At 42.1% G+C, this 54,087-nt stretch overlaps 1 protein-coding gene across 1 annotated transcript; it reads right to left on the bottom strand.

Moving 5' to 3' along the window:
- Positions 1-20,035: 20,035 nt before the first annotated feature.
- camlg (calcium modulating ligand) lies at positions 20,036-31,387 on the bottom strand. Its single transcript, XM_067996206.1, has 4 exons — positions 31,121-31,387; positions 27,296-27,768; positions 22,878-22,943; positions 20,036-21,031 (listed from the first exon to the last, which is right to left on the bottom strand). The coding sequence occupies exons 1-4, from the start codon at positions 31,308-31,310 to the stop codon at positions 20,840-20,842; spliced, it is 921 nt and encodes a 306-aa protein (XP_067852307.1). The 5' UTR covers positions 31,311-31,387; the 3' UTR covers positions 20,036-20,839.
- Positions 31,388-54,087: the final 22,700 nt, after the last annotated feature.

Here is a 54,087-nt window from a genome sequence, read left to right as displayed (position 1 = left end):
TCCTGTATATATCATATAAAAGCAGTGCTGTGCATATTATAGGGAAAATTTTGCAAGGAGAGGTTCCCAACACAGAGTCTCACATGACAAGAGCACAAACTGGGCATCTGGATCAGTGTACCCAATTCATGACGCTCCCAATTTTCTAGCCACTAATTTTAATGACCAGAAAGTTTGGAACACCATCAATATGGTGTGCTGACTTCCACACTTGATTCTACAATCTGCACTCCTGTTGAGTGAAGCTCCAGAAGTGGAGCTTTGTAAGATTTTTCTTTAAACATTGTAATCTGCTATTTCTTTATTGGAATTAATTGCAAACTCTTTTTAGCTGCAACTTTAATTCAATAGTTTTTAACTTATCCATTTCTTCACTAGATTCTCTCTGTGTCTGTCAGTATATACACCCTTATGACCATTGGAGTTGACCGTTATTATGCTGTTTGCCATCCCCTGAAGTCTCGAATGGGTCGGTCCCGAAGTAAGATATTAATTGCTGTGATTTGGATGGTGTCGTTCAGCATCGCATCTGTGCAATTACTTGTATCTAGGGTGAGTGTGAATGTAGTGAATCCATAACTCAATGACTGGCTGTGTTTCAAAAGCCATTCTAAATACTCCCTAAATATTGGAGTCCAGAAAATCCCAGGGAGGCTGGTACATCCCAACTAGCTTTCTGCCATTTACCAGTGGGTTCCATCAGACTCCCATCGGAATTACCATGGGATTTTGCCAGAACTCCCAAGGAATTTCGGGGTTTGCGTTTGTCAAATGGTAAATGAATATGCCTGGAGTCATACTATTTGAATGCAAAAGGACTAGTTTAATAGTAAATGCATTAACTGTGCAAACTTACTACTGAAATATTGTCATGGTAATTTACCACCAACAGTAAGTTAAACTGTATATTAAGAAACCTTGCCAGTTATTAGTTTAACCAGCTTACCTAGCTGGAAATTGCTTCCTCACCAGGCCAAACATGTTTATTGAGTGAATAGTTGAGCCATACAGCTCATGGAGGTCCAATCTGTGCTTAGTTTGCTGATTTCAGCCAAGGCAACTGTACAGGTGCTACAATTGGCCATAAGTGCCAGATGGATTTGGAAAGAAAAAATCAGCCAGAGTTCCTGTTTCTAATTGGTATTCAGAGACCCTAGCTGGAAGCACAAATGTCTGTGTGAAGAGATTGCACTGGGTGTGATGCCTCTTACTCCTGCGTTTGATTAGTAAGACAACACTTGAGTCCCGATTTTAATCCTCAGCGATCAACGGGAATGAGACGTGCAAGGGGCTTAAAATATAGGCAGCGTAGCACTCACCGGATCCAAGCTGGACACGTGCCCCCATTTTAGCAGGTATGTTTTGGACAACGTGAGACCCTCACCCAGGTTGGGCGAGGGCCTCATTGAGATTCAAAACTCGGGGACTAACGACGCCATTCAGAGCCCGATTTTAACTGCAGCACCATAGTCAGCACCTAGTGCCAGCTTCGCCAGGGAAACCCAGCACCAAGGAGCAGCAAGCTCAGAAGAGACCTGCAAAGGTAAGTTCATTTTATTTTTAGAGGTTCTTGGCATTGATTGGCGGCCCACTGCCACCATGCATTGACACTGAGTTTGTCAGGAGTTGAGCCTAACTTATTTAAATGTGGCCTGGGCGTTAAATTGGCCTCATGTCGTCGAGCCAGTGCCACGCCCCAACTTAAAATCGGGGCTTTACTGTCAGAGCTTACAACAAACAATGATCATTTGTGTGAGGTAACAGAGGAATCATATCCCATGAAACGTCAATGCCTTCAGGAGAGAAGGAAGGGATAAAACTGGTAAGAAAAAAAAAGCTGGAAATTAGGCTATGGGGTAGATTTTCAACTTACCACCCGGGCATAAAACAAGCCTTTCAGATCAGCCACCCGATATTAAAACCACCTGATTTTCATTTCCATTGATTGGGCCTGGGGGGCTGGAAAAAATTTTCTTAGTGCTGTTACTTCATTGAAAGATAAATCTTAAAGCAGAATGCCAAGACCTGTTAGAATCAACCACTTGAGATATATGCAAATTATGATTTTAAACTTTAAATGTGGCCCTTGAGGCTGAATGGTATACACATACATAACCCACAAAGACATGAAGCTTGGATACCCCTGCTATAAGTTATCTCACAGTGACTCTAAAGGCTTACCACTGGAAAAATGTCATCTTTGCCTGGTTTATAGAACGGAAGGTCAAACTGATGTTGGAGAAGGTGGGCTTATATCTTCAGGCCCATCGTTAATCTTCGAAATGTCAAATTTCAAGAATAGCCTGCAAAGAGGTGGGTAATTGGTTAGAGATGATCTCTCAAAGAAAATAAACCCAGCAGGATGTCAGAAAGTGCTTCAATGATATAAAGAGCCTGCTAAGGGGAAGACTGCATTCAGCTGCCTGGCTTGCACTCTGAGACCACTGATATTGAAGTCAATGAGGTTGATGGCTGTCAGATTGGTGTTTCCAGCACTGATTGTGGTATATATAAATGTATAAACAAGTAACAAAGCATGATTATGCACAGCACAGCATACAAAATATATTGCACACCATGAACTGATAGTTACATTAACTTAGTGACAGTGACATTAACTTATTTATATCCTTTTTTTTAGTTAATTTTATGCCCTCCTCTCCTGATCATGTTGACCTATAAATTTGGCCACGCAATGCCCATTTATTGGATGCTAAGTGACCTAATAAGCCCCCAATATGGCAGGCAGGAAGGGCATGCACATTTCCAGTTGGGAAAGGAGGTTGCACTGGTGGCACAGGTCAACAACATTTAAAGGGTGAAATAATTTATTGAAATTAGGGTCCTGCGCTTCTTGCAGGACCCATTCTCAGTTTTTGAACGCCCCAGCATTTCACTCGCCACATCTTGAACTCATGCTAACCGGCAGGAAGACCCCATACTTACCTGAGTGTGGAGCGGGGAAGAGCAGGAGGCTTTATAAATGGCTTGCATAGTGTACCACGATACAAGAATCGTACGTGTATAGATAGTAGCTGGATGTAGGCTTAGCTGTGATGCCTTTCACAGTTCAATAACCTACTGCCACTCACTGCTCAGCCTCGCACATGAGTGGACACTTGGAAGAAGTACCAAAGGGCTGTTAGGGCCCATGAAATTATACTCAAGCGTGAATCATAGTCTTCGCAAGAAAAGGAGCAAGGGCAGAAAATTGAAGGATTTTTTAAAATAAAAAGTTAATGTCTTTGACATTGAGGAGAGAGACCTACAGAAACTTCTATGCATTTTGGTTATGATAATGTTACATGCAAGCAACAGTTACAGGGTGCATCAACACATTAAGAATTCCGTCATTTAGTATTAAAAAAATGGTTTGCTAAACACTTTTCATTGATTGCTGTGTTGCTGGTTTGGATGATTGAGGATACTGCCACTCTAACCTGAATCTGGAGTCAGGGCCAGAAACAGCTTTGCATCAATTGCATCAATGCTAAACTTGTAGGCACCAATTTTCCTGGACCCCTTCTGCCCTGGAAGTGCCTTGAAATGAGGAATGGGACACAAAAGGGATTGGAACTGCTCACTGGCCTCCGAGTCTGAAAATCAACCTGCAAGTAAAGGGAAAGGCCACCTACTTTGGCTTATTATCAGGACCCCATTAGATCCTGCAATCTCAGTAGGGTCCCAGCGCAGGCCCAATTGCCCGCTTCCTGAGGCATCCCTGTGTGTAGGTGCCCTTGGACTGCAATGTAAAGAAATTGAGTTGAGAGGTCAGGAACATCACCTCCCACCTCATTTGCATTGCCACGCTGGGCCTGCACCTATCGTAACAGTAGTCCCTGCTCTGCCCCTTGGGGGATGTCCTGGAAATCACAGGGCAATCTAAAAAGGGGCAGAGACCCACTGTCACAAATCTCAGTCCTGTTGCCCAGGGCCAAAGGTCAGGAAATTCAGCCCCTGTTGGTATGAAGGCACCACAAGTTGAAAACAGGATGTAGTCTCCATTTGGTAATGATTTTGTCAAGAGTGATAACTGTTCCTGCGATGCTGTTATTGATTTTCATCCCACAGGTTTTAGGAAATCTTATTACTTGAGTCTTTCTGTAGACCTCTACATTGTCCCTAATTTTTCCTAGCCACTTGAAAACATTGTGACCATAAATTGCTGAAGCTCTGCATCTCCATTGTCAGACTGCCTAGTTATTCTATGGGCAAATTCAAGAGTTATGGGCTTAAATAACTTAATTGCATGGTATAATTTGAGATTTTACATCGATAAAAATGTTTTTTGTTATCAAATATTGTCTGAAGTAGGTTTTAAAATGTGTTATGTTTTGTGAGCCAGGCCAAGTACATGAATCTGGATAGCGAATCTGAATTGATCTGTTTGGAAACTGGTTGGCCTAACAATACTTACCGGAAGGTCTATACGCTCTTCCTGCTGCTTTTCACTTATGTGTTGCCCTTATTCATCCTCACCATAACCTACTGGAACGTGGGTATGAGGCTGTGGGGTCGGAGACCACCAGGAAACATGGACAAGAACAGAGAAGCTCAGCAAGACAAATCAAAACGGAAGGTAAAGACATAGAAGTAATAACCCAGGGAGAAGGATGATGTCCAATCACTTAGCGTGTCTGAATGCACATTTAGATACTTTGATTTAGAAAAACAATAATGCATCTCTGCACTGCTGTTAACCTTGTAATGCAATTGTCTAGCAGCTGGTTTTGTTCCTGTAGAGGCAGTTTCCCTATTTTGATGTTCCCACTGCTAAAATTCCAAAAGAAAATAGATAAAAAGCTAAGTTATAAGTTTGATAAGGTGGTATTCAAGCTTTTGCAGAACTCTGCTATGGTGGTTGGATCAAGAATGGATGCTGCCCTTTCCTCAATGGGTGAGTAAATGTATTACAGATGTATGGTCCTAAGTCATATGGACTAAAACGGTCCCAGGTTCAGTCCCTGGTGATTGAGCTGATCTCAGCAGTGAGGTCCTATAAATGGCCTCCAAGGTCCCAGCTGGGGAGTGGGAAAATCTGCGGGGGCTCCTGCTTTCATTGATTTTGGCCAGTATAATTAGTTAAAGCTGGATGTACTAAATAGTCTTTCTCATTCTGTTCGAACAGTTGACCAACTCCCATCAGCGCCACTGCAGCCGGTCCCGAGCCCTGGGCGCAGGTTCCTATTGATGACACTTACGGAAACAGGAAAATTGTCTACCAACTGATAGAAATTTGCTGCTATCACCAGACATAAATCCTAACTGCAGTTAGGAGACTAAGGCCGGGAATTTTCTTGGAGCTGCTCCCGCTCCACCACCATAACTTTGATGGAGGCGCAGCAGAAACTTTGTTAATGTGCATAACCAGGGTTTCCCCCACACTGCTGCCGAAGTTAAGGCGGCAGAGTGGGAGCAGCTGTAAGGAAATTCCTGGCCTAAGAGGAATGGTGTTAAAATAAAGGGTTATAATTGATATGAAGAAGTTGAGCTGATTATTTGCTTTTAAAGGCAAGTAAAATAGGATAAAAATAACAAGCTATTAAAATCTATGTAACTTCTTTCAGGTAATCAAGATGCTGTTCATCATTGTGGCTGTATTTGCTCTTTGCTGGCTACCATTTCACATCTTCAGTGTTATATATGAGTTCAAACCGGCTGTGCTGCCGAGTGATCCTATGGACATCACTGCCCTTTACTTCTTCTCTCACTACCTGGCCATGTCACATAGCTTCTGGAACCCACTAATTTATGGATTCTACAATAACAATTTCAGGGTACGTTGACATTAAAGGTAATTTGCCTGGGTTCAGCACCAAATATAGGAACATAGGAACAGGAGTAGGCCATTCAGCCCCTCGTGCCTGCTCCGCCATTTGATAAGATCATGGCTGATCTGTGATCTAGCTCCATATACCTGCCTTTGGCCCATATCCCTTAATACCTTTGGTTGCCAAAAAGCTATCTATCTCACATTTAAATTTAGCAATTGAGCTAGTATCAATTGCCGTTTGCAGAAGAGAGTTCCAAACTTCTACCACCCTTTGCGTGTAGAAATGTTTTCTAATCTCACTCCTGAAAGGTCTGGCTCTAATTTTCAGACTGCGCCCCCTACTCCTAGAATCCCCAACCAGCGGAAATAGTTTCTCTCTATCCACCCTATCCGTTCCCCTTAATATCTTATAAACCTCGATCAGATCACCCCTTAACCTTCTAAACTCTAGAGAATACAACCCCAATTTGTGTAATCTCTCCTCGTAACTTAATCCTTGAAGTCCGGGTATCATTCTAGTAAACCTACGCTGCACTCCCTCCAAGGCCAATATGTCCTTCCGAAGGTGTGGTGCCCAGAACTGCTCACAGTACTCCAGGTGCGGTCTAACCAGGGTTTTGTATAGCTGCAGCATAACTTCTGCCCCCTTGTACTCTTGTCCTCTGGATATAAAGGCCAGCATTCCATTAGCCTTATTGATTATTTTCTGCACCTGTTCATGACACTTCAATGATCTATGTACCTGAACCCCTAAGTCCTGAAAAACAGGTGCTATTCACAGGAAAACTGGTTGCTACTCCTTAACTAGTCTGCGGAAACATTATTTCAGTGAGCGAGTGGTAAATCTACGGGAAAGGTTCCCTAAGGAAACGGTGGAAGCAGAAGGTGTTGATTCATTCATATACAAATTGGATAGATTTCTTTCAAAAAAATAATAGTTTGGGATACAGAATATTAGTAATTTGAGACATGAGATATGGTAAATGTAGCATACTTGAGAGGAACAGATGACAGAGGAGAGCAAGGCCCGATAGAGCATGATGTGGTCCAGTCAGATCTGGCGATGGATGGTTAAACCAGTTGTAAGAAAATATGCTCAAGTCTGCGTCCTTTGGACTTGGAGTGAAGATGCAACAATACCGGGGGGAACAGCCAGGCTGGGAGAGGGTAAGTGTTTTATTGGGGACATGGGCATCAATGATGGACATGATTGAGTGGTTGAGCAGGTGAACATCTGCAGAAGTAATGCGATGAATGGAGGGCCAAAGGCTGCACAGGGAAGTTTGTAAGTTCAGCTGTAAGTGACTTGGGGGAGAATACTTTCTGGGGCGGATCCTGAAGGAAATGGGTATGGAAGGGGGATGGGGGGTGTGGGTGGTGAGGGTTACAAGGAAGTGATTGGAGATGGACTTGTCTGTGATCAAGATGATGGGAGTAGAGAAGTTTATTGTTGGGGGATGAGAGGGAGAGAAGACAGGAGACCAACAGGATCATGACATTGGGAAGAAGTAGAGAGCAACCAGGATCATGATGGGTTGAGAGATCAGGGACACCTCAGGTTTACAATGAAGGAAAGAGTAAGAGAGGAGTGAGACCAGGCTGAGTCCTGTGGAAGTGGGTGAGATAAGGGAAAAGAACAGTCGACTAAGCTGGGGCACAGTGGAGAAGTTTAGGGAAGGGCAAGGAGATAACACGCAGAAGAGGAGAGGACACTGGGCAGATTTACTTGGTTCCTCCCCATCTCCAATTGGAATTTGGGTTCCAGGGTGCATGGGCAGAAACCTGCTAGATCTGGAGTCTGCCCCAGCAAGCAATCCACCCTTTCTTCCCATTGGAATTTCAGAGCCAGGTCTCCAATTTCCTGCAATGTAAGTAGAAATTGTTAGTCCAGATAACATATACAAGGTCTGTTATTTCTCTACATTATATACAGGGTCTAATATAACAGTGGAATTCTGTTTATCCACAGGCTGACCTGCAACGATTGTGTGTTCGTTTCAATCCATCCAGGTGCTGCCCTCACATGTATGGAGATAACCTCTCAACCCACAGTGACTCTGACATCTTTAGGAAAGAGAACACCATCAGTGTTCATTTAAGTTCAATTGAAAGCTGTAGATCCCTTGTCTCCAGGAAACAATCTGTTGTTGCCACTCCCCGAACAGTCCAAATTCATGGTAAGTAATGCAAAAAGAAGCACTTTATCCTTGTGTGTTGGAATAAATTTGAAGTTTGGTTTTGCATATGGTCAAAGGAAATGCATGTGGTCAAAATTAATGCACATTGTCAAGGTGGGGAATTGTTTTAGAATATATCTAGGACTGCTTCCTAGATCAGTGTGTTTCTAGTCCAACAAGGATAGAAGCATTGCTTTAGTTCTGGGAAATTAATAGAGCAAATAACTGATGTGAGAGTAGAACAATTGGGAAATAGTGACCATAACATAGTTAGGTTCAACATAAGAATAGAAAAGGATAATGAAGAGTCAATGGTAAGGGCACCGAACTGGAAAAAAAATGGCCCAAATTAACTGGACTGAAAAATTATCAAACAGGTTGACAAATCCACCGTGTAAAATCTTCAAATATAAACTGGATAGAGTACAAAATATATAATTCCTATAAGGTAAAAGGACTGAATCAAAAAGGAGTTCTGTGGCTAAATAGAGAGATTAAAACTAAACTGAAACTTAAAAGTGAGACATATAAAATAGAACTAAGAATACAAGATGATCTTGAGGAGTATAGAAAGTGTAGTAGGAAGATGAAAAGTGAGATTAGAAGGGCTAAAAGGGAATTTGGGAAAAGACTAGCAGATAATATAAAAAGAAATAGTTTGGATTTTTATAAGCATATAAAAAGTAAAAGGTGTTGTTAGCCTTAACTCAGTGGTAGCACTCTTGCCTGAATCAGAAGATGAGATTATTTCGCATTGCTCTCGCAAAAAGCTGTCACAGCTGTAGTTGAGCTGGGAAAGATAGAAAAGTGTTCTTTTACCCAACATTTTATGCTCATCGCAGTCCTTCACCCCGATGAACATAAAAGTTTCCAAACAAATGGGATTTTAAAAATTGTTTCGTTATATTTTCTCTTCAATTGTTTCATTTATTTTATTGCATTTTTTCTTGTCCACTTCTTGTTTTTATTTATTACCCTCAATCTGTTTTTTAAATTTCTTTAGTTCATTCTGGACTACACATCATTGTCTGAGAGGGCAGGCAGCTAACCTACTCTCAGGCCCCTGCCAATGCCGCACTGTAATCGGTTGCTTGGGGATGCATAAAAGCAAGCTGAGTTGACTAACCTTTGAAGGTTTCCTCTCTTCAGGTGGGGAAACCCTGCTTAGTATCTCTCCCTGATAGCACACCTGAGGATCAAAGAGCTCATCGTGTGGGGAACTTCAAACTAATTAATACACATCACTTCTGGACATCAATGGTAAAGGGAAAATAAACATGTTATGCTATCATGCTATCACCCACATGTACATTTTTAACATAATTTGACTGAAATGTGAAATTAGAAATTTTGTAAAAACAAAACTGATTGAGTTCTTTGATGAAGTAACAGAGAGACTTGAATGCAGAATTGAATCCCATGGGATTAAAGAGGCAGCGTGGATACGAAAATGGCTAAGGGACAGAAAGCAGAGAGTAGTGGTGGACCATTGTTTTTCAGACTGGAGGGAAGTATACAGTGGTGTTCCCCAGGGGTTAGTATTAGGGCCACTGCTCTTTTTGATATATATTAATGACCTGGACTTGGGTATACAGGGCATAATTTCAAAGTTTGCAGAAGACACAAACTCGAAAATAGTGAGGAGAATTGTAGCAGACTTCAGGAGGACAGAGATGGGCAGACACATGACAGATGAAATTTAATGCAGAAAAGTGTGAAGTGATGCATTTTGCTAAGAAGAATGTGGAGAGGCAATATAAACTAAATGGTACAATTTTAAAGGAGGTGCAGGAACAGAGAGAACTAGGGGTGTATGTACACAAATCTTTGTAGGTGGCAGGACACGTTGAGAAGGCTGTTAAAAAAGCAAATAGGATCCTGGGCTTTATTAATAGAGGCATAGAGTACAAAAGCAAGGAAGTTATGGTAAACCTTTATCAATCACTGATTGGACCTCAGCTGGAGTATTGAGTCCAATTTTGGGCACCACCACAATTTAGGAAGATGATAAGGCCTTGGAAAGGGTGCAGATGAGGTTTGCTAAAATGGTACCAGGGATGAGGGACTTCAATTATGTGGAGAGACTGGAGAAGCTGGATTGTTCTCCTTAGAGCAGAGAAGGTAAATGGGAGATTTAATAGAGGTGTTCAAAATTGTGAGGGGTTTTGATAGAGTAAATAGGGAGAAACTGTTTCCATTGGCAGGAGGGTCAGTAACCAGAGGAAACAGATTTAAGGTAATTGGTAAAAGAACCAGAGGGGAGATGAGGAGAATTTTTTTAATGCAGCGAGCTGTTATGATCTGGAATCCGCTGCCTGAAAGGATGGTGGAAGCAGACTCAATAGTAACTTTCAAAAGGGAATTGGATGAATACGTCAAGGGGAAAAATTTGCAGGGCAATGGGAGTGGGACTAATCGGATAGATCTTTCAAAGAGTCAGCACATGCATGATGGGCCGAATAGTCTCCTTCCATGCTGTATAATTCTATGATTCTATGATTTTAATAGGATTTATAAAAGGGAATCTTAGCATTATCACTTTCACCAAACTATGATGGATTTTGAAGAGGCAATATCACAATATTAGAAGGACAATTTTCATACAGATCCAGGTCTTAGAGCCGCCTGTTTCACAATGGTAACTCCATACCACCATGTCTGATTGATCATCATCTTTACACTTAGGATCATTCTTGTTGCTTTCTCTGCGCTCTTTCCAAAGCACATTTGACTAGTTGTTACATTTTTTTGGTCTTTTCTAAACTTCTAACCCTAGATTATTTTGGTCTCATATCTTAGATCACTCTCATGGGAATCCCAACTCCCATACCTTTGATAGTGTCTATTATTACCGTGAAATCTCAGTGAATTTTCGGTAACGTGCTTGGGAAACAAACAGCAAATCCTATCTGATAACTGCTTTTAGGCAGTGGTGTTGTCTTCTGCCTTCATAAGATGTCACTCCAATATTCAAAAGCGACAGAGCATCACATCAGACCTTGTTTCAAGTTTAAAATATTAAACAAAATTTATTTTACAAAAGATTAACACAAAGAAACAGTCATATAATATAGTTATATATGTACAGTAAACAACCTTACATGTAACTCCTCAAGTGGACAAAATAACAAAAAGATTACAACTCTAAGAACTAAGCTAACTTTTAATAAATAACTTTTAAAATAAACTTTCTTTTTTTTAAGGAATATTAAACTGACCGAGTTATTTATGTAGCTAAGAAACAATCTGTTGCAATTTCTATGACACTGCCGTCAAAGGTGAGGAAGAAAAATTACACCTGGAAATGTTATGTTCCATCAAAAGTTTCCTTTTACTTTTGAAATATTTTTATTTAAACAGTGAGTACGGACATCAGCGGAACTGGCTGGGAGTGGCTGCTGACCGTGACAATTTAAAGGAACTCAACTAAAATGATATAGATAAAAGATTAAATGTAAAAGATTTAGATAGCAGAGGGTTATGAGGCTGTGGAATGCTCTATCAGTGATTGAAGAAGACACCATGTCAACATTTGAGAATAAGTAAGATGGGTGATTGAAGCCAATGGGGATAATTGGATATGGATACATAACGGGTACAAGGGGATTAGGACTACTGCTCATGTGGAGGATAAGCACCAACATGGACTGGTTGGGCCGAATGGCCTGCATCTGTGTTGCAATTTCTATGTAATTCTATGTTAATCAGCTTCCTTGTACAGTCCAGCTTAGAAACCCATTCAAGTCAGTCTCTTCTCATTGTTTAAATGACAATATACCAAAAATTAACAGACATAGAAAAAAAAGCAGAATGAATGGTTAGTCCACTCCATCTCAAATGATGCTCAGTGTGCAACTGGCTTTGTGTTATGTTTAATACGGCAAATGGTCATCAGGATCAGTAACAAGTAAATAACTTAAATTCCTTTTAAAACTAATTTGGGACTGGGCACCAGAAAGGGGCATTATCATCTAAACAGTTTTCTGTTTACCTTATTGTGAATTTTGCAAAATAAAAATGCAACCTCAACCACACTATTCCACAGAGAAATCAAGACACCAAGATGGCAATCCTGCTGAATTATTACTACTCAAATGCCCACAGCTGAAGCTCAGCACTGGCATATACAAAACAAATTCCAAGATATATTTTTCAACAGAACTCTAGTGACCATTGTTTTCCTCACTTAATGTAGCTTTCAGTGGCAAAGAGTCTATCTGTTTGGTACTTACGCACTAAGAACTGATTGCACTTGAGCACAGAGAATTTACACTTTATGGTGATGATAATGACAGATAATACACAATATGAACAAGCAAAAATTTTACATTCTGAGAAGTCAGAACAGTTCACTTTGCTTCAAGTGCAGCTATCTGTATTCCCTCTACACTAGAAAAACAATCTTTCCTCTGTGATTCATATCAGGCCTGCTATTATTCCTGCTATGTTTCTTCGCTTTTATGTGGAAGGAGGTGAAGCTGGGTGATTTCGATTGTCTCTTACTTTAAGATGATAGTTATTTAAAGCACAATCCTTTCACCTCTTGGATCTAGTTTTTTGAATTTATCTCAGGCAAATGGGATGGAAGTCTACTCACTCAGTCTATTACAGATTCTAACATAAATCCATTAGGTAAAGAACACTGTGACAGCTAACCAACCATATTATAGTTTTGTACTATTACTCACAGGTAAAGGACAGATCGACTCATTATCAAAATAATGGATCATGAAGTAATAATCTATCACTAATTTACATAGCAATATTCCAAACATATTAGATTTGACATGATTCAAGCACATACTCATAATTTGAATTCATGTCAGTCTAATTAGTCAAGAGAAGCATTAATACGAGCCAAAAAAGCAGAGGCATCCTATTGAATAGAAATGAGATGTTTTAGAATAATAGTATTTGTGGTGCCAAGATTTCTCCTTGCAGCTGTAAATAAGTTGTGTTATTTATAGTACCATTTAATTGATGGTGTTCTTCATGTGTCATCTGGCCCATGTTTACAGAAATCATTCTAATTAATCAAGTAATATTTGCCACATAAATGTAAATTAATTGTACTAGGAAATAGAGACAAGTCTGTTAGCTTCTCTCTTTTTTCCCTTTTCTGTTTTAATCTGCCTATTAAAATGGACATAACATATCTTATGGCACAATTAAATGAAGAGCAGAGTTCTCCTAGTATCCTGGCCAAAATTTATCCCTCAACTAGCCCCACCAACTGTTCATTTACTTCATTTGCTGTTTGTGGGATCTTGTTCACAAATTTGCTACCACATTTGTCTACATATCAACAGTGATAACACTTCAAAAGTAATTCATAAAGCACTTTGGGATGTTCTGAGGACATGAAAGATGCTATATATTCTTTCTTTGGAATTCCCTTCCTAAACTCGTCTCCACTTTTCTCTCCACCTTTACATACCTTGTTAAAGCCCATCTTTTTGATCAGGTTTCTTTCATCAGGTTCTGTTCTAACTGTGTCACCATAATTCAGGATCCATTTCTTTGTCCTTTTATCTATTTTATTTTCTCCCCTCTGTAAAGTGCCTTAGGATGATTTCTATGTTAAAGGTGCTATGTAAATGCAAGTTGTTGTGAAGGGTGGAACTCGGAAAGCTGACAAGGCAGCGTTGGAGTAATCGAGTCTGGAGGTTACAAAAGTCTGGATAAGAGCTCAGCAGCAGTGGGGGTCAGGAGGAGGTTGACGTTCTGAAAGTGGAGATGGGCACTCTTGATGGTGGCTAGGATGTGGGGTTTAAGGCTCAGCTCAATACCTCTGAGTTTAGGTACAGGATAAAGCTTCTTTTGCTCTGCCCTAACAGTGCGCCTTTCACCAACTTTGGGATGGGGAAATGGAAATGTCATTCACCAGTGTGACATTTCCATGTCCCACATCAGTCAACCTTATAGCTTGTCAGAGCGAGATTGCTCTAGTCCCTAATTAGACAATGCTCTGATGGCCATTATGAACTGGGTTGAGACTGCTCCAAGGTAATCCAGGCAACAGAATGAAAAGACCTTTATCCTACCAATCTGAAGTGGATTGGAACCGATTGTGCCCCCAGTCCCCTACTGTTTTCTTAGAGATTAGTTGTCCTATCAAAACTGGGCCCAAATCTAAATTTTCATGGGGAATAAACGCAACAAACTATTGGTTGGATTCAGTCCAAGCTCTTTCATGTCATCAAATCTTTCATTTAGCCATGGCTATCTTTGACTGATGTCTTCTTGTTTCCTTATAGCTACTTCTGTGATGTAACACATCACAGTTGTCCTGGGTACACTTATTCCCCAAAGAATGTGAACATAATTTGATGCATCATCTGAGTTTACTGGATGCACTTCATGCTAGAAACACAGAAGAAATGCTAATTTTGTATATAAAAAGAGAAAAATGCATTCAAGCATATAAAAAGGAAAGAGAACCAGGAAATTCTAGTCTCTAAACAAATAATTCAAGTGGAAAGAGACCAACTCAATAGCAGGATTGCAAATACAGTAGTGTGACTTGATGTGGAGAGGAAGGGACGGAATACTCTTTATGCTTTAGAGTTGGCTACGTACAAGATCAAATTGTAATGATTTAAAATGTGTGTAAAATGTAGACACATTCTGCATATTTCTTATCAGTTCCTCTGATTCTAAAAATCTAATTTTTAACTGTGTAAAATGTTGCATTTTTTTTCAATGTTTGTTGGTAATTTGTTCCTAGCCTAATGACAAAGTATATGCAATAAAAATACCATCTAGAAGCAATCAGTAATGTCTGTGTAACATCTCTGTGCTCATTGTGTTTATCTGTATCTGCTGGTAATGTAGAATGATTATCTTAGGTGAGCAACAAGGCTGTAATGTAATGGAAGGGTTCAGATGATGGGTTTTATTGATGTCTCCTAAACCTCAAAGTCAAATTATAGCCTTGTTCCTCACTGGCAGCAATGTTTATAACATAATATACCAGAGCTGATTTTTTTTAAAATCACATTTATCATTTTGGCTGGGCTACAGGGTTCAGTATCTAAGAAACTGTGAGATAATTCTGTTGTGGCAAAATAATCCCATCCCACAATTCTCAGAAGCATATCATCTTTGTTCAAGGAATGGACTTTCAGTTATAGCTCAAACTGCCAATAAAATAGTTATATGTTACAGTTACATGTGTCACTAGCCACTGCTGCTAGGAAACACTTAATACAGGAATACTCAAAGTGGTTTTAGTTTATTGACACAATGATTTTTTTTAAACTAAAAGTTGAATTCCATCACAAAAGCTAAATGCACAATTTTAACCACAACTTTAATAAAATTAAGGTAGAGCCAGGATGGTATAACACTGCAGGTGCAAACTAGCGTCAGTGCAAGTGAGATCACCTATTTGAAGTTGCCTTACTTAATTAATTTTGCACCAACTACAGGTGCAGAGACTGCTTTTTAAACTTGATAAGAAATCCTATCCCACCATTCAATTTCTAAGTTTGAGAAAATATGTACTGAGCTCCCTTTGCCCACTTCACAGTAATACAAGGGGGCAGTGGGCCCCCAACTTCCCACTCAAATCATTCTAAAAACAGGGTTAGTACTACACAAGCCACGGCAGAATAACTGCAAGGCAGGACCTGATTAAATCTCAACAACAGTAACAACTTGCATTTATATAACGCCTTTAATGTATCAAAACATCCCAAGGCACTTCACAGGAGCATTATCAAACAAAATTTGACACCAAGCCACATAAGGAGATATTAGGACAGGTGACCAAAAGCTTGGTCAAAAAGGTAGGTTTTAAGGAGCGTCTTAAAGGGGGAGAGGTAGAGAGGCTGAGAGGTTTAGGGAGGGAATTCCAGAGGTTAGGGCCTAGGCAGCTGAAGGCATGGCCGCCAATGGTGGAGCGATTAAAATTGGGGACGTGAAAGAGGCCAGAATTGGAGGAGCGCAGAGATCTGAGGTAACAGAGATAGGGAGGAGCAAGGCCATGGAGGGATTTGAAAACAAGGATGAGAATTTTAAAATTGAGTCATTGCCGGACCGTGAGCCAATGTAGGTCAGCGAGCACAGGGGCGATGGGTGAACGGGACTTGGTGTGAGTTAAGATACAGGCAGCAGAGTTTTGGATGAGCTCAAGTTTATGGAGGGTGGAAGATAGGAGGCCGGCCAGGCGAGCACTGGAATAGTCGAGTGTAGAGGTAACAAAGGCATGGATGAGGATTTCAGCAGTAGATGGGCTGAGGCAGGGACAGACATGGGTGATGTAACGGAGATGGAAGTAGGCGGTCTTGGTGATGGAGCACATATGTGATCGAAAGCTCATCTCAGGGTCAAATAGATTGCCAAGGTTGCGAACAGTGTGGTTCAGCTTCAGTCAGTGGCCAGGGAGAGGGATGGAGTCGATGGCTCGGGAAGGGAGTTTGTGGTGGGGACCAAAGACGATGGTTTCGGATTTTCCAATATTTAGTTGGAGGAAATTTCTGCTCGTCCAGCAGTGGATGTCGGATAAGCAGTGTAACAAATCAGATACAGTGGAGGGGTCGAGAGAGGTGGTGGTGAGGTAAAGCTGGATGTCGTCAGCATGGAACACATGGAACCTGATGTTGTGTTTTCGGATGATGTCGTTAAGGGGCAGCATGCAGATGAGAACTAGGAAGGGGCCAAGGATAGATCCTTAGGGGATTCCAGAGGTAAGGGTGCGGGAGTTGGAAGAGAAGTCATTGCAGTTGATTCTCTGGCTACGACTGGATAAATAAGAATGGAACCAGGAAAGGGCAGTCCCACCCAGTTGGATGAGGGAGGAGAGGCATTAGAGGAGGATGGTGTGATCAACCGTGTCAAAGGCTGCAGACAGGTTGAGAAGGATGAGGAGGGACGGTTTACCATGGTCACAGTCACATAGGATGTCGTTTGTGACTTTTATAAGGGCCTTTTCAGTACTGTGGCAGGAGCCAAAACCTGAATGGAGGAATTCAAACATGGAGTTGCGGGAAAGATGGGCACGGATTTGGGAGGCGACAACACGTTCAAGGACTTTGGAGAGAAAAGGGAGGTTGGAGATGGGGCGGTAGTTTACAAGGACAGAGGGGTCAAGGGTGGGTTTTTTGAGGAGAGGGGTGATGTTGGCAAATTTGATGGGGAGGGGGCAGTACCTGAGGAGAGGGAACCGTTAACAATATCAGCTAACATAGTGGTCAGGAAGGGAAATTAGGCGGTCAGCAGTTTGGTGGGAATAGGGTCAAGGGCGCAGGAGATGGGTCTCATGGACAAGATGAGCTCGGAGAGGGCATGCAGGGAGAAAGGAGAGAAACTAGAGAAAGATGCGAGTTCAGGGCCAGGGCAGTGGGGAGCTTGGTGGGCTAGGGGAAGGGAGGGGAGCAGCAGAGGTAGCTGAACGGACTGTCTCAATCTTAGTAACAAAGTCCATAAGCTCCTCGCACTTGCCACATGGCTGCAGAGTCTGATTTTGACTGAACGCAACACTGGTAAAAAATTGACATTTACCAAGAGGGGATGTGAGATTACCTTCTGAAGAATAATTGTCTTTTTAAAATCTCTCTCCCGCTAGTTGAGTGGGCGAATGCACCATGTGCTGTGATATTGAGTCATACAGATCAGGAAGTTCCTAGGTTCAATCACAGTCCTTTGTTGTGTTAGCTGATCTCAGCTGGTGGGCACTACAATTGGCTATGGAGGATAGAGTTTCCTTTCCAGATGGCAATGGGGCCATAGTCCCTGCTGGAATGGTGCAAGTGAATGTTAGGTGATGCCAGAACTGGGCTTGGTTATGATTAAACCACTTACTGTTCGGCTGAAACATTAAGAATAGCTGCTGAAGTGAGATATTGGAGGGTTGTTCAGATCTGAAAGTGTATCTAAGCATGAGTCACTACCTTCGGGACAGGAGGGGCAAAAGGAGAAAAAGCAATGGGGAAAAAAAATAAATAGATTAGGATATTTTAACCAATCTGGTTGCACCCTTGGGTTTCCATTCTGGAGACTTTAAACTTACAGCTCAATGAGTTAACGTTCAGATCATTTTTGGACAAAGGTGGTGGCAAAAAAGGCATGAAATGTTTACGGTGAAATAATTTGAAAACTAAAAAAAAATGTATTAAACGCTTACATAATCTAGTACTCAGGCACTACTCCTTGAAGTGATTTGACAGCTTTTAATATCTAAACTTAATTTGTCAGATGTAAATTCTGATCAATGTGTAGAACCCTTGTGTTGTTAGTGGGCACTCTGTACTTGGCAAAACTGGAAAAATCCAACCATATGTGCTCTCAACTCGCTCTGAGCATAAAGATTCTTCAACTGTCTAAACAGAATAATTTAGCGAGTAAAGAGAAAAATGCAGGTAATGATGAGAAACAAATATTGGAATTTTTACAACCTAAGCTATTTTATTAGTATTATAGGAACCCTTAAACTTCATAACTTCCATTAAATTTTGTTTTAGTTGACTACTTAAATAATATATACCAATATAAAAGGGAGTCAGTGTATTCTATATAGCTCAGCTACAACTATTAGGGGAGCCCCAGATGGCTCAACTGGTAAAGTCAGTGTGCAACTGATCACAAGATCATACAGATACAAGTATTTCTCCTTCTTCACCCCCACCCTCCCCCTCCCTCCGTCTGTGGTGAATCGACAGATCTGAACCATGTTGGCAGCAGAGGTGCCTCTAGAGCAGAGAGGGGGGAAAATGGTCAGAATTTCTGCTGCTGCTCCCTGCTAGAAAGTGTCTGCATTTAGAAATACGACAAGGATGAGGTCAGCCCACCACAGAACAGCCATTTCCACAATGCACCCATGGAACTGTATCTTAGCAGAAGTTGACGCTTTCAGAATAGGAGAGAAAAACAAAAAAAATCCAATCTCATTTTGGGAGTGATGAAATATCAAACATCCTAGAACAGCTTCTCTTATAGCGGGAAATTGTAACGTGGTGCAGTACTATGCTAGGCGCAACAGGAAGGGCCCTGTGTTGAGTTAGCCAATTTCAGCCAAAGCAACAGTTGCAGATACTACAGTTGGCTTCATTTACCCGATAGAAGGGGTTAAAAATAAGATTCTAATAGCTATGATCCCCTTTCCTGGAGTACTGTAGCAACTTCCCCACTGGATCAGATTTGCTGAATCCTCTTGGCAGGATTGATCACTGGTTCATCCAAAACAGGTCCATTTTGTCAGGCCGTCCCTCAGGTGCTGCTAGTCCTGCAACATGCTTCAGACAAATACGGTAGAGTCGCTCTGCTTCCCAATAAGTTCCCTTGTGAGGTGACCGCCGGATAGCTGGGACTGTACCACTGGCCACCACCTCCACCCCTCAGCTTTGGCAACAGTGGATCTACCAAAGTTCCATCTTTCAGAATACCTTTATTATACAAGGTGAAAGTGGTATAGGACATTGTACTGATAGTAATTATCATGCTGGTAAACATGCCAATATATACTGTACCCATTTTTTTTTGGCTGTGTACACATGTTCCGTTGTCTTTTCCTTCATCCCTCTCACCTCATTACAGAAGCAGTTCCTGAATTATCTAGTGCCCTCTACTGGAAACATACATGTGGATGCGACTAGGCGTGATGTGACGCCTCTCAATTAAATAACCTCCATAGTGTCTTCTGGCACTAGATATCAACAGGAGTCACCACTTTGAAAATAACAATGGACATCCAGTCAGAGGAAATCTCCTACAAATTGATTTATAGGACATAAGATTTTACTTAAGATCCCAGATCAATATTTGAGCTTATAAACATAAGGTGGCATGTTTTGCAGCCACTAATGCAGAAGAAGAAAATGACCAGGTTGTCTTTCCCATACTACACAAGCACACATTGTATACGGCAAATCCAACCGTGTCCTTACATATGTGCATCTCACTGATTCTCGGCAAAGGGGCAGGATGAAAGGCTGAGTGGATTGCATAGGAGTTAATAAACTTCACATCTAACATACGTAGCTGGATAAAGATGAAACCAGGAAGTGCTCTTTCATCTATCAAATGACCTTTTACACCAGAGGCATGTTTTTTGGATAGATTTGCACAAATAATTAGACTAAATATATAAAGTGTTATGCATCTAACGTTTAATGAATTTTGAATTGCACAATGAAAATGTTCACTCTGCTCTTCAACAGCTTACAGAAATCACAGGTAGTATCCAACAAGTATCTACAAATATAGGATAATCTAATATAAATATGAAACACGAGTCAAATAACTTAATTACAATATGTCACAATTAAAGAAAAACAACAAAACACACTGGACAGTGGATTCTTTCTAGTAAAGCACGGTCCCAAACCAGTGCAAATAGATGTCAGACAAGTAGACGATCAAGCAGTCAATAGTAGTGTTAACTTTTCAAAATAAAAGATACGTTTGTATGCACCTCTGTACTTGGAAGGTACAGTACTTTTGTACTATGGATGGCTTTTAAGCATACACAGATATAAATGCATGTCATATATACACATATACACAGACAAAAGCACGAGATATTTTGAACACAGCTTTCTAGTAGACTATACTAATGTGCCATTTGATGTCAAACTTTGTATATTGAATTAAAGTTAAGACAAATGTTTATTGAAGCTATTGGTAAGAAACAGCAGTTTGAAGAGTTGAAATGCCTGCATAATAATTTTCTAAGCTTATAACAATTTATTTTTGTCTGTTCGAATTATTTTTTATTCGCCGAGTATTTCTGGGCAGCGTGATTCAGAAAAAAAAAATTGGGGCCTGCGTCAGCCTGAAAGATCCAGTGCCTGCTAGACTGAAGGAATGAATGGCACAGACAGTGGCAACTGCAAAGTTAGTTGAAACAAAGCTGTTCTCATTTCCTTCCCCCCTCCCATGCCCAATGACATCAAGGCAAATCAGCACCAATAAAGACAAGGATTTCATGAGCAAAGATAAAAGTGAAAAAATAGACACAGAGGTCTGCAAACACATCTCCCATTTTGCCATAGGTATCCATAGAGCGATTGATGACCTCGGCAGGGATTCCTGAGAGAAGCAGGGCGGCGGTCAATACTGTAGTCTTTACCTTCTTTTCACCCTACGATGGAGCAGATTTATAGTTATCAGCATTTTTTTCTTCTTACATATAAAACATCTCATACATTCTTGTAGTCACAAAAGTTTGGGGCGGGGAGGTGAAAAACAGGGGAAGGGATGTCATTCCATGCAAATTTACCAACAGGTACACTCAGTTGAGTTCAAACTTTGTTTTGCTCTTCCTCTTCACTTGATATTTTTAACAGCATTAAAAAAAATACCACTTTTAGAAATTATTAGATAAAAATGAGGAAGGGCACTTGATCCATCTTAACTCATTCATCCAGCAAGATCCTGCACAATACCCCCATCACATCACTCAACTGTTTCTTAAATGATTCCAGGATTTTCATCTCCAGTATTCTATCTAGAAGTCCATTCCATGTGTTGATAACATTTTGCATGAAGAACTTTCTGACATTAGTCCTATATTTGCCTTATTCCTGGTTTTAACTTGTCCTCAAGTAATAAAATATTTATAAAAATTCAACAAGATCATTTCTCCTTTCAAAGTTCAAATTTCTACTGCCTTTCATCATAGCTCAGTCTGACACTAAAAATCAGTATTGTGGTTCTTCTCTGAACTGTCTCCAGGGTTTGAAGAGTTCCTTTGTGCCTCGGTGGACAGGATAGTCATGGTGTGGTCTGACCAGAGCACAATACAATTTGACCTTGTCTGCTTCCACTGGTACTCTGCTGTTTTGTTTATATAGCTCAGATCTATTTGCTTTCTTACTTACTGGTCACAATTGCTGGACACTCAGCGTTGAGTTTATGAAGACTTTTAGACCATAGCTATTTTGACACCAGGAGCTTGTCACCCTTTTTCCCCCCCCCCTAAGTGCCGTACTTTACACTTCGCCAGTTTGAATTTCATCTGCCACTTTTCTGCCCACTTACACTTTTTAAATCCAATCCATTTTGTAGTTCCCAAGGTACCTCCTTAGAAACAACTAACCCTCCTAGATTGGCATGTGAATTTTATTGGACTATTCTAGTCCAATTTTGGTGCTTCATGGTGTTCTTTAAATTGTAACTACTTTAGACTGTGCAGTTCGGGTCCTACAACTGATTCACTGATATTGGCAGCGCATGGTAGCATGAATCCATAATGTAGATTACCTTAATTGAAACAATCATTAATCCTCAAGGTCATATTGTCTGCAAGGGCAGTCTAAGTAATAATGCAGTGAAATCAACTCATGAGAATGTTGTGAATGTATAGAAAGAGAAAATATTGTTTTAAAAAAACAAAACTGTTAACTCTCTGCTTTATATATATCAACGTTACTTTCTGATTTCCTGAATTGGGACAGTGGATTATGGGTGGATTTCACCAGTTACTTATGGCTAAAATATGCTAAAGACACCCATTTCTCAAGAACTAGGAGAAACCCAAGCATCCCTAGGTTACTGGGGCAGTATTAGTTTATAAGCTGCTTTAAAAAGAGGATCTAGACAAATGACTGGTTGTGAAAGGAATTCAGAGGCACAGATAGCAACCAATCCTGTTTTGCCCCAAGATTTTTTTTTCCGCAACAAGTTGGAACTTTCTATTCAATTCCAAATCCAATCAAACTTTCAGGCTTATTTTCTTGGATGTCTTGCTTATGCTTATTTGCTTCTTCCACAAGATTAAATAGCTAAAAAGAATTTTTTGTTATTTAATCTCATGGAAGACTAAATAACAAATTTAATCTTGTTTACACAGCCTGTTGAAAGAAATAGGTTCTGTGGCCTAAATGTCATTTCTAGTGTGCATGTGGGGGGCAGGGTTTCTGAAGATCCAACCCAACTAAATTCAGGTCAAGTGTAAATTATACAACAGTTCAAGAACGAAATCTTACCTTTGGAAAGTGCTTTGACAAGCCCATATATGCAAGTTGAAGAGTCAGAAATGGAGCAAAAATGGACTGTAAAATATTTTGAAAAAATCACATTAAAACGAAAAACAATTACTATAAGTGTAATTTGTACCATAATTATAAAGATTCTAAATATATATATATTTTTTAAAACTGTTCAATGGAAAATATGACCTGCTCTCTAGTTTCCCTGATCTTCAAGAAAAAGCAGCTTACTATTGAATATTTTTTCACCAGATGTATTAGACATTCAGTAGCACAGCCGTGACTTATGGAAAACATGACCTATGGTAACTGCACAAGAACGGTCGTACTTCCACAATTATTCTAGATTTGGACTGTCACTGTCTGTACCTAGTGTACCAATTATGGGCCATTACAGAACTACCACTTACAGATGAGACAGAACGAATCAGAAATAAAAATTAATTTTAGTTAAGAAATTGAGCATTATCGTGGTGCATTAAGACTGACAAATGTTTTGTAACACAATTCTTGTTATTAATCAGCACCTCCACTGCTCGTTTCTTGATAGTGGGGGACTATTGTCCCAGTGCAGTCAGCAGCATGTGCACTGAGTGCAATTGAAAACTATTTTCTCTGATCTGCAAGAAAAAGCAGCTTACTATTGAATATTTTTCACTAGATTTATCAGACAGACACTCAGTAGCACAGTAAAACTCCCCAAATGAACTTTTCAGGTTCTAAAATTTAGTGGTTCAGCAAATATCGTGGTGCATTAAGACTGTCAAGTTACTGCAAATTCAACTCTCAATTATATGTGTAACTGTCTGTAGAGGTGTAAAAGTATTTCAATATTAATAAAACATCCAAGAGTTGTAGATTTAGAGGTTCAGAACCATTCCACACACCCATGTAGCATAAGACAACTTCCTTAACCCAATGCTTGATCCAACAAAAGAAATAACTTTTAATGAATAATTTACAAAACAGGTAAAGTAAAACATGCTACTCATTGATATTTGATGTTTCGATGATCTGCAAGGATGAAGAAATTGCAGAACTCCAAACCGGTTTGAAAATAAGTCAACATATTGGTGCACAAATGCACCTTCTCAGAGTGACAAGGCACCCAGAGCATCTCTTGTCCAGCTTTGGTCTAAGACTGCCACCATTGTTCTCTCTCTCTCTCTCTCCCGTATAGTCAGTCTTATGATAGCGAAAACAATGGATTGATTCTCTCTTCCTCAACTTCTAGCATTATGAACATGCATGTTCATTGCGCATATAGGCAATCTATTTGTGTACATGTTCAAAATGATATAGTCATGTCTCAACTTGAGTCACTTCCATACTTATTTGTTGTCTGATAAGGCTTAAGTAAATGGAGTGCATTCCTACTTTACCTCTGTCTTTCCTTTAATCTATAGTTTTTTTTTTAAAAAGGTATTTTGTGACAACAATTACTTGATTTATCTGGTCTTTTCAACTGTGGTGGTTTCTGCACCACAGGGCCTGGCCCTTCACTTAGGTCTTCCAAAAATATACTGCTTTCATACAATACATTCTGGGAAGTAGGACATTATTGAAGACACTTTGTTCTCCATCACAATTAGAATACGGATGGAGTGCTTTTGGCAGCCACCAACACTTTTCTTCCCAGAATTAATTGGATAAATGAAAAACAACAGCCTCCCATGGAGATGGTGGAAGACTGTAAATAGCTTAAATGTTCCAATTCTTAAAAGACATATGATTGAGAATATTTAACTTGCAGACTATGTTTTATAAGGACACCAGTATTATGCTATGTAATGTACAATGTATTATTATGCTGCTACGGTGAAACTGCCCTTTAAAGCCGCAAAGTCTAAATTCCATTAAGTAAACCACTGGATGCGTTCATAGAGTTTGATTGTTATTTAGGCTCCAAGTGGGTTTTTGTTTTAAAAAAGTGTGATTAATGTCAGATATGAAGCTGGAAACATTCCTCAAGAGTTTCTCTATACATCATAAATGACAGCAACAAGTCAACTCAATTTTTTTAAAAAAAGTAAATCAAGTCATTTAAAATAAATAGTTTTTTAAAATCCTTTTGCCTGTTATCTTAGATTCTCAGTAGCTGAGAAACTTATTTCTGGAAATAAAAGGTTTGTAGCACAAGATATAAAAAAATATATAAAATTGAGAAAGCAATTAAAAACTTGTCAATAACATTTTCTGTTTGAGATACATGTAACAATATTTTCCATCAGAGACCTATGCCCGTGAAAAGCCTGAGTCATGAGTTCATGCATGTCCCCAAACCCATCACAGCTAGCAGAAGAGATTGAAGTTAGTGGGTTACAACTCCCAGCAGCATCTGTGTTTACAACTTTTAGAATTTATGATTGAAAGTAAGACTGGCCATTCACAGAGCAAATCAGGATTTTCTGTTTCTAAACTAGTCCCTTGCTATTGGAAAATTACTGAAATTAAAAACTTCCAGCAAATCCAAGTTTTCCTGGGGCAATTTTCCTGAAACAAAAAGTATGGGTATGATATTCAAGGCATGTTACGTGTGACAAATGAAACAACTGCATGTTTCAAGTAGAAATTTTTATATTTTGTAATTTATTCTAAATAGTTACACCAGATGTGTTTGTATGAGAACTTAAAACAGCACATTTTCATAGAAACAAGTAACAACTTCTAATTGGACTGTACCATTATTCAAGTTTGAAGAGAAGTTCCAAATAAAAGTCCTGAATTTAAAATGTTTTACCAAAAGGCTGTGCTTGAATAATTATAGCTGCAGATGTTTTGTGAAGGAGGAAAGAGGCAAAGACATTAAACTAAAGTTTAATATATTTCTTGGTCTTCCCAATAAAAAGCCACATGCTAAACATTAGAGAGCTGCTCCCCCGATTACATGCAGATGTTCATTTATGCAGGGTAAGTCATATCTGACTAAACTAGTTGAATTTTTTGATGAGGTCATTAACATAGTGGATAAGGGAGTGTCTATAGATATTGTCTATATGGACTTCCAGAAGGCATTTGATAAGGTTCCACAGATTAGCAGCAAACACGAAAGCACACTGAATTGGAAGTAACCTTGCGACATGGGTTGGAAATTGGTTGAGGTAGAGATACGTACTCTGATTGGCGGAATGTGACAAGTGGCGTCCCTGAAGGATCTGTACTGAAGCCTCAACTTTTCAACACATTTATCAATGGCTTGGATGAAGGAACAGAGCATTGTATATCCAAGTCTGCAAATGACACTAAGTAATGTAGATGGTTGCAGGAAGTTACAAAGGAACATAGACAGATTAAGTGAGTAGACAAAACTTTGGTAAAGAGAGTTCAATGTAGGGAAGTGTTAAGTCATAAAATTTGGACCCAAGAAAGATAAAATCAGAGTAGTTTCTAAATGGTGAGAAATGAGGAACTGTGGAGGAATGAAGGGACATGGATGTCCATGTACACAAATCACCAAAGGCTAATGGACAGGTACAAAAAACAATCAAAAAGGCTAATGGAATGTTGGCCTTTATCTCAAGGGGGCTGGAATACAATGGGGAAGAAGTTATGCTTTAGTTGTATAGAGCCTTGGTCAAACCCCACCTAGACTACCACGTTCAATTCTGAGCACCCCACCTCAGGAAAGATATATTAGCCTTGGTGGGGGTGCAGTGCAGATTCACCAGAACGACATTAAGGGTTAAAGGGTTACATTATGAGGTGAGGTTGCATAAATTTGGCTTGTATTCCCTCAAGTATAGAAGATTGAGGGGTGATTTAATAGAGGTGTTTAAAATGATAAAAGGATTCGATAGGGTAGATAAAGAGAAACTTTCTCTTCTGGTGGGAAAATCCAGAACAAGGGAGCAAGAACTTAAAATTAGATCCAAGCCATTCAGTACAGAAATCAGGAAGCACTTCTTCATGCAAAGGGTAGTAAAAATCCGGAACACTCTCCCCCAAAAGGCTGTGGATGCTGGGTCAATTGAATCTTTCAAGACCGAGGTCGTCATATTTTTGTTAGGTAGGGGATATAGATCTAAGGTGACTAAATGGGATTGGGCTGCGTATCAGCCATGATTTAATTGAATGGTGGAACAGGCCCGAGGGGGCTGAATGACCTACTCCTGTTCCTATGTACCTATAACTGCTATTTATCTATCTGCTACAGAAAGGAAAATTCTATTTATTGACCAGGAACTAATTGTAAAACATTTGACTTCACCATCTCTCAGGAGATCTCTTACAAACTTTGTTCCTCTTTCTCAGGAGTTGTGCATCCCCCTCCAACTGCAATAGTGTAACCTTTGATTTGTTAAGCAGTGGCACAGGAGATCTGCTCGTATATCTCAAAAATATACTAGTATACATCAAAAAATTCCCTCTTTAAAATGCACAAATATTTTATACTAGAAACCAGCTCCAGTACTCACCAGGTATTTACATACAAAGACTCTGACCATTAAGGCTAGCAGAGCACTACCCACTAATCGGAAAACCCGGAATGTGCCAAACTCTTCACCCCCGCCTCCATTCTCCTGACCAGACTTCTCGCTCATCAGCTGATTTCTAAGTTTCATAGCTTCATCGAATCGTGATATATACTGCTCAATACCACGACGGGGAGCACGCTGGGCCTGCTCTACCGGCACATCTGGTTTACCTGGGTGCCGGCCTCCTAGGCCCAAATCATTGTCAGCCTCATTACTTTTGTTAAGTGAGTCTCTTCTGTCTGCAGAATATGGCCCTTGAATCTCTGTTCCATTAGTATAATGGATGGATGTTACTGAGTCACCAGCAGTTTCATTTGGAATTCCTAGGGTTCTTTTGGAAAGGCCTGAAGTCTGTAATGGCTCTATTTTCTCCGGTTCATATGGTGGAAGAACGTCTGTCCGGTTCTCCTCTTCTGAAACAGGAGGGAGGGAGGGAAGAAATTATATTAATCTTTCGTGCTGGCATCATTAAACAAACATTCAAAATCTATAGAAAAATTAATTTGGGTTGAGTTTTTAAAAGTCATCAGGACATTTTTGAATTCCTTACAACAACGTACAACCATTCTTGGAGGTTCAGGCAAGTTCACTCTTGATCCCAAGTCAGATTCGACTGTTTAGATGCAGAGTAAAACTCCTAGTACTCTACCCCAATAATGTGCCTTAACTCAACCAGAGAAGAGCAATCTTTACTGCACCAGTTTTACATTTTCTATTTCCCACAATAGCTATCATTGCAACTTGAGTGACATTGCCCATATAGAACAAAGCTGAGGCTGTTTAAACTCATTTCACAAAAGGACCCTACCCTACCAGTTACCAAAGAGACTGTCACACCATCAGTCTGGGATGGATTCTAACTCATGACCCCAGGGTAAAAGGGCAGTGTGCTAACCCAGTGCACGGCCCAGTACTAGGAAGAATTAATTTATAAAAACTACTACAATATTTTTGAATGCCATCCAAGATGAATATTATGAGGCTTGACAGTGCAACTTTTAATTGCTTGAGAATGATTCCAGAGCATCATTACATACATTATGTTCATGCTGGTCACAGAATCAGACATTTTTATTGCCAAGGACTCCTTGGGGCAACCTGATCTATTTAACTACTATTTTGGGGAGGGGCTGGGAGAAGAAAAATAACAGGAGATAAAATAATTTGTGAAGAAAACTAAAGGCCAGGAAAAGCAGTGTTGATGTTCACCTGCAGTTGGTCACTGATTTATTTCCTCTAGTACAGTTAGTGGTCAAGACCAAACAACAGGAACATAGTTGCCACATCTATCAGAGACTCACAGACACATCAGCCACTTCTGTACCCCACAATAAAGGCAAAAGGGGATAGAGAGCAGCACTGCAGCAGACTGCATTACCACAAACTCAAGTAACAAGTGGTTTATGCATTCCTGATGCATACCTAGTTTTTTTTACATAACCAAGATTGGAATGGCAGGTTTTTTTTTAAAAATCAGATCAGTAACCACCAATCCAGGACTAACATCAGTCCAAAAAATGAGTTAACCAGAGCCTTTGCATCATGAATACAATGGTCTCAATGGAATCAGCCAGTGGTGAATAGTGGGGATCTGAGAATCTATATTTTGGAGTTTTACTTAAGGGTAAATATGTAAAACTTTGTCAGATAATGAAAAAGAACTGCGAATCAGCAGTTCCAACCTTCTGCTGAAGTAAAAATTGACACACAATGTTCCCCTTGGGGAACCCGGTTGGGAGATGCAATTTAGAATGAGGGGGCATGTGGAATGCACTACCAGAGTTAGACAATCGAAGCAGAGATCATGACAATTTTTAAAAATAAGTTAGATAAGTGGTTGAAGGAAAGGGGGATAAAGGAAAATGGGAACAAGGTGGGCATATGGGATTAAGACTACTGCTCATGAGCAGGATAAACACCAACACAGGCTGGTTGGGCTGTGTTGTAATTCTACAGAAGAGTAACAGCACCACTTGGTGTTGGGAAGACTGAACGTTATGTATAATGGTAAGTATACGAACTGTGGAAATACACAGATCAGCCAACATCAGTAAACAAAAAAAACAGGTTATGATGTATCAGATATGTATCCTTCAGGTATGAAGATAGGTATAACCTGAAACATCATAACCCACCTTTTCTCTTTTATAGATGCTGACTGACCCACGTATTTCCAGTTTGTTTCTAGCATTTTCTTTACTATTTCAGATTTCCAATAATTTTTAGCGTTTTCTTTATGCAAATCTTGCCGTACATGGTTTAACGTAATAAAGACATTACCCAGAAATGATACAATCGAGACACAGATTGTGAGCGTTAATAGGAAGCAAGTGCTAGGCGCAAGACAATTTATTAGCTAATGCCCCACTACAGTGCTCACAATGAGTCAGAGGTTTTATAAGAACAGGGGTGTTATACCAATTGGTATTATCAGGGACACTGATTTATCAGCATTAGAGCAGCTTGTGGTCTAGGTGCACTGGGAATGAGGCCCATTGTCTAGCAGTACTGGGTAGTGGGTTTCTGAAAGCACTGAGGAGGAACTGTAAGAGAGCTGGGAGCATTGTGGACAGTTCTGGAAGTAGGGAACATTGAGATTGAGCCTCGGGGTGTAGAAGCATTCATTTTTGTCCTGGAGTCTATGAGCATTACAGCAATCTAGGATCTGGCAGCTTTGGGTGAGGGCATCATCTGGCAGATTTGAGGACAAAGGAAACCCAGGAGAATGACACCCATGCCCCCACTTTTCTGCCCATCAGCCTCCTCCCTCAATCTGTCTGCAGCCCTTCTGGGCTGTGGCTGCAGACATTCCTGACCACTTATTTGAACCAGCAAAAAAATTCCAGCCATAGGTGTACCTCCACAGCACAAGACAATTACAATGTACCAGCAGTTCATATAATTTTTTTAAGATACCTAGAGTGCACAGCATAACATCTGTAAAATGGCAACCTCTCAGAAGTTTATAATTTGTGCATTACTGCTAAAGTACATACAGTCACTGTCTTTTTAACTGATGGTTGTAAATTTCACTAGGGAGCAAATTAATGAATTGTCTATACCCCCAGCCTCTACTGAACTAAGAATCAGTTAGACAACAGACAATCATCATACAGGCAAAATTTAATTTTGCCATTTTTAGAATTTCACCTTCAAGCCCTCATCCTGCACCTGGGGAAGGTAGAAATAGATAATTAGACCCCACCCCCCAGCACATCCTCCCCACCCATCAATTTTCCCTCTGCAGAATGCTCCTGCTTAATTTTTAAAACATTTAAAATGTATGTTTTCGTAAACATACCCCACTCCATGGGTTTTATTATCTTAAGATAAGGATAACACAATCTACTCATTACCACGCGTCCGGATTTCACATGGACGGTCAGGAAAACAGTCTTTGAAAAATTCAAAATGTAAACCTGATCTCAAAAGTCTTATTTTTAAAACTAGCAATCGGTCTTCCTCCCGCATTCTCCTCTCCCGATGCAAAGGCATTAGGTGTTGGTACCAAAATTTTCACCAAATTTCAAAAGCATCGTAACACCATTCATCATGATCGCAACCGCCCCGAGAATCCATCTCTTTGTTTTGCACCGTATTTTACTATTAACTGGGACACTCAGTGCAACTGTTTTTTTTTAAATTTTATTGCTGGATTGAAGAGGGCGGAGGGAGTTTATTGCTGCCCAGTGAAACTCTCGAGAATGACCAGTGGTTGCTAAGGGTCCGAGACGGGACCAGGCCGCACTCCCTACTCCCACTCACCCGCCTCGCTTTTACTGAAACCCATTATTCGGTTCAGCCGATCCTCCGAATTCAAGAGCAGTTTCCTCCGGCGCAGCTCGGCTCTTTTCCGCGCTGAGGTCATCTTTTTCTGCTCCTCGCCGGTGCCGCCGTTTAACATGCTGCTACCGCTACCACCGCCACCGCCGCCGCTCTCCATTCCTCCTGACATGAAAATACGGGCGCAGCCCCTCGCCGGCCTGGGAGGCGCACTCTGACAACGTCACGGCCCGGGCAGTGGTGCACGGTGATGGAGGCAGTTGGTCTTTGTGCTTCTCAGGGACTAGCTTTGCCACTTGTCACCTATATTGGCAGTGAAGATCACACTCTGCATTTAAACATAAATCATCTGTTTTGACGTATGTTGCACTTCAAAAAATTACTTCTTATGTTTAAGTGGATTTGCAACCTGCTCAGCCATACCAGCCTGCAAAAGCTAAGCAACACACAGCTTCAAAAAAAAAAGGCTGACACTCGAGTGCCCTTGACAAAAGAAACAAATAAAGCAGCAGGTAGACAGAACATCCGTCACTTACATTGGAGGTCAAAAAAACACGAGTACATGAAAGCCCGAAGGGGACATTCAAATGTCAAAGACAAAAAATTGATGTTGCATTTCTAGAGTGATACAGAGGCATGCTCACTTGGAAATGTTCGAATTTTAACTTTAAAATGGTGTATTTTGGTTGATTTTAAGCACTCCGATACTTTGTAATTAATACATTTTTAATGAAAAAAAGGAAAAACAAAAGTGACATTTGAATTTTCATCAGACCAACCTGACCATCACTTACCCAAAAGTATCTTAATCATTCTCACATCCAACCACCCCAATTCAGAAATGCACCCTATCCCTTCCTGACCCAGTTCTCATAAACATTTGTAAAATTAGTGCCACTGGTACTCTTCTCCCACCTACACCCAGTATACACTTCTCCCCCTATGTTCATACTGGGATGTTTATTCCCCCCTCAATTCAAGCTGCCATCCTTTTTCACAATCCCCACTCAGACCATGCTGACATTCCCCTCCCAGGTGATGCAGGCACTTGTCTTGGCTCCCCTTTACTGGTGAACCCTGTATCTAATACTGCTTTGGGGACTAGGACGGTGCTGCACACTGCAAGGGGAATTCCTGGATTCACAAAATTATTCACATCTATCACATGCAGCTAACTTCCAGCTCCTAACGCAGCAGCATCAGGTCTGAGCTGTTCGGAGTGGGGCTAGGGACAGCACTGATTTTTATTCTTGAATGCTGGCAAGCAGTCACTGACTCCAAACTACTGACTGCCCATATAAAACACAGACAGTTGACATGTATGCTGTGATGATCCTACCAGGGTAGTCTGTCTCAACTGTGCCCATAGTGAGCCCACTAGTTGGTAGTTCCTAACTAAGTCTTTAGCTGTTGCATTAGTTGGTAGTCTGTCCCAAATCAGCCTGTAGTTGTCACATCAATTGGTAGTCTGTTCATAACTAATTGGTAGTCTGTCCCACCTGAGCCTGTAGTTTTCATTTTAGTTGGCAGTCTAATCCAACCAAGATTGCATTCATTAAACTTGTTGGCAGTCTAATCCGGGCAAGTGTTCAATCATCTCTCAGCTGGCAGTCTGTTCCACACTAATTGACATGATGTACTAATTTAAATTCATATAACCATTTCCTTTCAGTCTTTTTCTTTTTCTCTTTTAGCAACATTGAGCCCATTGAGCCAGAACTAATAGATTTATTGCCAGGAGGGCCGATGTTTATTTTTTAAAAAATTCTTTTCCTTTCCTTTGTTTAAGCCCCCCAAAAGAACAGGGTGGGGGAACGTCATGTGTGGATGTGTCCCATTTTACAAGACCACCCATGTCATCCTGACACATCAATTAAAGGAATCAAGTCAAATTATAATTTTATTTTCCTGATCGAGGAAGCACACCAGTCCCTACGGTGCCCACCAGTTGCAGAAAGCCCCAAGTGCACCAGCAGACACTGCATGCTCCTTCTCCAGAGCCACCCGGGCGCAGAGAATGTCACAGAATAGAGGCAGACAGTCGGAGCGACCATTCCCAATGGGCCGTGTCTATCCTGGACCTGTAGATGGCCACCATGGTCCAAATGTATCCAAGTTTGCTCACAGTACAAAGCCAGGTGGGAAAGTAAGCTGTGAGAGGACACAAAGAGTCAGCAAAGGGATTTGGACAGGTTAAGTGAGTGGGCAAGAAGGTGGCAGATGGAGTATAATGTGGGGAAATGTGAGGTTATTCACTTTGTTAGGAAGAATAGAAAAACAGAATATTTTTTAAATGATGAGAAACTATTAAATATTGGTGCTCAGAGGGATTTGGGTGTCCTTGTACATGAAACACAGAAAGTTAACATGCAGATACAACAAGCAATAAGGAAGACAATTGGTATGTTGGCCTTTATTGCAAGGGGGTTGGAGTACAAGAATAAGAAAGTCTTGCTGTAATTAGGGCTTTGGTGAGACCACACCTGGAATACCGTGTATAGTGTTGGTCTCCTTACCTAAGGAAGGATATACTTGCCTTAGAGGCGGTGCAACGAAGGTTCACTAGATTGATTTGTGGGATGAGAGGGTTGTCCTATGAGGAGAGATTGAGTAAAATGGGCTTATACTCTCTGGAGTTCAGAAGAATGAGAGGTGATTTCATTGAAACATATAAGATTTTGAGAGGCTTGACAGGATAGATGCTGAGAGGATGTTTCCCCTGGCTGGAGAGTCCAGAACTAGGGGTCATAGTCTCAGGATAAGGGGACAGCCATTTAGGACTGAGATGAGGAGAAATTTCTTCACTCAGAGGATTGTGAATCTTTAGAATTCTCTACGCCAGAGGGCTGTGAATGCTCAGTTGTTGAGTATATTCAAGACTGAGATCAATAGATTTTTGGACTCTAAGGGAATCAAGGGATATGGGATTAGGGCAGGAAAGTGGAGTTGAGGTCGAAGATCAGCCATAATCTTATTGAATGGCGGAGCAGGCTGGAGGGGCCGTATGGCCTACTTCTGCTCCTATTTCTTATGTTTTAATTGTAAACAATTTTACAACACCAAGTTATAGTCCAGCAATTTTATTTTAAATTCACAAGCTTTCGGAGATTTTCTCCTTCCTCAGGCAAACATTTGCCTGAGGAAGGAGAAAATCTCCGAAAGCTTGTGAATTTAAAATAAAATTGCTGGACTATAACTTGGTGTTGTAAAATTGTTTACAATTGTCAACCCCAGTCCATCACCGGCATCTCCACATTATGTTTTAATGGTCAGGCCATCCTTTCAGTCTTGGGGAAAGGGAAGTTTTGCTCAAGGAATAGTCCTTATCCTTTCTGAAAAAGTTAATGATTTTCATCAATCACTGAAGACAGTCAAACATCAAGAGCCTATTCGTCATTTCGTGTTTAATATTAGAAAGTAAGATTAAACAGAATTATCCATGGATTATTACCTATTAGGGAGTAATCACTGGTGGATATTTTTATCTCAATATTGTATTCACAGTGCATTGCAATCAGAAAGGGAGAAATACCACATAGACTTGGAAGTTTTGTTTTCTTGCTTAAGTTTCTACAAGCTTCTTCAGTTTTCAGTATGCCTTACTTGACCAGTTTCAATGTGCGGAAGCATGGTTTAGCACTTCATCTGTGACTTCTAGAGCATATTTCGGTGTCAGGATATCTGCAGGTGAAACCAATATTTGACTGCTCATTTTTGATGTGTCATAAGATGGTTAAAGTGACAAAAATATACAGCACTTCCAATTTTTCTATTGTTTTTATATTGTTTTGTGCAAATTTTGACCTGAAATCTATGATGACATTTCCATTTAATGCATTGCCAATAAACTTTTAAATTTCTAACCCCTTGTCACTGACTCCCAACCAGAGGAAATAGTCTTTCCCTAGTCACACCATCTAAATCCTTCATAATTTTATAAACCTCAATTAAATCTCTTCCTAGTCTTTTCTGTTCAAGAGGAAATAGTCCCAGCACCTCAAACCTATTTGCATAAATATAGTTTCTCATTCCTGGTATTATCCTGGTGAATCTATTCTGTACAGTCTCTTTTTACTTTAATATCTTTCTATAATGGGTCATCCAAAACTGTGGCCTAACCTTTGCCTTGTACAAATTTATCAGAAGCTCTTTGCTGTTGTACACCATACCCTAATTTTTGCCACCACCCAACCCCCCCCCCAACACTTTTGTGTCATTAGCAAATGTTGTTTTGCTTAGTACGAACAAGTTCTCATCAAATAGACATTGAGAACATAAGGGGACCCAGTCCTGACCACTGGGTTACACCAAACCTTCTCCAATCCAAGCAACACCCATTAACTCTAACTCTTTCTATGGTTCTATAAATGGCTTTGATGGGATCTTTCCATGAGCCGGGCAACTGGGGGACATACTTTTAATGAATTAAAGCCTCAAAGTAACTTAAAGAATAACTACATCAGCCTCACGGTACACAACATAAGATATAAACTTATCAAACGTAGTATCACTGAGTGCAGGGAATGTACATTCAGTTGAAAAGAGTAAAAGGAAACAGGTTGCCGCAGCAGATGGGGGACAAAAATGCATTAAGCTGTTCTTGTATGGATCTGAATGGAAGAGAATTCTCCATTTTACTTTATCTTCTGATGGGAAGATAATTCACAATCTACTTCAGATCAGTTATATGTACCAAATAGCAGCCATTGTATACGTTTTTCTTAGCTGGTGTCAAATCTATAACTACACATTTCATTTGTTTTGTTATGTCTGTGTACTGAGGTACTAAATGAGTACTTTGCATCTGTCTTTACCAAGGAAGAAGATGCTGCCAAAGTCACAATAAAAGAAGAGGTGGTTGAGATACTGGATGGGCTAAAAATTGATAAAGGGGAAGTACTAGAAAGGCTAGCTGTACTTAAAGTAGATAAGTCACCCGGTCTGGGAGGGATGCAACCTAGGTTGCTGAGGGAAGTAAGGGTGGAAATTGCAGAGGCACTAGCCATAATCTTCCAAACATCCTTAGATACGGGATAGTGCCAGAGGACTGGAGAATTGCAAATGTTACACCCTTGTTTAAAGAAGGGTGTAAGGATAAATCCAGCAACTACAGGCCAGTCAATTTAACCTCGGTGGTGGGGAAACTTTTAGAAATAATAATCCAAAAAAAAAATTAACAGTCACATGGACAAGTATGGATTCATTAAGGAAAGCCAGCATGGATTTGTTAAAGGCAAATCGTGTTTAACTAACTTGATTGAGTTTTTTGATGAGGTAACAGGGAGGGTTGATGAAGGCAATACGGTTGATGTGGTGTATATGGACTTTCAAAAGGCGTTTGATAAAGTGCTGCATAATAGGCTTGTCATCAAAGTTGAAGTCCATGGAATAAAAGGGGCAGTGGCAGCATGGATATGAAATTGGCTAAGTGACAGGAAACAGAAAGTAGTGGTGATTGGTTGTTTTTCAGACTGGAGGAAGGTACACATTGGTGTTCCCCAGGGTCGGTACTAGGACCACTGCTTTTCTTGATATATATTAATGACTTGGATTTGGGTGTACAGGGCACAATTTCAAAATTTGCAGATGACACAAAACTTGGAAGGGTAGTGAACAGTGAGGAGGATAGTGATAGACTTCATGAGGACATAGGCAAGCTGGTGGAATGGGCGGACACGTGGCAGATGAAATTTAATGCAGAGAAGTGCGTTAAGAAGACAGGAATTATAAACTAAAGGCTACAATTCTAAAGGGGGTGCAGGAACAGAGATACCTGGGGGTATATGTGCACAAATTGTTGAATGTGGTAGGGCAGGTTGAGAAAGCGGTTAAAAAGGCAAATGGGATCCTAGGCTTTATAAACAGAGGCATAGAATACAAAAGCAAGGAGGTTACGATGAACTTTTATAAAACACTGGTTCAGCCACAACTGGAGTATTGTGTCCAATTCTGGCCATCGCACTTTAAGAAGGATGTGAAGGCCTTAGAGGGGATGCAGAAAAGATTTACTAGAAAATGGTTCCAGGGATGAAGGGCTTCAGTTATGTGGATAGACTGGAGAAGCTGGGGTTATTCTCCTTAGAGCAGAGAAGGTTGAGAGGAGATTTGATAGAGGTATTCAAAATCATGAGGGGTCTAGACAGAGTAGATAGAGAGAAACTGTTCCCATTGACAGCAGGATCAAGAACCAGAAGACATAGATTTAAGCTGATAGATAAAAGAACCAAGGGCAACATGAGGAAAAACTTTTTTACACAGCGAGTGGTTATGATTTGGAATGCACTGCCTGAGGGGGTGGTGGAGGCAGATTCAATTGTGGCTTTCAAAAGGGAACTGGACAAGTGCTTGAAGGGAAAAAATTTACAGGGCTATTGGGAAAGGACGGGGAGTGGAACTAGCTGGATTGCTCTTACAGGGAGCCAGCATGGGCTTGATGGGTCGAATGGCCTCCTTCTGTGCTGTAACCATTCTATGATTCTATGATACTTGAATAATGCAGATGGCTGGGGCTGAGTAACAAATAGAACTAAACACATTAATTTTACTTTTCCTGCCAAAGGGTTCTTAAATTTATGTACATATTGTATTTGCATTTGTTCTTTTCATTTTTGGCAAATTTTTGTGCTCATCAAGGTGGGGGAAGTTAGTGCTCATTGTTCATCCTTGGGATGTGGATGTTGCTGGCAAGGCCAATATTTATTGGCTATCCCGAGTTGCCCTGAGAAGGTGGTGGAGGGCCTTCTCTTTGAGCTGTTACAGTCCATGTGGTGAAGGTGCTCCTGCAATGCTGTTAGGTAAAGAGTTCCAGGATTTTGACCCAGCAACGATGAAGGAATGGCGATATATGTCCAAGTCGAGCTCGTGTGTGACTTGGAGGCAATAATGCCCTTGTTCTGCTAGGTGGAGGAGGTCACAGGTTTCTCTATCCATTTGCTCCACCAATCTCCCCAAAGTGAACATTTGTCTCTGTAAAGTGGAGCGCAGAGCCTGCGTGGCAGCCGTCTGAGTTTCCACCAAAGTTGCAAAGTGGTGACACGGACTTTGTTTGTGAGGGCTCGGCTGCAACATTCCTGCAGGTGGCACTCACAAACCGGTATCCAGTGTGAATACCAGTGAGGATGTTGATACCTCGGGGGAGCGCAGTCAGGAGCAAATCCACGCATTGTGGGAGGCTCAGCTGCACAGGGGGGCAAAAGAAATGCAGTTGTTACAGGGGATTCGATAGTCAGGTGTTTCTGCAACCGCCGACATGAGTCCCGCACGGTGTGTTGCTCCCTGGTGCCAGGGTAAAGGACATCACTGAGAGGGTGCAGAACATTTTGAGGGGGAAGGGGAACAGCCAGAAGTTGTGGTCCATGTGGAAACCAATGACATAGGAAGGGAAAGGGTCGAGGTCCTGCAGTCAGAGTTTCAGGATCCAGGGAGGAAGTTAAAAAGCAGGAACTCAAAGGTAGTAATCTCTGGATTACTCCCACTGTCAGGCACTAGTGAGTATAGGAATAGTAGGATAAGACAGGTTAATGCGTGGCTGGAGCAATGGTGCAGGAGGGAGCGCTTCAGATTCCTGGGGCATTGGGACCAGTTCTGAGGCAGAAGAGATCTGTTCAAGGTGGACAGGTTGCACCTCAACAGAGCTGGGACCAATGTCCTCATTGGGAGGTTAAGTAGTGCTATGGGGGAGGGTTTTAACTAACTTGGCAGGAGGATGGGCAGCTGTATGAAACATGGGAGAGGAGAAACAAGGTGCACAGAGGACTGGGAGGGACAAGTGGCTCTAGAGTAAAGAATAGTTCAGAAATAGGAGGGATCAGACAGGGTGCAAATGCGAGGCAGTTTGGAGATTAGAGTGCATGTGCATAAATGCATGTAGAATAAGCTTGATGAGCTGCAGGCTCAAGTCGCCACATGGGACTATGATATAGTGGCAATAACAGAGACCTGGCTCAAAGAAAGTGAGGATTGGGTACTTAATATTCCTGGCTGCAAGGTATTCAGGAAAGATAGGGAAGGAAAGAAAGGAAGGGGGTTGGCAGTATTGATCAAAGAAACTATTATGGCACTGGAGAGGGATGATGTAGTTGAGGGGTCAAAGACAGAATCTATTTAGTTAGAATTAAGGAGCAATGGAGGAGCTATTACGCTACTGGGTGTAGTGGGGGACTTAAATTATCCTCATATAGACTGGGACAATAACATGCAAAAGGCAAAGAGGGGGAGGAATTCCTGAAATGTATTCAAGAGAACTTTCTGGAACAGTGTGTTTCCAGCCCAACCAGGAAGGAAACAGTGCTGGATCTAGTTTTGGGGAATGAAGTAGTGCATGTTGCAGTGGGGGAACATTTGGGGCACAGTGATCATAATATCATTAGGTGCAGAATGGAGGAGAATACCCAGAATACGCCGCAGAATACCCAGCCTCTGACCTGCTTTTGTAGCCACAGTATTTATATGGCTGGTCCAGTTAAGTTTCTGGTCAATGGTGACCCCCAGGATGTTGATGGTGGGGGATTCGGTGATGGTAATGCCGTTGAATGTCAAGGGGAGGTGGTTAGACTCTCTCTTGTTGGAGATGGTCATTGCCTGGCACTTGTTGCATACTAGGTTACTGAGGGAAGTAAGGGTGGAAATTGCTGTGGTTCCGGCCACAATCTTGAGCACAGAGGTTGGGAAAGACAGAGAGTGAATCTTTAATGGAGTGAAGTGCTAACAGAGTGAGAACTTTCAACTGGGAATTTGGTGAGTGTGGGAATTCATTGGTAAGTAGTAAGTGTGTTTTATTTTAAACTGAAATCTAACTTAGTTTAAACACATCAAAAATCTGCAAGTCAGTGCGGCAAACAGTGGCAGTTAACAGACAATCAGCTGTAAGTAGGTTCCTGACTTGGTGTTAATTATTATGGCTGGAAGTTGACTAACCAATTATAACTAGGATGTGTCAGAAAGGTATGTGGTATAAGGATCGTTGGGAAAAAGAGAGTGAACCTCTAACGGAGTGAAGCACTGACAGAGTGAGGACATTCAACTGGGAATTTGGTGAGTGTGGGAATTAGTTGGAGGGAGAAGGAAGTGCTAAGCGATTTAAACCAAAGAACTATAGACTAAGACTAAGCAGAGCATAAAGGAGCCGCACAAGGAATCAAAAATGAAGAAAATGTCAAAAGCTGACATCACAAGACAAGGAGGAGTGCCGAGAGTAAGTCAGTAAGTATTTAGTTCATTGGTTAGTGTTTTTAATGGTTATTGTGGTTAAAAGGAGCAGAGGCTGGAAAGCAGAAGGAACGGGACCAGCGACCGAGAGCAGAGCACGTAAAGCTGAGACCAACTCAAACTCAGGCAGAAATTTGAAAGAGTGACATCAGAGGACAGCAGGTTGGTGAGTAATACATTCTTTTGCTCTCTACGCAAGGGTAGTGGTTTAAACTCCGAACCTATAACTTGCTAGTACTTTTATTGAATTAATAACTTAAACTGGATAAATTAATTAGTTTAAAAAGAACTTAAAAATAAACCAAATGAATTAATTGCATAAAAACTTCAAGTAAATAAATGAAACCAGGTCAGATATAGATTACAGTGCAGGTGGTATTGTAACTGTAGCATGTGAGAGTTTATGGAGAGCAGCGTGATCCCAGGCAACCACATCTGCAGTAAGTGCAATAAATGCCGACCTCGCCAGCGACGCCCACATCCCATGAACGAATAATAAAAAAAGAGTCTGCAACTCGAGGAATTTTGGCTCAGATTTGTTGAGCTGGAGTCTGAGGTGCACACATTGCGATGCATCAATGAGTCGGAGAGTTACATGGACACTTTGGCCCAGGAGGCAATCACATCCCTTAGGTTAGGTAGTGGTTTAGATTTGCTTAGTGGTCAGGGACAGGAGGATGTGACTGCGAGTCAGGCAGGTAAGGGGACCCCAGATGCAGTGGTGGAGGAACCCCTGCCTTTGCCCTTGTCAATCAGGTACAAGGTACTTGCTACCTGTGTGGATGAGAACAAAGTCTGCAGGGAGAATGGGCAAATTGACCGTGGCACCATGGTACAGGAGGCCATTCAAGTGGGGGGAGCGAAAAGGAATGTGGTAGTGTAACGGGATAGTATAGTCAGGGGAATAGATATTCTCCTCTGCAGCCATGACCGGGAGTCCCAAAGGCTGTGTTGCGTGCCAGGTGCCAGGGTTAAGGACATCCCCTCGCAGCTGGAGAAGAACTTGAAGCAGGAGAGGGAGGATCCAATTGCCGTGGTCCACGTAGGAACCAACGACATAGGTAGAACTAGGAATGCGGTTCTGCTAGGAGGAGCTAGGGTCCAAATTAAAAAGCAGTACATCAAAGATAATAACCTCTGGATTACTACCTGAGCCACGTGCAAATTGACATAGCAATAAACAGGTTAGATGGTTAAATGCGTGACTGAAAGAATGATGTAATAAGCAGGGGTTTCAATTCATGGGGCACTGGCACCAGTACTGGGAAAAGAGGGAGCAGTTCCGTTGGGATGGGCTCCACTTAAACCGGGCTGGGACCAGTGTCCTGTCGAATCGAATAACTAGGGCAGTAGATAGGGCTTTAAACTAATAAGAGGGAGGGGGAAGGTTCCGGTATGGTTAAATTTACAAGTCTAAAGAGAAAAGTGAAGGCTATAGAGCAAAGTAGTGATTTGGGTAAAAACAAGCAATGTGTCAGGAAGGGATAGAGTGTTTAAAAAAGGTAATAGGGCATTAGTGACTCAGGTCACAACAGAGAAAAATAGTAAAAAGTTAAAATTAAAGGCATTATATCGAAATGCACGAAGCATTCATAACAAGATAGATGAATTAATGGCACAAATAGAGATAAATGGGTTTGATCTAGTAGCCGTTACTGAGACGTGGTTGCAGGGTGACCAAGGTTGGGAACTAAATATTCCAGGGTACTTGACTTTTAGAAAAGATAGGCAAAATGGAAAAGGGGGGAATGGGGAAGGGGGTGGGTGTAGCCCTGATAATAAAGGATAAGATAAAGGCAGTAGTGAGAAAGGATCTTAGCTCAGAAAATCAGGATGTAGAATCAATATGGGTGGAACTAAGAAATAACAATAATTGGTGGGAGTATTTTCTAGGCCCCCTACCAGTAGTTACAGTGTTGGACAGAGTATAAATCAGGAAATTAGAGTAGAATGTAACAAGGGTAATGCAATAATCGTGGGGGACTTTAATCTTTATATAGACTGGACAAACCAAATTAGCAAAAGTAGTTTGGAGGACGAGTTCATGGAATGCATTCGAGACAGTTTTCTAGAACAAAATGTCAAGGAACCAACTAGGGAACAGGCTATTTTAGATCTGGTATTGTGTATTTAGACAAGGTTAATTAGTAATCTTATAGTAAGGATTCTCTGGGCAAGAGTGATCATAATATGATAGAATTTCTTATTGAGTTTGAGAGTGATGTAGTTAAGTCCGAAACTAGGGCCTTAAATTTAACAAAGCCAATTACATAGGTATAAGGGGCGAGTTGGCTATGGTAGATTGGGAAATTAGATTAAAAGACATGACGGTAGATAAGCAATGGCCAACATTGAAAGAAATAATTCATAATTCTCAATGAATATACATTCCATTGAGAAATAAAAACTTCATGGGGAAAGTGATCCAATTGTAGCTAACCAGAGAAGTTAAGGAAAATATTAGATTAAAAGAAGAGGCTTACAATGTTGCCAAAAAGAATAGTCAGCCTGAGGATTGGAAGGCTTTTAGAAATCAGCAAAGGATGACCAAGAAATTGATGAAGAGGGAGAAAATAGAATATGAGAGTAAACTAGCAAGAAATATAAAAACATTGTAAGAGCTTCTATAAGTATGTAAAAAGGAAGAGACTAGCTAAAGTAAACATGGGTCCCTTAGAGGCAGAGACAGGAGAAATTATAATGGGGAATAAGGAAATGGCAGAGACGTTAAACAAATATTTTGTATCTGTCTTCACAGTAGAAGACACAAAAAACATAGTGGGGAACCAAGGGTCTGATGAGAATGAAGAACTTAAAGGTATTAAGATTAGTAAAGAAAAAGAACTGGAGAAATTAATGGGGCTAAAAGCCGACAAATCCCCTAGATCTGATGGCCTACATCTTAGGGTTTTAAAAGTGGTGGGGGCAGAGATAATGGATGGATTGGTTTTGCTCTTCCAGAATTCCCTAGATTCTAGAACAGTCTCCATGGATTGCAAAGTAGCAAATGTAACCCTGCTGTTCAAGAAAGGAGAGAGAGAGAAAACAGAGAACTATAGGTCAATTAGCCTGACATCAATAGTAGGGAAAATGCTATAATCTATTATTAAGGATGTAGTAACGGGGCACTTAGAAAATCATAATATTAGGCAGAGTCAACATGGTTTTATGAAAGGGAAATCATGTTTGACAAATCTATTAAAGTTTCTTGAAGGTGAAACTAGCCGGGTAGATAAGGGGGAACCAGTGGGTGTAGTATATTTGGATTTTCAAAAGGCATTCGATAAGGTGCCTAACAAGAGGTTGTTACACAAGATTAGGGGTCATGGGATTGGGGATAATTTATGAGCATGGATTGAGGATTGGTTAACAGACAGAAAACAGAGTAGGAATAAATGGGTCATTCTTGGATTGACGGGTTGTAACGACGGGGGTGCCACAAGGATCAGTGCTTGGGCCTCAAGTGTTTACACTGGGGGTAATATATTAGCATGGATTGAGGATCAAGGGTTTACAATATATATCAATGACTTTGATGAGGGGACCGAGTGTAATGTATCCATGTTTACTGGCGATACAAAGCTAGGTGGGAAAGTAAGCTGTGAGGAGGACGCAAAGAGGCTGCAAAGGGATATAGACAAGTTAAGTTAGTGGGAGAGAAGGTGACAGATGGAGTATAATGTGGGGAAATGTGAAATTATCCACTTTGGTAGGAATAGAAAAGCAGAATATTTTTTAAAAGGTGAGAGACTAAGAAATGTTGGTGTTCAGAGGGATTTGGTTGTCCTTGTACACTAATCACAGAAACTTAACATGCAGGTACAGCAAACAATTAGGAAGGCAAATAGTATGTTAGTTTTTATTGCAAGGGGGTTGGAGTATAAGAGTAAGGAGGTCCTGAAGCAATTATACAGGGCTCTGGTGAGACCACACCTGGAGTACAGTGTACAGTTTTGGTCTCCTTACCAGCATAGAGTGCCAATGTCTGTGCTGGTGCTTGGGAAGATGGAGCGCGTGACCGTGCATCCTCAGGAGCGTTGTTCACCTGTGAAGTGTCTTCTTCTGCAGGAAGCTCTTGCTGCTGAGAAGATCCAAGAGAAAATGGACATTAGGATGGCACTGAGAGGCTTGACATGGGCAGGTGACAGAGGGTGGTTGTGGAGGGTTGTTTTTCAAACTGGATGCCTGTGTCCAGCGGTGTGCCTCAGGGATCGGTGCTGGGTCCGCTGTTATTTGTTATTTATATTAATGATTTGGATGAGAATTTAGGAGGCATGGTTAGTAAGTTTGCAGATGACACCAAGATTGGTGGCATTGTGGACAGTGAAGAAGGTTATCTAGGATTGCAACGGGATCTTGATAAATTGGGCCAGTGGGCCGATGAATGGCAGATGGAGTTTAATTTAGATAAATGTGAGGTGATGCATTTTGGTAGATCGAATCGGGCCAGGACCTACTCCGTTAATGGTAGGGCGTTGGGGAGAGTTATAGAACAAAGAGATCTAGGAGTACATGTTCATAGCTCCTTGAAAGTGGAGTCACAGGTGGATAGGGTGGTGAAGAAGGCATTCGGCATGCTTGGTTTCATTGGTCAGAACATTGAATACAGGAGTTGGGATGTCTTGTTGAAGTTGTACAAGACATTAGTAAGGCCACACTTGGAATACTGTGTACAGTTCTGGTCACCCTATTATAGAAAGGATATTATTAAACTAGAAAGAGTGCAGAAAAGATTTACTAGGATGCTACCGGGACTTGATGGTTTGACTTATAGGGAGAGGTTGGATAGACTGGGACTTTTTTCCCTGGAGAGTAGGAGATTTAGGGGTGATCTTATAGAAGTCTATAAAATAATGAGGGGCATAGATAAGGTAGATAGTCAAAATCTTTTCCCAAAGGTAGGGGAGTCTATAACGAGGGGGCATAGATTTAAGGTGAGAGGGGAGAGATACAAAAGGGTCCAGAGGGGCAATTTTTTCACTCAAAGGGTGGTGAGTGTCTGGAACGAGCTGCCAGAGGCAGTAGTAGAGGCGGGTACAATTTTGTCTTTTAAAAAGCATTTGGACAGTTACATGGGTAAGATGGGTATAGAGGGATATGGGCCAAGTGCAGGCAATTGGGACTAGCTTAGTGATATAAACTGGGTGACATGGACATGTTGGGCCGAAGGGCCTGTTTCCATGTTGTAAACATCTATGATTCTATGATTCAGAATGCAGCTTCAAGTTGTGAACGATGCTGCATGTTTGCCGAGGTGAATGAAGAGTTACAAGTAATATGCAGACACTCCGATCAGATAAGCCGCCAGCCTCGCCTTCCCCGATGATCATGGCTTTGCCCAGGCCACTAATCTCCAGGGCATTTGCTATGCTTGTGTGAAGGCTATGATGTCAGTTACTCCTCCTTCAGTCTTGCTTCTCTCCCTGGCATCATGTGCTGTTTTGTCTTCAGAAAGAGAGGGTGAGAGCTAGTGAGTCGCTGTTAAAATGGTGACTGGGTTTGTGCTTATAGTGCATGTACTAAGAGCTGGAGAAGAAGCAAGATAGAATGAGGATGGGGATGTGATGAATGTAAAACCAAGTGTGTGAAATGTGGTGAGGAGAGGGTGCTGGGAGGAGTTGCTGGTTCTGCAAGTGCTAGGATGCATGAAGAGAATGGTGTTAGTGTGTGGTGTGAAGAGAGCGAAGGTAGAGGTTAGTTTGTTTAGACTGAGAAAGAGAGGTGTTGCAGGGGATCGGATGTGATGGAGGGGTGGGAATTATTGATAGTGGTGGGAGGGGCTGTACTCAACCTTGCTGCTCCTGTGAGGTCATTGAACCTCTTCCTATACTGAAGCCAGGTCCTAGGGGTGGTGCTAGTGGAACTAACCCTGTCAGCCACCTCTGTCCAGGCCTGCTGGATAGTCACCCTGGGGATGCTGTTGTGGATGCTGGGGAACAGTAACTCCCTCTTTGACCTGACTTTCTCCACTAAGACCTCGAGGGACTCATCTGAAAACATGGGGGCAGCCCTGCGACTCATTTCAGAGAATCCCCTCCTTGCAGCAGTGTAACAGTGAAATGTTACAGCAGGGAATACAGCTTCGTTTTAAAGATGCATTCCCACTCTGGTGACCTGCTGGAAATTGAGCAGAGAAAATGGGTAGGCTGCCCGTTTCCCAACCCAATCAAGTGGGCAGTCCATCAAACATATTAAAATGAGTCCCAGGAAGTAAAATTGGGTGGAGAGGCACTCTGCCAAAACTTTGTTTCTAAAAATGGCGCCACGACTTCCCTCCCTTGATCCAGCCTCTGGAAGCACACCCTGCTGTTTTTAAATGAAGCAGAGGAGCATGGTCAAGTACCCCTCCCCCCCGCCAAGGTTTACGCCCATTTACATGCAGACAACACTCAACCCGCAGGCATCTGCGCCACAGGTCTACAGACCATGGAGGACCTATCTGGATTTTTCCTATAGGCAGTGTCTGAGAAGGCTGCATTTACTCCCATCCCTCAACACTGTGCCAGCCATTGGAACATGGCTTTCAGCCTCTTTTCACCAAAGACACTGCCTTGACTGTGGCTGGGAACATGACAAAAGATTTTTATGCATCTGAATGCTTCTAGACAGTCTCTGGTGACATTAATCATATCTGTCAGTCAGCAGTGAATATCTGCATTAGACATGACATGGATGCCATGTTCAGGATTGTCACTGAGTTCATTTAGTGTTGTGGTTATGTTACTAGACTAGTAATCTGGAGATCCTACATTTATGACAACATGAGATCAAATCCCAAAATGAGAATTTGAATTCAGTTTTTAAAATGTTGGTATATGTTTGGGAAAAAAAAATGACCAGGAAGCTTTCGGATTGTCGTAAAAACCCAAATGGTTCACTAATGTCCTTCAGGAAACGTGGTTGACTCTTAACTTCCTCCTTTTTCACCAGTTTTCCACCCGTGCCAAAGTTGAAAATTACCCCCCAAAGCATAAGTGCAGTGGAGGGATCGAGAGGGGTGTGCTGAGGTACAGCTGAGTATCGTCAGTGTACATGTGGAACCTGACGTTGTGTTTTAGGAAGATGTCGCCGAGGGGTAGCATGTAGATGAGAAATAGGAGGGGGCCAAGGATAGATCCTTAGGGGCCTCCAGAGGCAATGGAGCGGGAGCAGGCAGAGAAGCCATTGCAGAAGAAACCTCTTTAGAGAGGTTCAAACATGGAGATGGGGGGAAAGATGGGCACGGAATATTTTGTCATTGTCATGTCATGCCTTGTTACAGTCATGTGCTTACCAGGGATCAATAACAGATGAGGTTTTTTAGTGACAGCCTAAACAGTGTTCAAAAGATTCCTGCTTTTCAAAAGCAAGAGTCAAGACACTCAGAATAGGCTATTTAAATATTTATATAGATTACAGATAGATAATGTGCATAATGCAACATTAAAGTTAACCTTACATTACTGATTTTAACATGGAACAAGGTTAATTTCACTCTTTTAAAGAGTAATGCTTTTAATGTAATTACTCCAATTATGCAAATATTAATAATTGATGAAGAAAGAGAGATTCTCGATGTTGTGTAATTTAATAATACATATAGTACTTCAGTAGTGCTTGGGGATCACTGGTGGGTTGGTTTTCTGATTATTTAAAAAGATTACAAGCCAGGTGAAATTATTACATGGGCTGGATTTAGCGCATGGGTATGACTGTGCACATCTGGACTGGGTAGAAATGGGTACCTGGCTGGATTGCCGGTAACTGTTTGCAGAGCACTGTGAAGTATGGGAGATAGCGACTCGGCAGCACCCTGGGGGTCACCAATGTCGAAAATTGCCCAGGTATATCCTGTCCACAAAAAGCAACGGATGAACGGACACCGCGCAACAATCGCCAGACAGGAGGGTTCCCTCCCAGTCGGGGAACACTTCAGCAGTCAAGGACATTCAGCCACCGATCTTCGGGTAAGCGTTCTCCAAGGTGGCCTTCGAGACACACAACAACGCAAAATTGTCGAGCAGAAATTGATAGCCAAGTTCCGCATCCATGAGGACGGCCTCAACCGGGATCTTGGGTTCATGTCACGCTACACGTAACCCCACCAGCGAAAAAAAGGTTATCTGTTTTTAATACAATGGGTCATTCTCTGTCTTTCTCTTCCTTTCGGATGTTTCTCCCTCTCTCTCTGTCTTTTGTTCTGGCCGTTTGTATATTCGGTGGTCCTGCAGGTAACATCTCTCTGTCTGAACACTTTGATTGCCTTGACAATGGGCAGTTGAAAAGATTATCTGTAATCACCAGGTATTGTTTTCTGACTATAAGTGCAGTTACCTTCCATAGAATCCCACACTTCACCTGACGAAGAAGAAAGCCTCCGAAAGCTTGTGATTTTCAAATTATACAGTTGGACTATAACCTGGTGTTGTAAGATTCCTTACATTCACAAAAAGCAGGACAAATCCAATCCGGCCAATTACCGCCCCATCAGTCTACTCTCAATCATCAGCAAAGTGATGGAAGGTGTCGACGACCAATAATCTGCTCACCGATGCTCAGTTTGGGTTCTGCCAGGACCACTTGGCTCCAGACCTCATTACAGCCTTGGTCCAAACATGGACAAAAGAGCTGAATTCCAGAGGTGAGGTGAGAGTGACTGCCCTTGACATCAAGGCAGCATTTGACCGAGTGTGGCACCAAGGAGCCCTAGTAAAATTGAAGTCAATGGGAATCACGGGGAAAACTCTCCAGTGGCTGGAGTCATACCTAGCACAAAGGAAGATGGTAGTGGTTGTTGGAGGCCAATCATCTCAGCCCCAGGACATTGCTGCAGGAGTTCCTCAGGGCAGTGTCCTAGGCCCAACCATCTTCAGCTGCTTCATCAATGAGCTTCCCTCCATCACAAGGTCAGAAATGGGGATGTTCGCTGATGATTGCACAGTGTTCAGTTCCATTCGCAACCCCTCAAATAATGAAGCAGTCTGAGCCCGCATGCAGCAAGACCTGGACAACATCCAGGCTTGGGCTCATAAGTGGCAAGTAACATTCGTGCCAGACAAGTGCCAGGCAATGACCATCTCCAACAAGAGAGAGTCTAACCACTTCCTCATGACATTCAACGGCATTACCATCGCCGAATCCCCCACCATCAACATCCTGGGGATCACCATTGGCCAGAAACTTAACTGGACCAGCTGTATGAATACAGTGGCTACGAGAGCAGGTCAGAGGCTGGGTATTCTGCGGCGAGTGACTCACCTCCTGACTCCCCAAAGCCTTGCCACCATCTACAAGGCACAAGTCAGGAGTGTGATGGCATACTCTCCACTTGCCTGGATGAGTGCAGCTCCAACAACACTCAAGAAGCTCGACACCATCCTGGACAAAGCAGCCCGCTTGTTTGGCACCCCATCCACCACCCTAAACATTCACTCCCTTCACCACTGGCGCACAGTGGCTGCAGTGTGTACCATCCACAGGATGCACCGCAGCAACTCGCCAAGGCTTCTTCGACAGCACCTCCCAAACACGCGACCTCTACCACCTAGAAGGACAAGAGCAGCAGGTACATGGGAACAACACCACCTGCACGTTCCCCTCCAAGTCACACACCATCCTGACTTGGAAATATATCGCCGTTCCTTCATCGTCGCTGGGTCAAAATCCTGGAACTCCCTTCTTAACAGCACTGTGGGAGAACCGTCACCACATAGACTGCAGCGCTTCAAGAAGGCGGCTCACCACCACCTTCTCAAGGGCAATTAGGGATGGTCAATGAATGCCTGCCTCGCCAGCGACGCCCACCTCCCATGAATGAATAAAAAAAACTTTGCCCTTTACAGTGTTGCTGTCCCAGTCTATATCGAGATAATTGAAGTCCCCCATTGTCACTATTCTATAGTTCTTGCAACTTTCTGTAATTTACTCCTCTATCTCCTTTCCAATATATGGTGGCCAATAGTATGCACCCAGTAGCATAACAGCTCCTCTATTGTTCCTTAATTATAACCAAATGGGATCTGTCTTTGAGCCCTCAACTATATCATCACTTTCCAGTGCCATGATTGTTTCTTTGATCAATACTGCCACCCCCTCCCACTTTCTTTCCTTCCCTATCTTTCCTGAATACCCTATAGCCAGGAATTCTTTTTTTATTATTCTTTCATGGGATGTGGGCGTCACTGGCGAGGCCAGCATTTATTGCCCATCCCTAATTTCCCTTGAGAAGGTGGTGGTGAGCTGCCTTCTTGAACCGCTGAAGTTCGTGTGCTGAAGATTCTCCCACAGTGCTGTTAGGAAGGGAGTTCCAAGATTTTGACCCAGCGATGATCAAGGAACGGCGATATATTTCCAAGTCGGGATGGTGTGTGACTTGGAGGGGAACGTGCAGGTGGTGTTGTTCCCATGTACCTGCTGCTCTTGTCCTTCTAGGTGGTAGAGGTCGCGTGTTTGGGAGGTGCTGTCGAAGAAGCCTTGGCGAGTTGCTGCGGTGCATCCTGTGGATGGTACACACTGCAGCCACTGTGCGCCAGTGGTGAAGGGAGTGAATGTTTAGGGTGGTGGATGGGGTGCCAAACAAGCGGGCTGCTTTGTCCAGGATGGTGTCGAGCTTCTTGAGTGTTGTTGGAGCTGCGCTCATCCAGGCAAGTGGAGAGTATGCCATCACACTCCTGACTTGTGCCTTGTAGATGGTGGAAAGGCTTTGGGGAGTCAGGAGGTGAGTCACTCGCCGCAGAATACCCAGCCTCTGACCTGCTCTTGTAGCCACAATATTTATATGGCTGGTCCAGTTAAGTTTCTGGTCAATGGTGACCCCCAGGATGTTGATGGTGGGGGATTCGGCGATGGTAATGCCGTTGAATGTCAAGGGGAGGTGGTTAGACTCTCTCTTTTTGGAGATGGTCATTGCCCGGCACTTGTCTGGTGCGAATGTTACTTGCCACTTATCAGCCCAAGCCTGGATGTTGTCCAGGTCTTGCTGCAAGCAGACACGGACTGCGTCATTATCTGAGGGGTTGCGAATGGAACTGAACTCTGTGCAATCATCAGCGAACATCCCCATTTCTGACCTTATGATGGAGGGAAGGTCATTAATGAAGCAGCTGAAGATGGTTGGGCCTAGGAAACTGCCCTGAGGAACTCCTGCAGCAATGCCCTTGGGCTGAGATGATTGGCCTCCAACAACCACTACCATCTTCCTTTGTGCTAGGTATGATTCCAGCCACTGGAGAGTTTTCCCCCGATTCCCATTGACTTCAATTTTCTAGGACTCCTTGGTCCCACACTCGGTCAAATGCTGCCTTGATATCAAGGGCAGTCACTCTCACCTCACCTCTGGAATCAGCTCTTTTGTCCACGTTTGAACTATGGCTGTAATGAGGTCTGGAGCCGAGTGGTCCTGGAGGAACCCAAACTGAGCATCGGTGAGCAGGTTATTGATGAGTAAGTGCCGCTTGATAGCACTGTCGACGACACCTTCCATCACTTTGCTGATGATTGAGAGTAGACTGATGGGGCGGTAATTGGCCGGATTGCATTTGTCGTGCTTTTTGTGGACAGGACATACCTGGGCAATTTTCCACGTTGTCAGGTAGATGCCAGTGTTGTTGCTGTACTGGAACAGTTTGGCTAGAGGCGCGGCTAGTCCTGGAACACAAGCCTTCAGCACTACAGCTGGGATGTTGTCGGGGCCCATAGTCTTTGCTGTATCCAGTGCACTCAGCCGTTTCTTGATATCACGTGGAGTGAATCGAATTGGCTGAAGACTGGCTTCTGTGATGGTGGGGATATCGGGAGGAGGCCGAGATGGATCATCCACTTGGCACTTCTGGCTGAAGATGGTTGCAAATGCTTCAGCCTTGTGTTTTGCACTCAGGTGCTGGACTCCGCAATCATTGAGGATGGGGATGTTTACAGAGCCTCCTCCTCCAGTTAGTTGTTTAATTGTCCACCATCATTCACGACTGGATGTGGCAGGACTGCAGAGCTTTGATATGATCCGTTTGTTGTGGAATCGCTTAGCTCTGTTTATAACATGTTGCGTCCACTTGCATGTAGCCCTGTGTTGTACCTTCACCAGGCTGGCAACTCATTTTTAGGTATGCCTGGTGCTGCTCCTGGCATGGTCTTCTACACTCCTCATTGAATCAGGGTTGATCCCCTGGCTTGTTGGTAATGGTAGAGTGAGGAATATGCCGGGCCATGAGGTTACAGATTGTGCTGAAATACTAATCTGCTGCTGCTGATGGCCCACAACACCTCATCGGATGCCCAGTTTTGAGCTGCTACATCTGTTCTGAATCTATCCCATTTAGCACGGTGATAGTGCCACACGACACGTTGGATGGTGTCCTCAGTGAGGAGATAGGACTTCGTCTCCACAAGGACTGTGCGGTGGTCACTCCTACCAATACTGTCATGGACAGATGCATCTGCAACAGGTAGATTGGTGAGGATAAGGTCAAGTAGGTTTTTCTCTCGTGTTGGTTCGCTTACCACCTGCCGCAGGCCCAGTCTGGCAGCTATGTCCTTCAGGTCTTGGCCAGCTCGGCCAGTAATGGTGCTACCGAGCCACTCTTGGTGATGGACGTTGAAGTCCCCCACCCAGAGTACATTATGTGCCCTTGCTACCCTCGGTGCTTCTTCCAAGTGGTGTTCAACATGGAGGAGTACTGATTCATTAGCTGAGGGAGGACGGGCGGTAAATGGTAATCAGCAGGAGGTTTCCTTGCCCATGTTTGACCTGATGCCATGCGATTTCATGGGGTCCAGAGTCAATGTTGAGGACTCCCAGGGCCACTCCCTCCTGACTGTATATCACTGTACCACCACCTCTGGTGGGTCTGTCCTGCCGGTGGGACAGGATTTACCCAGGTATCGTGATGGAAGAGTCTGGGACATTGGCTGAAAGGTATGATTCTGTGAGTATGGCTATGTCAGGCTGTTGCTTGACTAGTCTGTGGGACAGCTCTCCCAATTTTGGCACAAGTACCCAGATGTTTGCAGGGTCGACTGGGCTTGGTTTGCCTTTGTCATGTCCGATGGTCCGTCTGGTTTTATTCTTGTTGTGACTTTCTGTAGCGATATTGTCCAACTCAGTGGATTGCTAGGCCATTTCCGAGGGCGATTAAGAATGAACCACTTTGCTGTGGGTCTGGAGTCACATATAGGCCAGACCGGGTAAGGACGGCAGGTTTCCTTTCCTAAAGTATATTAGTGAACCAGATGGGTTTTTAACGACAATCCGGTAGTTTCATGATTACCATTACTGGTGCTGGTTTTTTTAAATTCCAGATTTTATTTAATTAATTGAATTTAAATTCCCCAGCTGCCGTGGCAGAGATTTGAATTCATGACTTTGGATTATTAGTCCAGGCCTCTGGATTACTAGTCCAGTAACATAACCACTAGGCTACCGTACCCATTATATTCCCAATCTTTCCCTTCTTTGAGCCAAACCTCTGTTATTGCCATTATATCATCGTCCCACATGGCGACTTGAGCCCGCAGCTCACCAAGCTTATTTACCACGCTGCATGCATTTACGCAAATGCATTCCAAACTCCTCTTAGACTGCCTCACGTTTGCCCCCTGTCTGATTCCCTCCTATTTCTGAACCATTCTTTACTCTAGTGCTATTTGCCCCTCCCAGTCCTCCGTCCACCTTATTTCTCCTCTCTAATGTTTCATCCTGGTGCCCACCCCCCTGCCAAGTTAGTTTAAACCCTCCCCCATGTATTCACTATTACGCAAATATATTACAC

Source organism: Heptranchias perlo, chromosome 14, assembly GCF_035084215.1.
Source record: "Heptranchias perlo isolate sHepPer1 chromosome 14, sHepPer1.hap1, whole genome shotgun sequence".
Lineage (NCBI taxonomy): Eukaryota > Metazoa > Chordata > Chondrichthyes > Hexanchiformes > Hexanchidae > Heptranchias > Heptranchias perlo.
This window is presented reverse-complemented; position numbering and strand designations above follow the sequence as displayed.

Excerpts from the sequence above, each read along its gene's own strand:
- camlg (XM_067996206.1), bottom strand. The coding sequence starts at position 31,310 with ATGTCAGGAGGAATGGAGAGCGGCGGCGGTGGCGGTGGTAGCGGTAGC. Across the intron at positions 27,769-31,120 it reads TTTCAGTAAAAGCGAGGCGG|AAGAGGAGAACCGGACAGAC; the intron begins GTGAGTGGGAGT and ends CTCCTGTTTCAG. Across the intron at positions 21,032-22,877 it reads TGTCAAAGCACTTTCCAAAG|GGTGAAAAGAAGGTAAAGAC; the intron begins GTAAGATTTCGT and ends GCTCCATCGTAG.